The sequence below is a fragment of the Mustela nigripes genome, chromosome 3 (assembly GCF_022355385.1).
Source record: "Mustela nigripes isolate SB6536 chromosome 3, MUSNIG.SB6536, whole genome shotgun sequence".
NCBI lineage: Eukaryota > Metazoa > Chordata > Mammalia > Carnivora > Mustelidae > Mustela > Mustela nigripes.
The window spans coordinates 20,753,697-20,825,785 of NC_081559.1; the positions used below are offsets into that span (position 1 = coordinate 20,753,697).

At 37.9% G+C, this 72,089-nt stretch overlaps 1 protein-coding gene across 1 annotated transcript; it reads right to left on the bottom strand.

The window, feature by feature from the left end:
- Nucleotides 1-6,046: 6,046 nt before the first annotated feature.
- Nucleotides 6,047-28,813, bottom strand: MYL1 (myosin light chain 1). The gene is made up of 7 exons (XM_059392665.1): nt 28,694-28,813; nt 16,212-16,239; nt 12,286-12,429; nt 10,060-10,233; nt 9,527-9,604; nt 7,021-7,063; nt 6,047-6,272 (listed from the first exon to the last, which is right to left on the bottom strand). Exons 1-6 carry the CDS (start codon nt 28,811-28,813, stop codon nt 7,035-7,037), a joined length of 573 nt encoding a protein of 190 aa, XP_059248648.1. The 3' UTR covers nt 6,047-6,272; nt 7,021-7,034.
- Nucleotides 28,814-72,089: the final 43,276 nt, after the last annotated feature.

A 72,089-nucleotide genomic window follows, 5' to 3' on the forward strand; every position in this document is an offset into this window, starting at 1 on the left:
CTCTGACAAGTAAAATCTTAAAAAAAAAAAAAAAAAAGTTTTTGTTGCTCTGTCTTCCTTTTCACATTGGTTCTACTACCATTATATGATTTCAAAGTTAAAAGAAACATTTATTTTGTTTTTAATTACTAATCACAAAAGCAATATACTCTTGCTGTGAAAAGTCAAGAATGCCTACATCGAGTAAAGATAACATGCAAACAAACGAAAATCTCGTTATTATGCCTGTCTACATAACCATCAATAGCATCTCTTTCTCAACCTTTTGAGTGTGTGTGGATAGTTTGTAGTGTAAAGTTTTATTGTGTTTTATTTGCTAAAACTTATAGAACTTGAATTTGGAATATTGAGACCAAAATCAACTGCAGAGATGCACTAATTTACTGGATTAAATATGGGTAGGTTTTATTTGCCATGAGATGTTCAGGGGTTATGTCTTAAGGAATTTGACAGATAAATTCTGAACTCATATATTGGCAAGGGAAAAATACAGCAGTAATTCGGATTACTTGTCAATGGTGAAGAAACCCTTTTGGACTTAAAAACATGAAATCTTTGGGTTAACCTATTCTGAGTTTTTCTTTGGTCTTTCCTGGTCTTTTTGTCCCCCGCCCTCCCCTTCCCTTTGTGCTCCCCATTCCCTCTTCCCTACTTGCAATTTCTCTATAGCATTATAGCCTTCTAACTTCCTATATTATTTACTTATATATTTGTTTAATTACCAATTTTCCCACCAACAGAATGTAAATCCACGAGAACTGCTGTGTGTGTATGTTTTGTTCATTCATGTGCCCAAATGGAACAGGGCCCACATGAACAATTTTAAAATGTGATCAGTTCAGTGTTGACCTGATATTTGACATTGAAATGGACTGTTTGATGCAGAAAATTCTGTAGACTCTCAGGAGGAGCAAATTCACGGCATGCGTGTCACTACTTGCCCATCCTATCTTATGGCAGACCTCACAACAACTCTTTTTTGTTGTTGTTGTTATAACTTTTTTTTTTTTACAATTTTATTTACTTTTGAGAGAGAGAGAGCACGAGCAGGGAGAAGGCAGGCAGAGGGAGAAGCAGACCCTCTGCTGAGTAGGAAGCCCATTGTAGTACTTGATCCCAGGACCCTGGGATCCTGACCTGAGCCAAAGGCAACCTACTGAGCCGCCCAGGCACCCACAACAATTTTTTTAATCCTAATCCATCACAGCATTCTTTACTGTTGAACCTGGGCATAGCTACATAATATTGGTTAAAAAAGTGTTTCATATAAACACTACCAATTGAAAGGAGTTTGTACCCATTTGCTGTCTGATTCTAGAATGTGGTTATATACTTCAGGGTTATCTTATCTATAATTATAATTCTTATGTTCATTAATTCATTAATACATTCACTTAACTTTTAGTGAATTGAGTACCTGTTGAGTTTTATTACTCACCTAAACATTCAGGATACAAATGCCAATAGGACATGGTTTTTAGCTTCAAGATTAAGGGAATGGAAGACATTAGATACAGTTTCATTCAATTATTTATTCATGCTTTTAAAAATACTAAATAGTGCCAACCACGTGTCAGGCACTGTTGTACACTGTGGGGATATGGATATGTTGTGATGCAAACAAATAATTTTGCTATGTTATACATACCATAATAGATACAGGGGGCTGTAGGCCACACATTGGTGGGTATCTGTGGGTGGATGAAGCGAGGAAAGGTCAGTGAAAGAGGTGATAAAAGAGCAAACTCTTAGAGGATGTAAAATAAGTTTTCTAAATAACAACTTTCATAACAGTTTCAAGAGGTGATCATTAGAATAATAGCCACCATTTCATTTATAGAGATTTTACAATAAATAGCTCTTACATTGTCACTCTATGTTGCCTCATTTCCCTCACAGCAGGGCCTCCTGAGAATTCTAGTTTATGTAGGATATCATCAAAGTTAGCCATCTAGGATGTGACAGAAAGGTTTGAGCTCTTAGGCACTATACCATTCAGCGTCATTGTGAGGAAGAGTAATTAAGAGGTACTACCAGGAGACAAAACTGAAAAAAGTTCTTCAGAGGTCTTGTGTATCTTGATAATCTTGGAATTATATCCTCTAGGCAAGAGAGAGTTATTAAAGATTTAACCCAATACTTCATATAAACCCAGGGGATAGTACTAAAGAAACTGAGAAGAAAAATACTCAAGTGCTTGCCTCATGCCAAGTAAGTCACATTCTTAATTTATTTTAATTCATAAAATAATCATTTTAAACGTCATTTTGGGGTAGCTGGGTGGCCCAGGCGGATGGGGCTTTGCTTTTGGCTCCGGTCATGATCCTAGGGTTCTGGGGTTAGTTAGAGTCTGCTTCTCCCTCTCCCTCTGTGTCTGCTCCTGCTCTCTCACCCACTCGCTCATAAATAAATAAAATCTTAAAAATAAAAAAGTTCTCATCATAAGAAAAACAGTTTGTAACTATGCGAGGTAAATGATATTAAGTAAACTTAATAAGTTTACTGAATAAATATGTAAGTATTTTTATATAGACATAAATATCATATGTATATTATTATTATTATTATTATGTAGCACACGTTATAATACTTGCTATTTATTTAGCAATATATACAGATACCAAATCATGTTGTACACTTGAAACTCATACAATGTTATATATCAATTACATTTCAAAAAAAAGTAAATTTGAAAAAAAAAAGACATTTTGTAGAAGACAAACTTGAGTCTTGCAGAGTTTAAGCAATTGCCACATGATCACACAGCTATTGCTGCTACAGGAATAGGCATGGTAGGTTTCAACCTAAGCCTTGACTCTAAAGCACCTGTCCTTTATGGCATGCTTGAATTCTTCCTAAGAACATCTAACTGATGAGGGTGGAAAAAAAAGCAAGAGTAAGCCCGTGTTTGCTCTTTGGACATTTCTGCTGAAGTCCAGTTCAAATGAACCTCACCAGTTGTCATCAAATGATTAGCATTAAGTACATTTTTATACAAGGTAGGGGTTGTCCTTTATATATATATTTTTTAAGTCTAAAAATACATCCCCCAATGGGGTGCCTGGGTGGCTCAGTGGGTTAAGCCGTTGCCTTCAGCTCAAGTCATGATCTCAGGTTCCTAGGATCGAGCCCCGCATCGGGCTCTCTGCTCAGCAGGGAGCCTGCTTCCCTCTCTCTCTCTCTCTCTGCCTGCCTCTCCATCTACTTGTGATTTCTCTCTGTAAAATAAATAAATAAAAATCTTTAAAAAAAAATACATCCCCCAAATATATTTCTGCTTTTCACTTTTAAATTCATGTTTTTATTTTTAAAGGTACCACCAGGCATTATTGATAATTGACTACTACTCTTGTAATAGGGTTATACTTATTGTCACCCTACACAATGAATATTATGAGAAGAGTTGATTTTCTCCTTCTGGTTGGAGGAAAGGATAATCTTTGCCTTTTTGAGGGTGGGAAGAAAAGCCCAACTTATTTGCTACCAGAATTTCTCTTTGCCACCTATGTGATTACTGACAAAGGAACTTACTGCTATTGTTTTTCCAAAAGTTCAAGATGAGGAGTATTTCTACTGTTCTTTTTGGAGTAGTTCTGGGCAACCTCAAGATGTGTCCCTGAGAAGTCTGAGATTTGTGCCTTCTCATGTCTATCTCTATGTGCTCAGGGCTTAACTCATCACACTGAAAAATTGAGATCATTGCCTGAATTACTCCATCATTTTGTTCTTGCTTAGTTTCAGTTATCCTGGTAATTTAAAGGAGCAAAACTCTCTAGTCTGGACTCCAGATACTTGCTGTTTAATCTCCTCTTCTCTTTTAGGGTATAGCGTGGTTTGACAAATAAATCTATAGATCAGTGGTTTTCACTGGATTTAGAATTTTAAGGAAAATATTCTTTCTCCCTTCTATTAAGTTCCAAGTTACATTTGCCAGTATAGAAAGAGACATGTAAATATAGTTAGAAAAAGATATACTAAGAGTTCTTTTTGGTATAATGTTTCTTGAGAAATATTACCATGAAGTCTAAAATATCAATTTTTATTCCCAATTTAATAATCATTATTTATTTTATTCATAGAGGAGAATAAATTAAGTTCCTGTGCTTTAAGTTTCAAATATACTCTGAAGCCCAAAATGTATATTACATTTTTTCAGGGAGGTAACTTGAAGGTAGTTAGAAAAACAAACTTGAAAATATTTGCTTATGCAGCGTGGGCTTTCAAAAGTTATTTTTAAAGACTGAAGAATTAAGCACCTGTTGTTTTTGCCAGCTGGTGTAGATGTTAAAATTACTGTCACTCTTCTGCCTGCTACTCTATTTTGCACCTGCTACTACTTGAGTTATGGGCATTTCACACATGGTAATTTAATAAGGTTAAGTCCCATGATAGTGTACAAGATGTTATTCCACTGGGAGTTAAAACAGTTTTATAAGGTCTTGAGGGAAAAGCATTAAAGCAGAAGCTTGAGACTAAAAAGTTAGTACCTTTTAGACATCACATTTTCTAATTGAAAAATGTTAAAGAAATAGATGATGTGAAATTTAGCTACATATTCCAAAACAAAAATGAATCTTTCATGATTAGCCTATTTATACCAGTCAACTTTTCTACATGGTGAACATTCATCATTTTTATTTTTTATTTTTTATTGTTTTAACATTCATCATTTTAAAAAAATATTTTGTATTGCCTGATATAACAACCAAATATAGATTGTTTGTTCAATATATATTGAAACCTAATGCTTTTCAACATGATCCTCATGAGGCACATTTAGCTACTGAAATCAATTAAAAGTTTAATTTCACAGTCACACTAGCCACACTTCAAGTACTCAGTAGGCACATGTGGCTAGTGCTTACCAAATAGGACAATGTACATATATATATACATTTCTGTTTTTACTGCAAGTCGTATTGGACAGTGCCATGCAAAATTTCCAAATCCTATTCTTAGGCAAGCATGACCTTAAGGATCTTAAGGCCATGATGAATTTTCCTTAAAAGAGGGATTGTGATATCTCAACATTATCTTGGCTACAAAAACATGGGTCAATTTGAAACTGTTGCCTGCTGGAATCTGAGTGATGTTCACTAAAGATGGTAGGAGCACATTGACTTAAAGCGCCCAACAACAGGAAAAGGTTTCAGCTTCCAAAAATGGATAGGCAGGCAGGTATTTTTCAGAGATTTTATAATCCTATACATTATAGAAGTCTTTTTGGAGAGTGAAAGAACTATTTATTACTTCCTCTCTTCTGCATAGTTGGTTATTGCAAATTCTGCCTCTATTCTAAAGAAAAAGTGATACATGATAGCATTATGAGATGGCAAAGTAAGTTTACCCTCTGAACTTTCCTAACCATTGGTCTTACCATTTAGGACATGTATTAGGAGATTGAACTAAAATTCAGGGATATGGATATGCAAGTTAGCACGGATCCTAGCAGAAAGGAGAATATTAGTAGACAGGATCTTGAGTTCCTGAGTAATAATTTTATCTGCAGAAGTTTGTTGTTGTTGTTGTTGTTGTTCTTTTTAATAACTGCTGAAAGGTATTTAAATTTTAACCTTGAGGACATTCGGTGAGAAGAAGCAATAGCTTATTAGGCCTTTTTCTTATGAATAGGCCAGATTGTCACTAAAAGTGATAAGGTTAACCCACCTATATGACGATTTACACAAAACTGAAAAAATCTGCTTTAATCTTAAATTACCTGGATAATTCATATTAAGATGTCTCTGATCCTGTCTGACTTTGCTCAGTTCTCTATCTCACTTTTTCAGTGATGATGACGATGATGAGTATTCAGTTTGTTATTGGTATGTAGACCGCAGTGATTTTTTCCTCTAAAAGTTTACAATTCATCCATATTCTGTACAGTAACAAAATAATTGAAAATTTAAAAATTACTTTCTCTAAGCAGGAAGATAAAAAAACACAATGCAACTTGAGCATTCCAGACTGACCAAAATTATTTATTAATTTCGTATTTTAAGGCTGTTCATTGACCCCAAGTAGAAAATGAAGAGTAGTGCTTGAATTTGAGGTTGTCAGTATTTATCCTCGTGTAGAGCAGGAGACCCTTGATTTGTGTGGTATGAATACAATTCAGAGAGGAACGTGAAATGTATAAAAGTACAGGGAGTCTTCAGTCTAGAACGGTCCACGTTGCTTTGTTTTCTGAATGATGGTAAGCAGTTCTGGACAGTAAGTCATGGGTGTTATTGCAATAAGGTTCCAGCCAGTCTTCATAAACAATGCTTGATCTGGAAAGGAAAAGGGAAATTGAGTTAAATGTTGATTGCATCTTTTCAGAGAGAAAGCTGAGGAGGAAATAAAGTGAAGTGCAAAAGAAGAAAAAGCACAAACGAACCAGCACTTCGATGGTAAGCCATTTCATACTTGTAACAACCTAGATGCAAGTGCTTAACTGGTTTTCTAGAGCAGTAATTGTTAAAAACTATATCAATTATTCAAAGAAATTAGGGTCATACTTTTATTAGTGTGATGTTCCTGCTAACTTCATTAACTAGTCTCTGGCTTGTTGAATTTCCACTGCAAAATTACAGTACAATCAAAACTAAGACAGCAGCAAAGATCTTAGAAATTTTTGCTCTATACTCATACAAAGATGTTCTATTTCCTTTTTTTTTTTTTTTAAGTTTGTTTTGTTTGAGAGCACCAGCAAGAGAGCAGGGGGAATAGCAGTCTTCTTGTTGAGCAGGCAACCGGACGTGGGGATCGGTCCCAGGACCCCAGTATCATGACCCGAGTCGAAGGATACACTTAACCGACTGAGCCACCCAGGTGCCCCCAAAATACTCTATTTCCAAATAACCAATTTCAGGAGATGAAATGAATTGAAAGGAGTTGATATTTTCTGGTTAATGTAAATAAATTTTAACTAAAAACTAGTACTAATTATGTTTCCAGCACTTAAAGTGAAGCTGTTGAATTTTTTAAAAACACAATATTGAGAAAGCCTTATATAATAAAAAACAAAAGGGTATTTACCTTGAAAGCTCCATTTAATTGGACATGATATGCTTGACAAAAGCTGTGGGCATAATACAGACAGTTTAAGTTAATGACCATCAAGTTTAATAAAAGAGATTTAGCAAGTAAGTTCAATCTTAATTTTTCTTAGCTGTAACAGGAGCATTTATTGTTTTAAGCTCAGTACAGTTCACTATTCTTCATCCTGGGTTCATAGCCTTTCCCCTGACTTTGTAAACTTCATTTTTTGAAGAAGTAGTACATTCTCATGGATAAAATTTATTTTAAGAGTATGAAAGGGCTTATAACAAAAACGAAATGTTCCTCACCAGTGTCTCCCATCTACCTAGTTTCTCTTAACAGCAAAGTGGGTGAGGCTAATATGCATGTATAAGAAAATACAAATATCCGTTTCTAAAGCTCTTTTTCACCCTAATGGTGGCATACTCTACAAACTCTTTTGCATTTGCTTTCTAACTGAATGACCATAAACAAGACCATCATTTTCGGGGGGGTGGGGTGGGGGGGCTGGGCACTGTAGGGAATTTCATTTTGTAGGTATACCAATATCTCTTTGATACATCCTACATTGGTGGACATTAAATTGTTCGAATATTACCAACACAGTAAATGAATATTTACCACATATATATGAATAATACACAGTTATTATAATAATGAATAACCACTCATCTCACTTGAGTGCAAGCACATCTAAAAACCACATTGCATGATGTAGATTTGCTAGAATTATTAATACTATACCACCATATCGGGATTTTATTTATTTATTTATTTATTTATTTTAAGATTTTATTTTATTTTATTTTGACAGATCACAAGTAGGCAGAGAGGCAGGCAGAGGGAGAGAGAGAGGGAGGAAGCAGGCTCCCTGCAGAGCAGAGAGCCCGATGCGGGGCTCTATCTCAGGATTCTGGGATCATGACCTGAGCTGAAGGCAGAGGCTTTAACCCACTGAGCCTCCCAGGCGCCTGGCATATCGGGATTTTAATGATAGATATTCCCAACAGGAATGCATGAAATAACCTGCTTTTATACCCTCTCCTCAACCCAAAGTGTTGTCAAACTTTTAATCTTTGGCAATTATCTTTTTGAAAAATGGTATCTCCATGTAGAAATCTGCATTTTTTTATAGCAGTGAAGTTTAGCATATTATATTTATAGATATTTTTATTTCTTTTTCTGCAAATTGTTTATGTACTTGTTAATTTTTCTATTGGGCTGTAGTCTTTTTATTAATCTACAATAGCTTTTTTTTAATTAAGATAATGAGCTTTTGCTGATCCTGATTGCTTTTTTTTATGGTTTGCTATTTGTCTTTTGACTTTGCTTCTGGTGGCTTTTGCCATATGGAACTTAAAAAAATTATGTGGTTGCATTTATCAAAACTTGTAATGCCTTCTGGGTTCTTATCAGTGTTTGAAACACCTTCCCACTCCAAAAGTTATAAAATAATTTGTCTATGGCTTTTATGCTTTTAGCTCTTACATTTAAATTTTTGAACCGTTTGAAATTTATTCTGATATGAGATCCAGGTCTGATTTTATTTTCTAGATGACTCTTCACTTGTCCAAACAATTTTTATTGAATGATTCTTCTTTTATGTATTTATAGCAATAACCAAATGTAAAATGTTATTTATGGGAAAAAGTAAAGTTTAATCAAGATCGGCAGTGAAGATGTGCTTAGCTGACTGTTTTCCTCTTCTTCCCCCCTCGCTCCTTTCCTTCCCTCCTCTTCTCTCTGCTTTTCTTTTCTTACTTTTTCCCAAGTCATTAGACTTCATAAGTCTACATTTACATCAAAGCTATCAGCATAGCTTTGTTGAAAAGTGGCCAGGTTAGTCTTTTTGGGAGGATAGATAAGTTTCTCAATTTATTGGAAATTTAAAAATTCATAAATTGTATCATGTAATTTTATTTTGCATCTTTATTTTGTGGGTGTGTTGTTTTTCAGACCCTCTCGGTGAGCCTGCTGGAATTCGGTAGCAGGACATAGATGGTCGGCCACGAGATGACTTTGATTTAAGCAAAACCAGACAAGGAGATAAGTGACATTTTAGCCCCAGCCCTTTCATTAACGATTTGGCCTTCACTCAGTAAGTAGACCTCTTTAGCCCTCAATTTCCTCATTTTCATAATTGTTTACTGTAAAGGATTTTGAGATCTCTCCAACTTTAATATTCTATTATACTTTATTCTGAACCAAACCCTGTCTATTTTACAGAGATTTTATAAAGACCTAACAAGAAAAAATACATGTGAAAACACATTTTAAGCTGTATCACAATGCATAGGAGAGTCAAAGCCCACTGGAATAAAAATCTTAGATTCTTAGAGGATATCTTCTTAGAGTTATTGTGTAATTGATGATTAAAAAAAAGAACATGGGTATATTCAATAAAAGAGGCAGAGACAAGGAAGTTGTTTCAAGATCAGAAGGAGTCTATCAGCAACACAATCAGCTGAGAGTTGCTATAAGCACTGAGCATGCGAAATCGTACCTTCATAGTTGATGCAGCCATTGGAGTCTTCCTGACCTGCCATCAGAGCTTCCACTTCCTCCTCTTTCATTTTTTCACCTGAGGAAATAAAACTCTTTTTTCAGAAAAAAGGTCAGAGGCTATTTTCTAAATTCCATCATAAGTGATCAGTTTTGGGTTCCTAGAGGCTATGAATATGCTCTTGGAGGATAGAAATCAAGCCCATTCTGTTCCTCTGGTACAGAGGAACATTGTCAGTGGATTGTTTTTAAGTGAATAAATTAAATACATATTATCCCTGGTCATCTAAACTCTATTCTATAAAAACTAAGATGCTTTACTTTACTTATTCATTTCTAGTATCTTAAGCTAACCATTTCCCCAAAACAAACTCATTGACACTGAGGCCAATGGAAATGGTCATTAATTTTGGACTGTTCTTTTTCATCTTGTAGCTTTGGCCCCTACCTATTTTGTTAGAGCTTGATCCCCTATGTCATGCCCTTTCCTATATATTCTGCCCTATTTAGTCCACTGAAATAAATTTTCCTTACCCAATGTGGCTAAAACATGGCGGAGTTCAGCACCCATGACTGTGCCATTGCCTTCTTTGTCAAAGACACGCAGACCCTCAACAAAGTCTTCATAAGTGCCCTGGTCCTTGTTGTTGGAAATAGCTTGCATCATGGGCAGAAATTGTTCAAACTCAATTTTCTTGGCATTCATCTCTGGAAGAAATTGCAATTTGGAGAGGTATTAGCTACCATAAAATGTCACTTCTGGATCACAAATTAAACTTGAAAGTTCATTCCAGAGGATCTAAAATATCTTCATATAGCTTAAATTTTGGTTGGTAAATTGCTGATGACAAAAAATGCATAATAGATAATAGCAAGAGCTCTGGAGTCCTCATGCTGAAGCTTTTATCCCCAACCCACCATTTACAACTATGTGACCATGGGCAGATTTCTTCATCCTTTTGTACCTCAACTTTTTCATCTGTAAAATAGAGATTCCTCATAGTTTTAGTGTGAGCACTAAATGAGATCATACCTGCAAAATTTATTATAATACCTGGGACAAACTGAGTGCTGAATAAGTGTTAGCTACTTTTTATTAGTATTGTCAATTTCATATTTTCTATAAATAGTAGGGAAAGAATGGAAAATATATACTGACACAACAAATCTATAAGCATTAAATACAGTAAAACTTAACTTTAAAATATATGCCTCCTTTGTCCTGAGCTTTTGTAGAGCCTTCAATTTCTTTAAGTTTTAAATAACATTAACAAGAAGCCTATGAGGGGAGTGTGCATGTCAAATTCCTTGTGATTTCCTGACTTCTTTGCAGTTTAGAGGTCTGGGGATGGCAAGGTTTTCTTCAGTATGGTAAGTAAATTGTGTTCACAACAAAAGTATCAAGCAGACTATCCCGATGGATTTGAATGGATAAAGTTAAGTTACCCTAAAACCAAAATTCCCTTTTATTAGTCTTTCCTCATAGAATAAAAATGGAATGATATTAAAAAGATCAAATATGACCACTGAATAAATGAACAATTACTTAATAACTCTAAAAAGATGGATGTTTTGGTAAGTTAGAAAGTGGCGTCTACAGAATAAGATCTGGCTGTTGCTCTCTCGCTTTATCTCATGCTCACAGCTAACTTTTGCGTGATTTACCTGGACATTTCCCTCTAAAGAAAAATTCCAGCAGATTGATTTAAGAGGTGGGTTTCTTTGAAATCAAATTCCTCTCCCCAAATTTTGGTAACGAGGTTAGAAGTCTTTTCAGTTATCAAGGGGAAAATGAGATTATTTGCCTTTTGCTTTCCCCTCTTTTTTCCCCTCATGGCAAAGATAAATAGCCCAAATATCTACTTGAAAAAATTTCAGTGTTGTCTCATCCTTTTTATTCAGGGTGGTATTCTCCAATAAACACTTACACTTTGCCATGAACCATTGGAATCAGAACATTTTTTTTGAAGACTAATAACTGGTTTACTGTATCAAGCAAATGACTGCTACAGTGTTACCACTTACATATCTCACTGTCTTTTCGTCCCAGGATTTACTTGGGAATACTGAATGCAGGTTTGGACTTAGATTTTTAAGTCTTCTTGTAATTCTCGGGAAATAGAAAATACTCTTAATTACCACGGCATCCTGTCGATGCTTAATTAAAAGAGCTAAGTTACTTTTAAGAGGGTCACAGACAGAGCACAGGGCCAGGTCAGCAGGTATTTTCAACCTCCTGAGAGCACTGAGATTTTATTTCCATGGCTTTTGTCATCATGCTTTTGTAATTTACTGAGTTGCTTACAAAGTGTGTTGTGTTTTAGCGATATTTAACATCTTTGTCAAAATGTGTTTTTGACTTTGAAGGTTTGAAAAAAAAATGTGCAGATTTGGATCTTATTTCAGTCATTAATCTTTCAATGAAGAACAAAGGTAGGATGATGATGATGACAATGTTAGCTTTAGGTATTATTCCATTAGCACAAAATTTTATCATGCTTACAAATTTTCAAAGGAAGGTTAACTTATTCTCTGAGGAAAAAACTGAGACTCTAGACAGCCAAGAAACACACTTACCATCATGAGCAAATTAAAGTCTCTTCTGTGGACCTTATTTCTCAATAAATTTCTCTTTCTCTTACATACATGTGCATGGGCACATACACATACACACACACACACACACTGTCTCTCTCTCTCTCTCTTTCTCTCATGTGTGTACATGAGCTTGCTTCCCAGCTGCTTGGAAAATCTCATTACCTTCATTGCTGGGGTTTCCCAGCACCTTCTTGACCTCCGCATTGGTGGGATTTGTGCCCAGAGCTCGAAGGACATCACCGACCTGGCTTAAGGTGATCTTACATTCACCTGTTCTGTCAAACAGGAGGAAGGCCTCCTTGAATTCTGCAAGAAGCAAGAAGCATTAGGATGCTTTTTTTTTCTCCTTTGGAACTATAAATTACCCTAACTTCATCAAGGATCCAGTTCACATTCTCCTCTGTTTTCCAACTTTTGTAATGATTCAAGTTATCTTTGGACTCTCCCTTTTCCTAGCTCAAACTGCCATTGACCATCCTTTTTGACATTTCTTTTTGGGACTGCTTTAAAACCATTTAAAACCATTTCCAACTTAAAAAAAAAGTTAATAAAATCTAAAGAAAACAAATGTTCTATCAGGATTGTGTTATAGGAGGTTAACCCAGATTTCACAAATTATTTAGGAAAACCTCCTCTTAAAATACAAATTTCCTAGACTCTCCCCTTGCTAGTTATCTTCAGGAGTAACTTCATTTTTCAGGAAAAAAAAATTAGAAAAGAGAAACAAACTTCTAAGTTTTAGAGGGTCATTTAACCAGTGTATGACTTTAATAGGCTCCTGGTGTAATCACTTCAGAAGGGGAAATATTTGTTTGGATCTATCATGATGATAATCTCTTTAAACTTTACTCTTTTTTCAGATAATACATATGACAATGTGTTGCTATATTAACTTTAGAATTTAATTATATATTTTTAATTAAAATTTTGTGCAGGCAATTATAAATTCACATGCAATTTTAAGAAAAAATGCAGAGATCTCTTAAATACTGTCTAGTTTCCCCCAGTAGTAACATTTTGCAAAGTTGTAGTGTACTATCACTACCAGAATGTTCACATTGATAGACTCCACGAATTTCATTCAGATTTTTCTAGGTCTCATAGTACTTATATGTGTGTACATGTAAGTACATATTTTTACTGTTGTCTATTTTTATCACAATTACTCTAATGCTAACTTTCCCTAAATTTTGTCCTTCTCTGTTGATGGAACAATTTTGGCCTTTCACAATTATATTAACCAAGAATTAAGATGTGTATACCAAAGAGACAGAAAAGGATATTACCATGGATTAAGGGTCCCAAAATGACATTTCAACTTGAATTCCTAACAATATAATTCAGTTTTCTGGGGAACCCAAAAGTACTGATGGCAACTTGTTGGAGTTAATCCCAGCAACACTAAAAAAACCATTTGTGAAGGAACTGGTAGAGCTGAAAGCAATGTATTTAGGCCATTAGTGGCCTCAGATCCAAAGATCCATCTAGATAGATTTCTCAGCACCCTGTTTTAGCATCCGTCCATCCCTTGATCTAAGGTTGCACAGACATTATATTCACAATCAACTATAGATTGTGTCGTCATTGTTTGCTAAAATTTCCCCTTCAGATTCTATGCAATTTGACTATAAAAGATCATCCCCCTAAACTAAAAAGCATGCTGTAGACATGGTGGGGTCATTACTCAAATATTATTTTTCATCTTTCTAAGGGACATGAGAAACAACTATTCTTGTTACTGGCTCCAGGCTTCCATGCAGATTGCTCAGCGGGCTCACTATTACCCTGGTCAGATGCAGATATAGAAATAGGATTTTATGGGCTGTAACAGAATCTCTCTGACATTAACCCTTCATTGATTTAAACACCTACAACAGAAAGATTATTGCTCTTCCTACCTCAGATTTTTAAGACTTATTCTCTTGAAGATTTTAGAATAATGGATTAGCAAACTACTACCTAGGGGCTGGTCACCTGCTTTTGTAAAATAAAGCTGGTTGGAAAATATCCCATTCTCTTATGTATTGTTTATGGCTGTTTTTATGGAATTGAGTTGTTTTCACAGAGACTGTATTCCCAATAAAGTCTACCATTTGACAAGTAGGCCTTTTACAAAAAAAAAACTTGACAGTCCCTGGCTAGACCAACACTGTTCTAGATCTTTTTATGACAATCAAAATGTTCTAGGTGTGGGTTTCCCAAAAACCACCTGTGGCTCCTGAGCACTAAAATATGACCAGCACAACAGAGAAAATAGATTCTTAAAATGTATTTATTTCTAATTAACAAAAATTTAAATTTAAATGACGACATGTGGCCAAGTGGCAACTCTACGGGATAGCACAGGACATAAACCTTTAGAATGGGATATTTTTTTCTTTTTTTTTCCCTTTCCTTGGGATCTGTGATACTTTCAAATAGAGCAGCCATGAGTGAAATTCTTTAAGGACTGAACAAGGAAGGAAACAGAGGAAATTTTCATTCATTTCTGAAAGCATTGTGTTTACATATACATTTTAAATGCTTCCTTTTGTTTTCCTGGCATAAGAGAAAACCAGTCTACCACACCAACATTTCCTGAACCTCTCTACCTAAAACCTAGTTCATATATGTAGTTATAGGTTTAATGGTCAATGGTGAGTCCTTCTGTCCCTGCAAGGGTTTTTAAGTCTTCTGTTGCTTTGTCCCACCATAGTTTCGTAGTCAAAATGGCACTATAATTGAGATATTTAAGAGGACTGGGTTGCAGTAGCTGATAATGTAGCAGCATTACTAGTTAAAAATGCAGTAAGAGTCAAACAAACTATACTAAAATTACCACTGGTTTCAATATAAAAAAAATAGCCCTTTGTAGTATAATTTCAAATGCTCTTGAGTTCTGAGCCATCAAATCACCTAATCTCTTGACATGAGACTATCACCTATGATGTAGATAAATGTGAGTCTCTACTACAGCAAATATCCCTTTTTTCCTTAATTGATGTCCAAACATGAATATTATAGACATTGAAACATACTAAAAATGTGGAATTTTTTTAGATAGAGAACTGAGTATTTATATACATACTTATCAAACACCTATATTTATAATTTTTATATATTATATATCACAACATATATATATATATATATACATAGTAATTTTTATGACTAATATCCTAATTTAGATGCTATCATTTAACTAAATTTTTTCTCCCCCTCCCTTCTAGAGATGTATTTTTGTCTCCATTTCTTCAAATTTGGGCCACTTTGGCTCAACAAAACATTCTCCCCTACACTTCTAGAGAATTAACACATCCTGTGGGGCACGGGATCTCTTGGATCCAAAGGCCTGAAGGAGAAAAAAGTGGAAATGTTAGGGAAACCACTCAGATTCTCTTGAATCTTAAGAGTTTGAGGTCTTCCAGGTAGTAACTGTTTTTATGAAATTTCTCATTAGTTTAAACTTATACCAGATGCCTATCCTGTTACTAATACTTTGGGTATTAGCTTATCAGCTTATCAGCTCTTCGAGAGCCTGTCTTGATCTTTAAAGATGGACCAGGAGATGTCCAATGTTCCTTGCAGCTTTATGATAAACTACTCCTCTGTCTTTGTTTCTGAATTCATTTTTATTTTTATCCACTTCATCTGCTTCTCTCAACTCACTATCATGACCATGAAATTTTGTAGGTTTGGTAATTGGGCAGTTTCACAATGAATATTATTTTCTAAATTGAACAATTCAGACCTGCCAAATCTTTCTTTAGGGATTTGATGAACAGATTAGCCATTCATAACCTACAACATTTTTCGGGGTAATATATATGGTATTGGCTACTGTATCAAAATGGTTTTATTTAGAAATCAGTGAACACAAGGACCTAATTTATGGTATCTGTCTTTTTTTGGCTTAAACCTTTGATTACTGATTATAAGCAAGGGGTTCACATTGAGAAAACTTAGAATGATCGAGAGCATTTATATTTAGAGTGGCAACACCAGTGGGGATAATTAGGAAGAGCTAATCTCATCCCAAAGGAGTCAGTTTTCTCACATGCCATCTTTATGAGTGTGCACATATTAACAACTGTATCTTTTAAACTTACCATCCTGCTGTTCCTTAGAGAACTCGATCTGTTAGAAAGAAATTAACCACAAAGAATATTTTAACCAAACAAAAATGTCCTGGTTTTTAAGTGTTTCCAGGCTCATTCCCTGAGTAATCTTCAAAGTAAGCTCCAAAAGTAAGCCGACTTTTCAGACTTCAGGCATAGCTTAGACACTAACAGGTTGAGCCACGCAGTAACATGCCTTAGAAATAAGGGGTATTTCAGAAACTAGGCAGTGTTCTGCCTACATGTGGAGTAGAGAAGCTCAATTCACTTACCAGCAATCTGGTCAGCACTGAAGGACTGCAGTGGCGAGAGAGAGGGAGAAAGAAAGGAACAACTAGTACTCTTTCGAATGCATTGACAGAAGAATGAGTGCTCTCTGTTCTGAGATTTTTAGGAAGACATGTAGGTGTCATAGAATAAGAAGGTTGCCTTAGGATACTTTCAAATCTAGGAAAAATACTATTGCAAAAGATAGTCAGGGAACATCTCTCTGTAACTTAATCAATGAATCAATGATTCAACAAATGCTAAGTCAGATAACTTCCTGGAATAATATAGTAGCCTGTGATGTATTTAAGATATGTCTAATACAGATAATGCATTCAGAAATACAGATATACTGCATTAAAAAGATTTCCTTAAGTCTTTCTTCTACTTGACTAGTAGATTTTTGCTTGATGTGTCGGAAGTAGGTTACTTAATTTTAGCTACCTTCATCAGACTGTTTTTAAAGGTACACTATTTTGCTATACTAGGAGTTTCCACTTCCCACTCCTCCCCTCACCCCCTAACTAGATATAATAAACCTTACATGATATAGCAAAAGTTAATGAAGCATAAAGTACTGCTTTGGAGAGTAAGGTGTATGATTTTCAGTTAGCATCACAGCTCGAATTAATGTCTTCTGTCCTCACCCCACCTCAAAAAAAAACAACAACAAAAAACCCAAACGCAGATTCTATAGACTTATAATACCGAATATGTTCTCTCCTCAATTCTGTTCCTTGACTGCCTTTCTACTCAGTAAGAACATATGCACGATTATATCCTCCTCTAACGGACAAACCGTTTTCTCCTAGGACCCACCATGGCAGAGCCTCTGGGCTGCGGAACAGCGGCGAAGCTGAAGAGTGAGTTGAGGGCCGCTCCAGTCCCTGAGTGGGGACGCCTTTGCTGAGGCTGCCTTTATTGCTGGCAAAGGTGTGACCTCAGAGCTAGCATCAGGTTTCAGAGACAAGCGGCCACTCCTCTTGGAGAGTTCTTTAGCTTTCTTAGGGCAAAAGGAAGGAGGGCTCTGCACCCCGAGGGCTATTTTTAGGCAACCAGAATCTGGGAGTGGACAGCCATAATGAGACCGAAGCCTGTCAGTACTTTTATGGTCTTCATCCCTGAGATGGTCTCTTGGAGCCTCTTCTTTTAAGAAGCTTCTTCCTTGTTCAGTGGCAGAGGAGCTTAGAATTTCCCTCACACTCAGGCTGACCCCTTCTTTTGGTGAATTATGGACTTTGCAAACCACAAGTCAGCAAGTTTTGGTATTTAATGGAATTTTGGGGATGGGACTGGTTTGGGGTTTCAGATGGCAATGACTACAGAAGGCACATCCTCTGGAGCTCTGTCCTTTGTGGTCAAGTGCAGAAGACTTGAAAAGGCCATGCATATTCTTTGTGTTTCTTAGGGTTCACCCATGTGAAAATGTGGTCTGTTCTTGAAGGCTCTCATTAAAGACCACTCTTTTGGAAGTTGTGTTCTGAGGCATTGAGAGTGTATCTCAGCCAGCGGTGGTTTAGGACTCCATTTTCGCCATTCTCCTTTCGCTTACTTTACGTGAGGGGTGGGTATTTTCCTCCACCCTTGGTCTCCAGAAAGACCCAAAGCAGCGGCTGTCAAACGTCAACTTATACTTGAGGATTTTAAAGATGTCTAAGGAATTGGCTGGTAAGGGGTTTTCATGGCTGCTTATTTGAAAATAGGAGGCAACTCTCTTCCTAGAATGGTACTGTGAAAAGTGGTCCTAGGAAGATCAGTCCTAGAAGGTCCACTAATGTTCAGACGACATGTTTATTAGTGTTCTTCATAACTAAAGCAGGTTATAAGTATAAAGAATGTTGGAGATAAATTTCGATTTAAGTGCTATCTCAACAATTATTTTATTTTTTATTTTTAAAGGTTTTATTTATTTATTTGAGAGAGAGAATGACAGAGAGCAAGTATGAGAGGGGAGAGGGTCAGAGGGAGAAGCAGACCCCCACTGAGCAGGGGACCTGACGTGGGACTCAATCCTGGGACTCCAGGATCATGAGCTGAGCCGAAGGCAGTTGCTCAACCAACTGAGCCATTCAGGCACCCTCAGCAATTGTTTTTATAGGAATGGTCACCACAAGCATGAAGTCTCTCCCTGCGGGGCAGAAGAATGCTTTGCAGCTTTCCCTCAAGCCATTTAGGAAGAAATCAATATTGAAATGCATATCACTTTCTTTTTTTTTTTTTCATATTACTTTTTGTCCAAAGTTTACAAGTAGTGAAAAAAATCTCATTGGGTCAAAATGAGGATTAAAAACATGACTTAAAAAATATTACTGCCTAGGAAAATGTATTTTCATAAAAAGACATTTTGAGAGTTTATGAGAAATGGAAGTTAATAGAAAAATGTAAGTGCTTTAAGTTATTACGAGGAATGGAAGGGAAGAACAAAAGTAGAAATTTGTCAACTTTGGTAATTGTATAACTTGGAGTCTAATGATTTTTTTCCTTCAAGTTTTTGTTTAAATTCAGGTTAGTTAGCATATATGCTAGAATGGGGTTTCATGTGTAGAATTTAGTGATTCATCACTTAACGTGTAATTCCTAGAGCTCATACCCTCCTTAATGCCTATCACCCATTTAGCCCCTCCCCTGCCCACCTCCCTCCATCAATCCTGGAGTCTCGCGATATTTGATGCTCAAATTCAAGGCATGAAAGCGGACCATGTTTCTTTGTGTTCTTTTTAGACTTGTAGTTACATTTATGTATTGTGTCATTAAATTTGAATTGTCCTATGATTAATATTGAGAACTAATACAGATCTTTAGTAGAATTAATAACTACAAATAATACAAAATAAATCCATCAAAGTTGCCCTACAGAATGCCTATAATTTGCCCTACATAATGCTCATTTCCTTTTCTTTGTTTCTTTCCTTTTTTTTTTTTTTTTTGAGTAGAAAAGTGTGTCCTCGAATTTGTATAAATATGGACAATTTGTATAAAATCTATGGAGTAAACTAGAAAGTCATTTTTAAAAAGTTGTATTTATGCTATAAATAAGCTTTTCCTAACCACCTGGATATGATGTAAAGGTATGCTATTATTAAAATAGAAGTGGCAAGCAGTTGTCATATTATCTCACTCTACTTTCTCTGTATATCTTTACCATAGAGAAGATCAGAGTTTAGATTTTTTTGTACCTATTGAAAATCAAAGTAAACATGTAAGCAAGTTATTGACAACAGTACAAAAGGCTATAGTGTAGTCCATCCTAGAGAATAAACTATAGTTTTAAATAAAAAACATGAATGCTGTGCTCAAAGAATAAATGGGAAATGTTACTTTATCTCTGGTACACTCACAAATGATGAAAAGTTTCTCTTGCATCCCTTTCTTGGTGTTGTAGTGATGAAGTCATCAGCTCTTTGAACAAGGCATGATATAAATACAAAATGTCATCTGATTTTGGACTCAGTTTGCTGTGCCATCACTTAGTTTTAAAAATTAGACTCAAGGCTCTTCTATCTGGAATGCTCTCTTCTCATTTCTGTTTCTTAGAAATTAACTCTCCAAAGTCCTGGTAAAAAGGACTTTCCTCTTGAAAGAACTTTTTCTCTCTATTTACTCAGCTCTTTTCTTCCAGCTGAAGGATGTTTAACCTTCCTGGTTGTAAACTTCCGGAAAGCCAGGCTATTACTGAAAGCCATTTATCTTTGTCCGTGATGCAAATTGGACATGGGCCCACCCCAATATGTTCCTGCCATCTAGAGTGTTGTCCCTGCCTTATTCTTATATTTTATTCCCCGTAGAGCTAAAAAAAAATACCTTGCCTATATTAGTTCAGTAGATTTGCAATAAATTAAAATCATTAGAATGAATGTATAGTAACTTCCTCCTTCAAACATGAGCTCTCCTCTAGGATATTATATCTGTTCCTCGAGGGAAGAGACTTCTTTATCTCCTTCAGAGAGCTTCCATTCTGCAGAAGGTGCATATAATCTCCCCCAGTACTACACATCCAGCACCTAGAACTGCCAAGCACATACTAGACACACCCATTGCTTATTTTGAATTATTGATATATGTGCCTTTATTACTTTTATATAAAATAATATATATTTCCTTCCATTTTATATAAAGTTTATGATCAGAAATTCTAATTTGCCAACACTTGATTTGCTTTTTTCATGGGGTTTTCCATTTAGCTTGATACCTATATTAGACTGTTAGTATAATAACTACATTTCACATGTTTGTGACTCATATGCTCTTTGGTATTGGATTTAGGTAAATAGTAGTTTATTGGTGGTACTGAAAAGGATTTTTTATTGCAATGTTTACAGATCTTTCCTCACTTTGAGAAGTGTTTTTCTATTAGTAATCATGATGTCCGGTTAACTGATTAAAAACAAGATAAAGCTTCTGGTATATAGAAGGAATTAATTTATAGGGAAAATATTAAAATTAATTTAATCAAATAGGCTCTGAAATTGCTGTAGGTTAAGCTTTAGCATCTAGGAGATCTGTGACATTGATTACTGAGTGAAAATGCCTGAGGAAGGGACACAGACTATAGTCTTTAAACAACTTCATCTTGCTTGCAAGACAGAATGAGGCTAATGATTGGTAAGGCTAAGTTAAAGAAGTTAATCTCACCAGGGCTAGTATTCATGTAAGAAAACATTGTGGCATGTTCTCTAATTTAATACCAGGAAGAGAGGCCTTTAAAGACCTAGGATGTATACAAATCCTAAAGAAAATTTAGATTATTAAGTTTCACTCTAATCTCAGAGTTACCAGGACTCACCATAAAAGGCCAGCAGAAATACTATTTTGGAAATAAAGAGTTCTGTGCCTCAGAATAACTCATTTAGTTTAAAGGAGATACATATTTTTCATAGCATTTCTGTTTCTTACCTTAACAAAAGATATACTTAGGCTCGTGACTATAATATGATATAAAAAGGAGAAATTAAGAACAATAAGAAATTAAGAATACAATACCACCTCAGCCTGTCTATTATACGAGAGAATAGATGGCTGTTTTGGATACATTGATCTGAACAGAAAGGGGAAGTGAGTAATTCTGTGCTCAAAAAGTGTGGACAAGTCAACTGAATTCGGTCCCATTGGACCAAGGCTGAATTATTAAAATAACACAATTCACACCTACAAGAATTAATGCGAAGCCCAAGTGAATTTTAATAAAAATTTTAAAATGTGACCTAAGTCTATACATCTTCATATTTTTCATTATTTTGAAGCAATTTAGATAAGTAGGAGTTAAAATGTAATTTCATAACACTATATTCAAGTGAGTCAGATGTTTTATAAACAAGAGACAATGTACCATTGAGCACTTTTTAGATACAAAGACTTCACTTGCCCCAGTGGAAGGAGGAATATAAAGTTGTATAAGATGTGGTTTTATCTTTAGTGTATATTTTTGTCCTCTGGCTTCGACTCACTATCATTAACTTATGACCAGAAAAGCAAAGATTTATCGTCCATATAATTTAAATTTTTAACTAGTATAATTAAAGCCACTACTACTTGTATATTGCAATTTTTGCCCTCCAAATTCTGATTTGGAGTGAGAAACAAACTGTAGAAGTTGATGTAGAAACAAACTGTAGCAGATCTTATTTTCATACAAAAAGTATTTCAGTATGAGGAGAAGCAGAAGTGTAGGATCAGCAGACTAAATATAATCCTTTCCATAATTTCCATGAGTCAGATGGTGCTTAATGCTGGGTAATTATGGAATGACTTCTAAAGACAACTTGCCAGAGGGTTCATTTGCAACATTAAAATGTCAAGAGTCTAAATTTGGCACTGTCACTTTGTGGTCTCCTTGTCTTGCAAAGATTTCATTATCTTTAAAATTAAAAGGGCTATTCACTATTAATTGGCGAGCGTATCTGTTCCTTTCTAAACTGCATTTTACTTTGCAAAGACATTATCCAGTTACATGTAATTCAAAATATAATTTTAGAGAGTTACAGAATGTCCTTTAGCATTTTCCCACTCCATTCCACCTGTTCTCTTCTTGTACATCATAGATGTTTGAGAGTGGAAACTTGATACTAGTGGTAGTCTCAAATAATTTTTTTTTATTTGCTCCTGAGGTCATATTCACAATGCAAATGGATTGATACTGCAATTTGTCACATTATAGTTATAGTAAAAATTAATTCATATTATTGAAAGGCCAGGGTATAAAAGACAAATTCTTTTTTTTTTTTAAATAAGCTACACACCCAGCTTAGAACCCCCAGTGCACAACCCCCCTGCACAATCCCCAGTGCAGGGCTTGAGCTCAAGACCTTGAGATCAAGACCTAAATTGAGATCAAGAGTTGGACGCTTAACTGATTGAGCCACCCAGGTGCCTCAAAAAAGACAAACTCTTAAAATTACATAAAGAAAACTTAGAGACAACTTATAAATGCTTTTGCCCATTTTTTCTAATCAGAAATTGACAATATGTATTATTTTTCTACTTCTTTTCCTCTAGCTAGTTAAGGTTAAGATTTAATTGTTATACATGTGGCATTATGTTCCTACATATTACTCTAAATGACATATGGTTGATATTTCTTCCCAGTTTCAATCATGCTATCTATCTGTAAGCAAAATAGAGATCCCATACCTTTAACCTTTGATCCCTTTAACCAAAGATCCCTTTAACCTTTAACCTTTGTTAAAATATTAGCCTGATGGCAAAATTTGGAGATCCAGTTTTGGTATGATGTATATTTTATTTAAAAAATGAAAATTATTTTAAAAATTCAGTCTGTTTCATTACATTTAAGATCATTTAAAAATACTTTGGTATTTTTACTTTATTTTGATATTTTATTTTATTTTCTCCAGCTGTATTGAGATATAATTGACATAACAGTAAATTTAAGGTGCACAACGTGATTTGATATCTGATGATTTTGATATTGTGAAATGATCACCACAATAAAGACAGTTGATATATTCATCATGTCACATTTTTTTTAAAATTAAAAAAAATTGTGTGTGTGTTATGTGGTGAGAACTTTAAAGATCTTAGCAACTTTAAAGTATATGATACGGTATTGTTAACTATACTCACTATGTTGTATATTAGGTTCCAGAACCTATTCATCTTATAACTGGAAGTTTGTACCCTCTGACCACCTTCACTCATTTCCCCCACCCCCAACTCCATCCCTGGCAACTACTAACTAATCTACTCTCATAACAACTTTTTTTTTTTTTTTTAAATATCCATGCTCCATGTTCAACCTTTTATAGGAAGCTGGAGCAAAGTGACTAGGAGTCTTTCTGGGTTCCTAATCTTCCCACCTTCTAGCTGTAAAAGAGAACACTCAACCTGTCAGCAACATGTGCAAAGGCAGGGGAGAGCTGTGGAGAACGGGAGAGTAGTGGACTGCCAAGGTCAAAGTCTAGGTGAACTTGCTCTGACATGTGCCTGTCACTCCCTCCACTGGCTACACAGGGTGGTGCAGGGTGATGTGAGATCCACTCTACCTCACACCCTTCTGAATAAAAAAAGGCTTCTTTACACATTAGGGTTTTTTGTTGTTGTTTTTGTTTTTTTTAACTAAGGGAGAGAGAGAGAATCCCAAGCAGGCTTCATGCCCAGCATGGAACATGACATGGGGCTTGATCTCACAACCCTGAAATAATGACCTGAGATGAAAGCAGGAGTTGGACACTTAATCAACTGGGTTGTCCAGGCACCCCCACTTCACAAACCTTTTTAAAAGATTTATTTATTTATTTATTGGAGAGAGAGAGAGAAAGAATGCAAGTGGGAGGATAGGCAGAGGGAGAGGGAGAGAGTCCTCAAGCAGACTGCCTGCAGAGGGTGGAGCCTTTTGGCGGGCTCAATCCCAGAATCCTGAGATCATAACTTGACCTGAAATCAAAAGTCAGTCACTCAACCAACTGAGCCACCCAAGCACCCTTTCTTCACGCATTCTTAATAGTAACTTTCTCTTCATAAACAGGAGGTGGTTTAGGATATGATTACTACAGTTGACTCTGGATTTGGCCTGAGTGGTTAAATCCTAGCTCCATCACCTACTAGTTATTACTAGTTATAGTTATTACTGAAATTCATTATTCATTCATTCATTTCTTGCAAAATGAGGCTAAAAACAACCTCAATATAATGTTTATTTGGCTTTTTAAAAAAAGATTTTATTTATTAATTTGACACAGAGAGATCACAAAAAGGCAGAGAAGCAGGCAGAGAGAGATAGGGGGAAGCAGGCTCCCCGCTGAGCAGAGAGCCTGATGGTCCTGGACTGGATCCCAGGACCCTGGGATCATGACCTGAGCTAAAGGCAGAGGCTTAACCCACTGAGCCACCCAGGTACCCCTCAATATAATGTTTTAAGGATTAAATAAAGTAATAAGGCAGAGTTAATTCTCAGTGAATATTTATTATTATATTACAAATAACTTTATAATTTTCAAAGCCTTTCGTGGACCATGACCTCACTTGATTTTCCCAAGAATTCTTCAAAGTGGGACTGGGTTTGTATTAGCCTTGTTAGAGCCAAGAAAAAAGAATTTGTAGATTAACACAGACAACCCTATACCTGGACCAGAACAAGTCAGGTATTGCAATATATACAGAATATTTGCCTCCACTGGATATCCATCAGTAAACATATATATTTAGTGGGAATGCTCTATTTCCACATTACCCAGTAAACTGAAAGTTTAAATCTCCCCGACTGTATGGTAAATTGTTGAGATTTGTTATTGGACGAGTTTCTGTCAATGCATTCTGTACCTTTACCACTTTTTGTAATATCGCCTGCAGTATCTAGTCAGAGATGACCTGATTGAATTACAGTGAATACAGCAAGAATTAGAACTTAAGCACCATAAGAAAAGACACGATTCCAGATCTCATCACTTAATAGCAATCCTGACATATCACCTAAGACATGCATCATGCAAAACATTTACTTACACATTGAAGATCTTTTAAAAACTAGGCACACAGCCATCTCGTTACTTATTTTCTTTCATTATTTCAACACTTGGCTGAAGTGTTGGGCAGCAGGTGTTAATTCTTGTGTTTGCACCTGCAACTATACTCATGGTGGATTTTGTCAGGCATTTTTCTTTATCCTGGGCATAATGGTTGGAAGTGTCAGCTCTCTGAAAGCGAAGAGTGCTTAGAACCACCCAGGACAGCAACTCTAATGTTCAAATATCAGCAGTCTTTGTGTTTTTGGAAAGGATACTCATAGAACATCCATGGGCATGGGACATCAGGTAAGCATTCCTTCCATGAATATCAAAGTTTTTGTGTTAGAACAATTGAATAAATGTTCTAAATGTTCTAAATTTCTAGGAAAGTGGGTAGGAAAGCACATTAAAGAAATTGATAAAACTGATTAACAATATTAAAGATTGTTCAGAGTTTATGGTTAAATATATGACTATTAAACATGGTATATATGATGGAGCACAGATATTAGCTAGGAATAGTATTGAGGAATTAAATATTACTATTCCTGAGATTGTAGTCCTATGCAAAGATAGTCACCCCTACACTTCAGCATTACTCAAAGTCTAAAGGACAGCTGAATTTCTAATCTTATATGATTTATAAAAGAAAGCTTAAAATCCAATTAAATTTTTTCTTTATCGAGTTTTCAGAAAGTTAATGAACACATATAACAGCTCTATTAATTTCTTTAAAATTCATTTTCTCTGCTTGAAAAAAGTTTATATCTTATATGAAGTAATATATCTAGAAACATCATTAAGTGATTAAAAGCATCATAATATGAAATGTTTTAATGTACATTTTAATTAGCCTTGTTACCTACTGGGATGAAATTAAATTTTATATGGTTCTCAAGTTGTACCACATTCTTTGGTTATAATACCTATAAATGTGCCCTGAATTCATATTGATGAATGCAAATCATTGAAGGCATTTAAATTCCTTTACAAAAATATGTTAACTTCAATCTTGTTCTTTTCATTTTTTCTCTATTAGGTGAACCATATGAGTGAATATGAACCATATGAGTGAACCATATTAGGTGAACCATATGAGTGAACGGTAAAGGTTAAATTCCTCCTGTTTCTTCTACATTCATTTAACTGCTCCTTTTACTTTGCATCCTTATCAGGATCCATCCCATCTCTCATTCTGTAATGAACTGGTCTCATCACTACAGAGACATTCTAAGAGTGTTTTCTTCTTTTGTGTAGTTGTGCTAGCTACATTAGCCATGCTGGAACTCATTCAGCATACAGATTAAAGGATAAACCCATTTTTCAAGTTTTAAAAGAGCATCTCTGCTGACTGTGAACAGCGAATCAGTTTAGTTTCTGTATTTAAAAAAGTGATATTTTGTCTTTTCTTGGAGACTTCTTACTGCCAAACTAAATATATATATAGTATTTAGTATTTCTTCAGGGAAGAAAGTTAATGCCTATATTCATTAGTGGGAAATTTCTTTTTCTTCTTAAGAAGGCACATTTTTCTCCCATTACAGATGCTTGTAATCCTAGATGCAAAGAGGTAATATTGTCTTATAAATCACAGTAAATACAGAGGAACAGCTTTGACGCTGATTCATGTATCTAATCTTAGGATAGAGTGGAGAGTCAAATAATACAGATGATTGGAATTATTGTCATGGCCGTAATCACGTTCACTGTATAATGTAGTCAGTGTGCATCTATAAAGATACATTAACTAGAATTGCTGGAGATGAAAAATTTGGTTTCCTCTTAATGAATTATATGCAGCCTTTTAGGTAGAAAACCATTTATTAGAAGATCTGATATACATTTCTTCTCCTAAGTGGATATTCATTAGGAATAGTTCCTAACCAATATTAGATTCTCTGATCAACTTTTTTCAAATGTGACTGTAGGTACCTACAAACTCAAGATAAAATATTTGATAATCCACTCCCACTTTGGAACATAAAATTTCATACTTAACTAGAATGTTATAAAAATTATGAATGTATTTAATGTCATGAAATATATCTAAGTGTGATCCAAGTCAATATTTAGGTCAGAAGTATTTTTAAAAATCCATGATTATACTAAAATACTCAATGAAACATTTGTTTATAGGTCAGCTTTGGTTTTACAATTAAACAGTATTAAGTTAGCAAAATTTAGATTTATTATGTACAGAACGTTTGGCTTTCGAGAGAAGATCACCTAATAGGTCCTTTTACCCATTAGTTTTCCATGTAAGGCAGAATTCATTAGATAAAGATTTTCAAACTGTCATCCACCAGTCCAGCCCCAGTGAATGAGAAGGTGCACATTTGAGAGATCACAACACTGAGGGGTAACAGGCACATCTACTGTGTCATTTTCCCAAAAGTAGATCATCTTTTGGCATTTGAGAACTTTGATCACAGCAAAGTGTGGATGCAAAAATCAATCACATTCTCCTTAGTTAAAGATCAGTATACAAGAGCTCAGAGACATAAGCTAAAAGCCATATAACCAAGTTTTATAGTATTTGCCGGGGGGGGGGGGTTAGTTTCATTTAGAAGCAGCTCACACATTCTGAATTAAATACTGTATATAAATAAACAAGATGACAGTTATAGTCACTGAAACACTTGAGTGCATAATTGTCTGCACTGAGATCTAATTTAGTGTTGTATCAAATTTTATTAAGCGAAGCTGAAGGGGGAATTAACTTGAATTGCAAAAATCTTCTCTTTTTCAGAAGAAATACAGCAGCTGTCCAATAAATGCAGCCAGGACAACTGGGTCATCAGCTGTTTTTAAACTTTTGGAAACAAGCAGGGGTGAAAAATGTCCTTTTGATGCAGTATTAAGGTAAGGGATCTAGTTTCCACAGAGATTTTATTTCAAACAAAACAAAATGAAACAAAACGCTGGTTTAAGTATTGGTAAAACACCTTTGCACTTACTATCCCTAAATTGCGCTCTGACCATTTAGGGAAAAAAAAACAAAACAAAACCAGAGAACACAAAATGAGAGCAAATCCAGGTTCTGTAGACAATATCGTATTCATAGGGACTTAACTGAAGTTATACGCTGGAGTTTATTTTCTAATCAGGATTCTTTTCTCCTCCAATCTACCAGCTCATGTAGTAACGCTGTCTCTCTTGGTGAAAAACATACCCCTTTGCAAGTTCCTAGAGTTTCGGACTGTTGAAAGATGTTTCAGTGACCAAACTGTTCACCCCTTTAGTTACCTTAATGGCAGAGAGGTCAATTTTTTCTTCTTTGGGTTTGGCTGGGGCAGGTGCCGGGGCAGGGGCTGGGGCTGGGGCGGCTGCAGCAGCAGGTTTCTTCACGTCCTTCTTTGGTGCCATTTTGTTTAAAACGATGGGTTTAAAAAAAAAAAAAAAAAAAGGAAAAGGAGCACCTCCAAAAGAACCTGTCAAAATGATTCTTGGAAGAGGAGTGGCGCTTCAGTTGATCCACAGCCCAGTGTTTTGAAGGTGGACCCAGAGTGTTAAACGGTGTAAGGGCGTGCATATATATTTCACTTAGTGCCTAATAGAAATCTAGACACATGCAGCTGGATTGGACAGTTCGCTAGTCAAGGGGGATGGCATTCGGGCTCAGACTATAAATGGAATCTAAAGGGTCAGGGCTTCATCAATTTTTTTTAAACTCCTCTTGCCTCCATTTCCCTCCCCCCCCCCCCCCCCCCCCCCCCCCCCCCCCCGCCCACCTCCATATATAAAGGAGAAAGAAGTATGACCAAGTCAGGTTCAGATCCTTTGGTGACAGTAAAGTAGATTGACTGATACTTTTTCTTGGTACAATTACAGTTCTGCTGAAGTTGTAAATCTTTTTTCTTTTTTTCATGCCTAAGAAACTTGACTGAAGGATTTGATTTCAACTTGGAATTTTGGCAGGGAGTATCACCAACTTTCACTCAGCTCCTTTGCTCATGCTCCACCCCCATCCCTTGCCATAATTTGCAAGAAGTTGTTGGTCAGCAAAGAGGTGGTGGTGGCGTTTAAAAATAAAAGGCAGACGTATAAGGAAAGCCCATCAAATAGTAAAGTGCTTTCCCTTCTAGGGAGTACAAATTCTGCTTCTCTCTCTCTCTCTCTCTTTTTAATTGTAATTAACTGTATGCTAAAGAAAAATAATTCAAAATTACTTCATATAACTTAATTTTCTTTCTATAATGAAAAAAATGAAATGAAATGGAATGGAATGACAGCAAGATTTACTTTCTTGCCAAAAAGCTTTTCTAATAGTAAAATGACTGTCAATCAAAGTTGTTACTTATTTTACTTCCTAAATGGCATAAAGCCTAATTACTGATCTCCTGAATTTTTTTTTTTATCCATACCAGGGAGACAAGATATCCTTTTTATCTAAGCGGTCAGAGAAATATAGGAGAAAAGGACTTAAATTATCAATATGGTGTGAGTTTTGGTGAGTAACTTGAAAATTTTTCTTTTTCTGTCTTTAGGTTCCTCAGTTTGCAAAGCTAGATTCTCCTATTAAAGAAGCATAAGATTAACCATTGTTCTTTTATCTTGTGGGGTATTTAATTCATGAGTAGTTATTAATTAGTAAAAACAAAAAATCCAAAAATACAAAATAAGCCAAAACAAAACCTCCCCCAAAACCCAGTAGCTAGTTTGGGATTTTAAAAGAGCATATTTATACATTAGATAATTAGATATATAAGAGCATATGGTGTATATCTATATAGACACATAGATGTATATATATATACACACACATATACACCTATATACACATACATATGTAAGTGTATATATGTAAATACATATTTATATTTTAATTGTTGAATATTGTGTTTAAAGATATAGCTTTATTATCGATTTTCCATTTTGTTTTGGTCTGATATAAAAGCATTCCCCAGTTTGGAGAAGGTCACTCTTACAACTAAGTTACATTTAGAATCTCATATTATCAATAGTTTATTTAAGTTACATCTGCCCCCAAGAACAGTCTCCTTACTAGACTGTACTGGATTATATTATCCACGTACGTCCAGAAGAAGCTTTTTTTTATTGTTGTTGTTAAGATTTTTTAAAAAATGTATTTACTTGAGAGAGAGAGAGGGAGAGGGAGAAAGCACAAGCAGGGGGAACAGCAGAGGGAGAACCAGGCTCCCCACTGAGCAGGGAGCTTGACTTGGAGTTCCATCCCAAGACCCTGGGATTATGACCTGAGCCAAAAGCAGCAGTTTAACCGACTGAGCCACCCAGGCACCCCGGAAGAACTGTTTTTGTTAGCTCTTTCCTTTGCTGCCTTACACCAAGGACTCAGTCATTACCTACATTAGCTACTGGTACTTGTTTCTCACATATAGGACAGTCAGGAAGAATCCAAACATATTTTTCTAAGTACATTGCTTGTTTCAAATGTAAATAATTAGAATTTTAAAAATAATGCTATGTTTTATAATAGAAATACTTTATTAAATAGCAGAAATATATCCACCAATTTGCTTTCCTTTGGACTATCAAAAGATAAATGGGGTTTTTCTTCAATTCCTGAGTGATGGGTAAGCTCTTACCTTAATTCAACGTCTATTTTAATACTTCGCTTCATGTAAGAAATTCCTTAAAATCTATGACAGATATACATGTAAAAGGGATTTTTGTGTTCTGAGAAAATCAAAACAAAGCAAAAACAAAAAAAAGGGAAAAAGAAAAATTGAAATAAAAATACTTTATTTCGTATGAAGAGGGAAATGGCTTGATCTTACTATGTATCTAAATCCCTTTGTGTTATCAATTATATATCTTGGATTTATGAATTCACAGAAGTAGGTATGTTGGCATTGCACTTTTTGTTTGAAGAGTAGAGCTCACAAAGGTACAGGTGCCATTCATTTGTTATACAAGGGTATATGGTATTGACATAATATTACTATTGTCATTAACCTTGATCATGTTGTGGAGGTAGTGTTTGACAGGTTTCTCCCCCAAACCCATAACCTAGTCTAATCATTAGAAGAACATCAATAAAGTCTAAATTGAGAAGCATTCTGCAAAATTCCCGACAAGTACTTTTAATTGTCAAGATTATCAAAAACAAGGAAAGATTGAGAAACCTTTAGGCTAGAGGTGCCCAAAGTAACATGATGGGTAAATGTAATGTGGTGTCCTAGATGGAAGCCTGGAATAAAAAAGGAACATTAGGTAGAAATATGAATAAAGCATGGCCTTTTCTTTATGCTATTAATAGTGTATCAATAGGGGCACCTGGGTGGCTCAGTGGGTTAAAGCTTCTCCCTTTGGCTCGGGTCATGATCTCAGGGTCCTGGGATCGAGCCCCATGTTGGGCTCTCTGCTCAACAGGAAGCCTGCTTCTCCTCTCTCAATGCCTGCCTCTCTGCCTACTTGTGATCTGTCTGTCAAATAAATAAAATAAAATCCTTTAAAAAAGTAGTGTATCAATATTGGCTTCTTGTGACAAGTGTACCATACACTTGCTAACAGTAGAAAAACTGGGTGTGGAGTGCATGGGAGCTTCCCTCAGCTTTTCCATAAATCTAGAACCATCTAAAATTTTAAAATATTAATGAAAAAAAGTCTAAAAACTGTAAAAACAAGTCACCCTGAAACTTCAAATATAAGAAATGTAAGATCTCATTCCCACTAAGTCGACATTCCTTGTGTCAGGTATGATAGAGAAGGAAAGTCAAACATGTTCACAGTCCTTTTAAAAAATGGTTAGTACTATTGGACATAATGTCTATGGTGTTTGGTGAGGTGTTATTTGTTATACACAGAAATGATAGGTGGAGAAAGAAGAATTTAAAGGCCTTCTGAGACTATGATCCTGAGCAATTTAATGTGATAATCACGATCAAAAGGAAATTGCTGTCTTGGCCCCTCCTTTTTTATAGGACTATTTGACAAAGCTTACTTATAAGGGGAAAGAAAGGGAACAGCTAAGGAATCCTGTTCTCAGTGACAGCTGATGCCCTCCATGCCCAGATCTTCCAAGTGTTCCTCATGCTTAACCGTAATACTTGCTGTGTAAGCTTTTTTAGATGTTCTCCAAAAAGCAGGAGGATGGCCTTTATTACTAAGGTGGCTTATCATAGTCTACCTTCTGATTTCTTTGTTTTTTTTTTAACCACATGGTCAAGGCTTGTCACACATTTATCTGTTTCTTGTAGGATAGTGCGAGTTTGTAGGTTCTTTTGGCTAAGGTAAAATACTTGTTTTATGTTAACTATACTGGAACTAAAATTAAATTAAATGATAAATAAAGAGAAAAAGAAATACTCGTTTTATGTTTGGAAATGCTAGGTCTGGGGAATGAGAACCACCAGTATTTCTCCTTCATTTTACTGATCCTTTCCACAGCCTAACGTGCTTAACCACTGACTGGACAACCACAGGGACTGATTGATTCTCCACATATTGACATTGATTATACTCTAGGTCCTGTTATAATAGGCATTAGAATTACTGGGTGAACAGGACACCCAGAAGTGTTCTCTTGCACTTCTGTTGGAGATTAGGGGCTATAGAAGACCATGATCAACCTCAGGAAATGATTGCACATTGTGACAAGGACAGGCATACTCACTCTACTGTGCTTCGCTTTATTGTGATTCACAGATATTGTGTGTTTTGTTTTGTTTTGTTCTTTTACAAATTGAAGGTTTATGGCAACCCTGTGTTGAGCAAGTCTACTGGCACCATTTTTTCCAACAGCATTTACTTTGTGTCTCTGTGTCATGTTTTCATAATTCTCACAATATTTTTAGCTTTTCATGTTTATTATATTTATATGTAATACATAATATGTAATATTAGTATTATATATTAAATAGAATATATTTCATGATTATATTTATTATGGTGATCTGTGTTCACTAATTACAACTTGCTGAAAGCTTTGATGATAGTTAGCAGTTTTTTAACAATAAAGTATTTTCCAATTAAGATATGTATTTTTTTTTTAGACATTAGGCCATTGAAATTTAATAGACTACAGTATAGTGTAAACATAACTTTCATATGCACCAGGAGACAGAAAAAATTCATTTGACTTACTTGTAGTGATGTCTTCTTTATTTGGGTGTCTGGAACCAAACCAGGAACATCTCGGAGCTATGCCTGTAATACAAAGAAAACCAGTCCAATGCTTTGAAAGTAATGACGTGAGGTGGGGGAACACTAACTTTATATGTAGGCATTTCAAAGAAGCTGCCATTTCAGCTTAGAAAGAGACTCTGTAAAGGAAGGTACTTGCTTTATACTTTCAGATTTCCTGAGAACTTTACTTAGAGCAGAAGCAATGATATTACAGAATTTGCAATGGTGTATTATTTAGCCATTTACAAAAGGCATTCAAAATGTAGAATGTAAAAAAAGAAAAGTAAAATGTATAGACCCTACAAATCAGCAATTCCAATTCTTCATAATTAGTAATGATTTTCCACCTTGGTTGCATAGTAAAGTTACTTGGGGAGATTTTATTAAATACCCCTGCCTGGGCTCACTCCCATATTCTGATTTAACTAGGTCTAGTGGGGATAGGGGCTGGGGAGCATGGGCAGTGGTATTTTTGAAAGCTCTCTACACGTTTTAAATGTGAAGCTAGATTTAGGAAACACTGACTATAAATATTCACACCTATGAACCTAGAGTCTGAACAAGGATGGTAGTACCGTATTGTTTCTAATAGGAAGTTCACAACATGAATGCTTGTCAATAAATTTGGTTAAACTGACGGTATGGGGGCACCTGGGTGGCTCAGTGGGTTAAAGCCTCTGCCTTCAGCTCAGGTCATGGTCCTAGGGTCCTGGGATCAAGGCATATATCAGGCTCTCTGCTCCGTGTGGACTGCTTCCTCCTTTCTCTCTCTGCCTGCCTCTCTACCTGCTTGTGATCTCAATCTGTCAGATAAATAAATAAAATATTTTAAAAAACCAAAAAAACTGACATGGTATGTGTGTATTTTTCCTATACAATTCTATGTAATAATGAGGTTGGCCAAAATATTCTGGTATGGAAAGATCTGTAAGACATGAAAATAACAAGATGCAGAATATGATGTATAGTTTGGTACCATATGTATAAATATATTCACAAAAATCTATGTAATTCTATATGCATGTATGATGCGTATCTGTGTTGGCTACCGTTCAGATAAGTGACAAAAGGAGTTATGGGAACTTCAGAAAGATCCAACCTGACTGTAGATTCAGGGACAGTAGGGAAAGATTAGGAAGACTACCTCCTATTATGCCTCAGAACAATGAAGCATGATGTCGAGATTTAGGATATGAATTTGAAAATGATGTCACTACGTTTTCTAAAATGGTCGTGGCTAAGGGTGTTGCAGTGGAAAGGTGATATGTGCAAATGGCTTGGGATCTGGAAAGAGAAGGTACAGGTCCTCACTTTCATGGCACTCTCTCTTCCTCGCCTTGCTTTCTCAGTTGTGCCCAATTTGTGCATCTCTGAGATACATACTTTATATAGACACACACACACACAAACACACTGCAAGGACTTACAGGCTCACTGACACACACACCCTACAAGACACACGGTCTCATCGGTATGCACATGGGCGTGCACACACATATCTACATCTTTCCCTGGCAACCAAGTATAGCCCTGGAGAATTAGATCATGCTAAGAGCTTCTCATTATTTATCAAAGGAGGTGAGTTTTGCATGCTTACAATTGTGATGTGAAAAATAGTAATATATGTAGATTCGCGGCTTCCCCTGACCCCACAACATTTGTCCTCTGATGAAATAGGAAATCTTCTGATCAGCTGCTGTGAGGAATGCAATTTAACAAAGAATGACTCTGCTCGCTGCTCGGGGGTTACTAGGAAGGAAGGTGAGAGCTTTGGGGAGCTCCCTGTGGGGGACACAGTGCTGTTGGAGAACCAAGATGGCAGGACAGGGTGGAGGTCTCCAGGAGTAAACCAAGAGATGGTGGACTTGGGCATTTTGAAGTGCTATAGAGTAAGAGATGACAGGAAATTATAATGAGCTGTAGTGGACTAAGTTCTTGGACTTCCTTGATGTTTTAGAGAGAAAGAGGTGAATAAAGTGTAAAATCCACTTTGGGCTAGATTTCTTTATCTTTTATTTATTTATTTTAAAAGATTTTATTTATTTATTTGACAGAGAGAGAGAATGTCTCGGAGTACAAGCAGCGGGAGTGGCGGACAGAAGGAGAGGGAGAAGCAGACTCTCTGCTGACCAGGGAGCCTGATGTCGGGCTCAATCCCAGGACTCTGGGATCATGGCCTGAGCCGAAGGCAGACGCTTAACCAATTGAGCCACCCGGCCGCTCCTGTATTTCTTTAATCGTCACAAAACTAAGCGTTATGGCTGAGTTATGTTTGCTTCCCAGGGTTTATGATCAACAGATCATTTTGGACAATGACACATAATTGTTTAAATAAAACGAGTTTTATCTGAATCCACAATGAAAAGCAAGATTTAAGAAAAGTAAGTGTGTCAAATGACAAGTGAATAACTGGCAACAAATTTTAATAGAATTTTTTAATTTCTATTTCAATATCAGGGCTGTGAGTTGACTTGGAACTTCTATTTTTCAGGTAAATCCCACCCCCTCGGGAGCCCTCAGTTTGTTTCCTCTGATTAACAATCTCTTAAGGTTCATCTCCCTCGCTGACTTCATCCTGTTTTTCCCTCCCTTCCCCTGTGATCCTCTATTTTGTTTCTTAAATTACACATGTGAGTGAGATCATATGGTAATTGTCTTTCTCTGACTGACTCGTTTTGCTTAGCATAATATCCTCTAGTTCAGCGACATCGTTGCAAATGGCAAGATTTCATTTTTTGATGGCTGAGTAGTATTCCATTGTGAATATATACCACATCTTCTTTATTCTTTCATTTGCTGATGGATATCTAGGCTTTTTCCATAGTTTGGCTATTGTGGACATTGCTGCTATAAACATTGGAGTTCAGGTGCCCCTTCGGATCACTATATTTGTATCTTTGGGATAAATAGCCAATGGTGCAATTGCTGAGTCATAGGGTAGTTCTATTCCATACTGTTTTTCAGAGTGACTGTACCAGTTTTCATTCCCACCAATAGTGTGAGAGGTGTCCCCTTTCTCCCCATCCTCACCAGCATGTGTTGTTTCCTGACCTGTTAATTTTAGCCATTCTGACTCGAGTGAAGTGGTATCTCATCATAGTTTTGATTTGTATTTTCCTGACACTGAGGGATATTGAGTATTTTTTTTCATGTGTCCTTTGTCCGTTTGGATGATTCCTTTAGAGAAATGTCTGTTCATGTCTTCTGCCTGTTTTTTTATTGGATTATTTGTTCTTTGGGTGTCGAGTTTGGTGAGTTCTTTATAGATTTTGGATACTCGCCCTTTATCTGATAAGACATTTGCAAATACCTCCTCCATTCTGTCAGTTGACTTTTGGTTTTGTTGACTGTTTCCTTCGCTGTGTAAAAACTTTTTATCTTGATGAAATCCCAATAGTTCACTTTTATTTTTGCCTTTGTTTCCCTTGCCTTTGGAGACGTAGCTAGCAAGAAGTTGCCACTGCCGAAGTCACAGAGGTTGTTGCCTGTGTTCTTCTTGAGGATTTTGATGGATTCCTGTCTCACATTTAGGTCTTTCATTCATTTCATTTAGGTATTTTCATTCATTCATTTCATTTAGGTCTTTCATTCATTGAAAATGCTATTTGCTGTGGGCTTTCCATATATCACTTTTATTTTATTCCATTTTTGTGTATGGTGTAAGAAAATAGTCCAGTTTCATTCTTCTACATGTGGCTGTCCAATTTTCCCAACACCATTTCAACAAATGAGACTCATCATCTCATCAACTGAGACTGTCTTTTTTCCATTGGATATTCTTTCCTGTTTTGTCAAAGATTAGTTGACCATAAAGTGGAGGGTCCATTTCTGGGTTCTTTATTCTGTTCCGTTGATCTATGTGTCTATTTTTGTGCCAGTACCATACTGTCTTGATGATGACAGCTTTGTAATAGAGCTTGAAGTCTGGCATTGTGATGCCACCAGCTTTGGTTTTCTTTTTCAAAATTTCTTTGGCTATCTGGAGTCTTTCCTGGTTCCATTCAAATTTTAGGATTATCTGTTCTAGCTCTGTGAAAACAGTTGAGGGTATTTTGATAGGGATGGTATTGAATGTATAAATTGCTCTAGGTAGCAGAGACATTTTAACAATATTTGTTCTTCCAATCCATGAGTGTGGAAAGTTTTTCCATTTCTTTGTGTCTTCCTCAATTTCTTTTATGAGTGTTCTATAGTTTTCTGAGCACAGATCCTTTGCCTTTTTGGTTAGTTTATTCCCAGGTATCTTACAGTTTTTGGTGCAATTTTAAAAAGGATTGACTCCTGAATTTCTTGTTCTTCTGTTTTGTTGTTGGTATATAGAAATGCAACTGATTTATGTGCATTGATTTTATATCTTGCCATGTTGCTGAATTGCTGTATGCGTTCCAGAAATTTTAGGTGGCGTCTTTTGGGTTTTCCACATAGAATGTCATGTCATCTGTGAAGAGTGAGAGTTTGACTTCTTTGCTGATTTGGATACATTTTTTTTCTTTTTTGTTGTCTGATTGCTGAGGCTAGGACTTCTAGTATTATGTTGAACAACAGTGATGATAGGAGACATCCCTGTCATGTTCCTGACTTTAGAAGAAAGTGTCTCAGTTATTCTCCATTGAGAATGATATTGCTGTGGGCTTTTCATACATGGCTCTTATGATATTGAGGTATGTTCCCTCTATCCCTAAACTGTGAAGAGTTTTAATCAAGAAAGGCTGCTGTACTTTGTCAAATGTTTTTTTCTGCATCTATTGAGAGGTTCAGGTGGTTTTGTCCTTTCTTTTATTTATGTGATATGACACATTGATTGGTTTGCAGATGTTGAAGCCCAGGAATAAGTCCCACTTGGTGGTGGTGAATACTCCTTTTAATGTACTGTTGGGACCTAGTGGCAAGTATCCTACTGAGCATTTTTGCATCCATGTTAATCAGGGACATTGGTCTGTAATTCTTTTTGTTGGGGTCTGTGTCTGATTTTCGCTTCAAGGTAAGGCTGGCTAATAGAAAGAGTTTGGAAGTTTTCCTTTCATTTCTAATTTTTGACACAGCTTCAGAAGAATAGGTGTTAATTCTTTAAATGTTTGTTTGAATTTCCCTGGGAAATCATCCCATCCTTGTTTGTTGGGAGATTTTTTGATTACTGCTTCAATTTCCTTGTTGGTTATGGGTCTGTTCAGGTTTTCTGTTTCTTCCTGGTTCAGTTTTGGTAGTTTATAGATCTTTAGGAATGCATCCATTTCTTCTGGATTGCCTAATTTGTTGTCATATAGTTGCTCATAATATGTGCTTATAATTATTTATAATTATTTGGTTGTGATCTCTTGTCTTTTTGATAAGTCAGGCCAGGGGTTTATTAATCTAATTAATTCTTTCAAAGAACCAGCTCCTAGTTTCACTGATCTGTTTTACTATTCTTTTGGTTTCTATTTCATTGATTTCTGCTCTAGTCCTTATTATTTCTCTTCTCCTGCTGGGTTTAGTCTTTATTTGCTGCTCTTTCTCCAACTCCTTTAGTTGTAAGGTTAGATTGTGTATTTGAGAACTTTTTTGTTTCTTGAGAAAGGATCACCTTTGCTGCATCCCAAAGGTTTTGAACAGTTATGTTTTCATTTTCATTAGTTTCCATGAATTTGTTTAATTCTTCTTCAATTTCTTGGCTGACCCATTCATTTTTTACTAAGATGCTTTTTATCCTCTATGTATTTGAATTCTTTCCAAATTTCCTCTTGTGATTGCATTCAAGTTTCAAAGCATTGTGGTCTAAAAATATGCAGAGAATGATCCTGCTTTTTTAGTACTGATGGAGACCTGATTTGTGACCCAGGATGTGATCTATTCTGGAGAATGTTCCATGTGCACTCAAAAAGAATGTGTATACTGCTGCTTTGGAATGGAATGCTCTGAATATATTTGTGAAGTCCAGTGTGTCATTCAAAACCCTTGTGTTCTTTTTGATCTGCTTAGATGATCTGTCCATTGCAGTGAGGGGGCTGTTAAAGTCTCCTACTATTCTTGTGTTATTATCTATGTGTTTCTTTAATTTTGTTGTTTATTAGCTTATGTAATTGGCTGCTTCCATGTTAGGGACATAAATATTTACAATTGTTAGATCGTCTGGTAGGAGAGACTCTTTAATTATGATATATTGTCTTTCCTCATCTTTTATTACAGTCTTTGGCTTAAAGTATAATTCGTCCAATATGAGGATTCCTACCCCAGCTCTTTTTTTGATGTCCGTTAATATGATAAATGGATTTCCACCCTCTCACTTTCAATTCGGCGGTGTCTTTGGGTCTAAAATAAGTCTCTTACCAACAGCATATTGATGGGTCTTGCTTTTTATCCAATCTGATACCATGTGTCTTTTAAGGGGTATTTAGCCCTGTTTTTCACCTCCAATTTTGCTCAAGTAACTGAATTTATTATGTGTGTTCCTTACAGATATAATTTCTTAAAAAACATAGACACTTGTTTTGTATTTCTGTAAATATTGGAACTAAATCTTATTGAATTAGAATGGAATTTGTTGCCATAACTCCCTTATACATTCCTGAAAAAAAGGGGTAGTTGATTAATTAGGTGTAATAAACAATAATTGTGAAAATTTGAAGTTTTCATATGAAATTTTTTTCATTTGTAATAATCACTTTTCAGTATGTTACATTTAAAAAGTTTATGTCAGGGACGCCTGGGTGGCTCGGTTGGTTAAGCAGCTGCCTTCGGCTCAGGTCATGATCCCAGCATCCTGGGATCGAGTCCCACATCGGGCTCCTTGCTCGACAGGGAGCCTGCTTCTCCCTCTGCCTCTGCCTGCCAGTCTGTCTGCCTGTGCTCGCTCTCTCTCCCTCTCTCTGACAAATAAATAAAATCTTTAAAAAAAAAAAAAGTTTGTGTCAATTTCACTGATATATCTCTCTAGATAAAATAAGAATTAACTTAAATATGTGAAGAATGTGTGTGTGTATGTGTGTGCATAGATGGCAAGATATTAATAGTTATTTTTAGTTTAAAATTATAGATGAATTTCCTTTGCTTATTTATATTTCCTATTTTTCTTCTGTGATTGCAGTTTACTTACATAATAAATAAACAATAAAGATCTTTTTTACAATAAAATTATTTTAAAGCCAATGGTAAAGGTCAAATAGAAGTACAACAAGCAGAGTTCACGTAAAAGTCTACTTGTTGAATTTACACTTAAGGTTTAGGACTTAGACTTAACTTCTGTCACACTTACACAGCTCAGTTCATATCTGTGTGATAACTATATGAAAACTTGCCAATGAGAGGCACTTGAAATAAGTGGGTTTCATATAATTCCATGCCAGAACAGCTACTTCTCTAGATTTTCATCCTTAGTTGACATATCCACTATGCCCAATAATTTGCCTACCAGAGCTAGGCTATAACCTACAATTTATTTTCTTTTGGAGCTTTGTCTACAAATTACAATCCACATTTGGTAGATATACTTTATATAAAAACCATATCTTCTTAATTGACTTTTTCCACTTACCAAATAGAATAAAAAGTAGAATTCATGGGTCTGAATCTCTCAAGTCCTAAAAAATAAGATTTATTAAGCCACACAGTATTCCAATAATAATTTGCCACATCAGGTATCAGAATGTTTTCGTGATTTATTCAAATAATGATTATGTAGTTCATAAAGTCCAATCTCAAAGCTAAAGCAAGTTATGACTTGTTGAATTATTCCTCTACTAAACTATTGACTAGGGAAATTTGGTGAACTTTTGACTATGTGACCATTGACAATTAATTTAGCTTCACAGAGGCTTAAACACAAAATGAGAGAATAAATGGAGTAAGATCTAACTTCTCATTTTACTACAAATTTCTATGCTTTTTGCTTTTTGAATAGCATCATTATTAATGGCCATCTCTTGGGGGTTAATGTGTATTATCTCCACCAATCCTTCCAACAACTCTGAGGTAGGTGTTTAATTTCCATTTTTCAGGGGTGCCTGGGTGGCTCAGTTAGCAAAGTGTTTGCCTTTGGCTCAGGCCATGATCCCAGGGTCCTAGAATTCAGCCCTGGTCTGGATCCCTGCTTGGTGGGGGCACGGGGGAAGGTGCCTGTCCCTCCCTCCCCCTCTGCCTCTCCTCCCCACCCTTGCTTTCTCTATCACTCACTTTCTACCTCAAATAAATAAATAAAATCTTTTTAAAAAAGTAATTTCCATTTTACAGATAAAAAAACTCAGGAAGGTAGGCGTAATATGCTAGTTACACACACTAAAAGTGTCCAAAAAACCCTCCAGAAATAGAACCTGGTTTTGATGTAAGCTAAAGCCTAAGCTCTTGACTACTGCTTCCTATTGGCCGGGTTGGGGGGCGGGGGGGTTAGTTACATGTGAAAAACTAAGTGTATTATGTCTCAGCTCTTCAGGTATGGCAGAATTAAATTTTAGCTTGTAAAAAAGGATTCAGCTGAAGATTATGTTTCAGAAAAAGAGAGGCTTTAAGATAGAAAAGGAGGTTGCAGTGCCAATGGCAGAGAGACCATGGGAATCCCAGGAATCACAAAGTGGAGTAATGCATACAATAGTGATAGGATCATACTCTTGGGCTTATTATCCAGAGAACAACTTAGGTATATGACCATTTGCCAATGGAATTATTACCTATGAGATATGCACGATGTACTCCTAATGGCAACGAACAAGACTGGATCCCCAGTCTCCCCACACATCTCCTTTCCCTCTGCAGATCATGCTGTGGTCTCAGTGATGTCCCCTATGTGGGGCCTGTCATTGCTGTATCACACACTTTTCACACACCTTTCCATGGCATCTCCCAAGATCATTTAGATTTCAGTCCAAGAGTAATCTCTTCAGAAAGACCTTTCCCCAATCACGCAATCTTAAGTAGCTCCTGTCCCAGTCATTCTTGAGGTCAGCATTTAGATTTATTTTTTTCATGGTCTTAATAAGTTGTGTATTTTTACTTTTTTCCCCCCAATACGTTTAGGAAGTGAGCTCCATGAGAGGAGAGGAGAGGGACTTATCTGTCTTGTTCTAAACTGAATCACAAGGTTTACACACAGTAAACTTAAAACAATGATCTAGTTATTGAATGGATGAATAAATAAATGAAAGAATGTTATGTGTTTTGGTGTTGGCAAATTGGCCAGTTATGTTGGCCAATAATTAAATGACCTAAGACAGTTTGGAACTCCAAAATTTGAGTTTGGAGTATGGCCATGAGTAGGAGTATGGCCATGAGTAGGGAATGGACTGCTAGAACCTGTTCTGAAAAGATGAAAGCTTTGGTGTTATTTACTGAAAGGAAGGAAAAGCAATGGCTTAAAAGCAATTTTTATTATGTAAAGTGTCATAGCGAGAGAAGAGTCATCAGCTATTCTTATTATGAGACTAATAGGGATGAGTGAAAATATTTCATTAGAAATAAATAACTTGGGGCACCTGGGTGGCTCAGTGGGTTAAGCCGCTGCCTTCAGCTCAGGTCTGATCTCAGGGTCCTGGGATCGAGCCCCGCATCGGGCTCTCTGCTCAGCGGGGAGCTTGCTTCCTCCTCTCTCTCTGCCTGCCTCTCTGCCTGCTTGTCATCTCTCTCTGTCAAATAAATAAATAAAATCTTTAAAAAAAAAAAAAGAAAGAAATAACTTACCAACTGGAAATTATGAGATACTCCAAAAGTGTTCTGAAATGTCATAAACTGTTTCCTCTTAGGATAGATAGGTGTTTAAGTGAAAGCTAGCTAAGGGACTTGAAGTGGATAATAAAGATAATTTTTAAAATATTTATACTTCTTTCATCACTAAGTTTTTAAGCAGTGTTATTTCTTTCACACTCAATAAATCCCATCCTTGTATAAGTAGGAGACAGGTATTACTTTCCTCCCTCTGCTCTTAGAGTTGCCTTGTTAGAGGTCATGCCACTTCCAGGGCAATCCAGGACCCATGCTTTGGAACCCTGTCTTCTGAGAGAGAAGATGAGCCATGTGGAAGTGAAGTCAGCGTGATTCTTTACATGGTTAGCATGCTGCTTCCCTTGGAGGGGCAGGGGGTATAGGGTTTCTCAAGGAAGGACATTTATAGTGATTAAAATTGCTCAGAGCTTGCTTCATTGTGTAATTCTGATACTGTAGTATGTGATTCTGGCAAGAGGAGAGTATGAAGGGGACAGAAAATCCCAAACGGTGGCATGGAAGGGCATAGGGCATTGATGTTACCTCAAGGAAAGGGGTTGTGGCACCAAGAGAACACTCATGGATTGGTCAGACTCTTGTTCAGGAATGCCTCTTGGTCATCTCCTGAGAAGGGCCAAGGGCAATGATTGTCCCCGTAGCCCACTGTCATTCTGTGACAGAGAGTAGAGCTCCAGGAAGAAACTGGCAGAGGATGCCCTGGGAGTTGATATTTTTCTGGGAAAGAAAGTACAAAGTATCTTTTAGGACAAAAGCATTAAAAACAATTTCTAAATGTGTGCATACCTTAAAAGCTAGTAATTCCACTCCTAGGCATATATCCTACAAAAATGTCTGTGTATACCTATAAAGATGTACCTAAACATCCTGAGTAACATTATTCATAGCAAAAAGCTCAAAACAACTCCCATGTCCACCAACAGTGGAAAGGAAAAGTGAAGTGTGGTATATTCATATGATAATATATTACACAGCAATAAGAATGGACAAAATACAAGTATATATAATGAGACGGATCAGTGTCATTTGGTACTGAGTTAAAGAACTCGGATCAAAAGACAATATGTGGGGCACCTGGGTGGCTCAGTGGGTTAAAGCCTCTGCCTTCGGCTCGGGTCTGCATCCCAGGGTCCTGGGATCGAGCCCCGCATTGGGCTCTCTGCTCAGCAGGGAGCCTGCTTTCCCCTCTCTCTGCCTGCCTCTCGGCCTACTTGTGATCTCTGGCTGTCAAATAAATAAATAAAACTTAAAAAAAAAAAAACCAGACAATATGTATTCTATGATTCCATTCATATAAAGTTCAAAATCCAGCGAATCTGACTGATGGCATTACCCCTGAGAAGAGCGTGGGCTAGAGATGGAGAGTGAAGAAGCCAGTGTTTACACAAATATATTCATTTTGTGATATTTCATCAAGCTGTATTCTTAGGATTTGTCACTCTTCCAAATGTATGTCATACTTTAATAAAAAATTCAATAAGGGACAGATGTAATACTATCCTCCAAACTAGAATGCATGACATTAAGTGGAATTGAAGGGTCAAGGGGTGCTGTTTTAAGCTTGTTTTAGGAGCCTCGGATAGCATGAGCGTAGCTGTCTCCCAACTTTGAGGATGGGCAGCAACTGCAGGAGCAGGAATAGCCCGTGGCTGACGATGCATTTGTCTCTTCTAGTCCTGGTCAAGGTTTTCTAATTCAGGCTCGGGAGAGTATCCATGTCTCCAGGGAAGCCACACTGTGGCACGTTAGACATTCTCTAGGGACCAGCAGCCCTAGTCCGTGCATTTGGAGGAGTTCTAGAGGCGCGGACAGAACAAAGGGCATGCTTGTCCCGCTGTAAACCGACACCAGGACTTAAAAAAAGGCAAGACACCTGTTCTCTTGTCATTATAAGTCTCAGCCTGAGATTTCTAGCCTTTGAATTGCCCGATACATTCTTTTATATCAAGTAATTGTGGGCTTTTCCGACATAGGAGAGAGCTGAGGCCATTACAGCAGGGCAGAAAGCAAATGGGGTGGCAGAGGCCCTTTTCTCTGCTTGTAATGAACTATTTGTAGTGGAGACCAACAACACGTATCGATTCTCATCAGGCGGGATTCTTTACAGAATGAAAACACTGTCTGCCCCTGAGGCAGGACCCATGGGACAGTTCCTGCCATTGTCTTTCAAATGCACAGATTAAACTCCTCATAAAATGCATCTTCTGACACTTCCACTCTGTATGCATGAAAACGCCCTCGGTGCCTTTTTGGCAGTTAGGATTCTTGCAGTTTCAGTGTACAAGAGCCTGTGTCCTGGCTGGAAAAGTGAGTTTTGTTCCTTCCCTGGAAACCGCAGAGGAAGAAGGCGATTGCTGTTTGTTGAAATAGGCTGCATATTTCACAAGTTCCATCTCAATAATCTTCTGGAGGCAAGAATGAATTTGGGACTGGAAAGGGCATTACGACTGGACTAAATAAATAGCATGAGGTCCCTCAACACCTCGCCAGCCAGCAGTGTGACAATGTGATTTTAAGATATTACATTGCAGTTTCTTTCTTTGGCAAACAAGTTTGAAAGGTCGCACACAGAGACAGAATTTTAAGTCTGGACACTGAGGACACTGGGTCTTTAAACTCCAAAGCAGTCACATAATCCCCTGAGAAGTGCCAGAAACTTGCCAAGTAAACTTTATTGTCTGGAATAATTGTTAAATCCAATATGCTTGCGGTGTTTCCTACAATGTACTTTTTTGAGATGTATTCATATTTTTGTATGTTTTCCCAGCTTCAAGACTAGACTCTGCCATTGTGTGTCTGTAAAGAAAACCCATAATACCGCACATCAATATTACAAGTCTAGAAATTCAAGGTATCTTTTTCCAAAGATTTTATTTATTTTATTTTTGCAGAGAGAGGCAGATGGAGAAGCAGACCCCCGCTGAGCAGGGAGCCTGAAAGACCTTTGGTTGGAACTGGGAGGAATGAGGAACCAGCAGGCTCAGAGTGCTCGAGTTTGATGTTTGGTTTGAACTTGTTTCTTTTTTTTTATTTATTTATTTGATAGGGAAAGACAGCACAGCCGGGAGAGCAGGAGAGGGAGAAGCAGACTCCCTGCTGAGCAAGGAACCCGACTTGAGGCTTGATCCCAGGACCCTGGAATCATGACCTGAGCCAAAGGCAGACACTTAACCAACTGAGCCACAAAGGTGCCCCTGAACTCATTTCTTCTATCAAATTGTAAATATTTCTTTAAGGAAGGAGAACGACTATCTGAATTAGGCCTTGTATGTGAGTGAAATCATTTTTATGGTCTCCTCACAACGATGTGTTTTTCCCAGAATTTTGAAAACACGTGGATGAACTCCTGTCTCATCTCCTGCTACTCGCCTCCTCACACATTGGATTCTCTTAATTCTGGCCTTCCTCAGTCCATTCATTCCATCTTTGCACTTCAGGACCTTTGGATACACTCTTTTCTCTCCCTGGATCGCCCTTCCCAACTTTCTTTCAATGATGGTTTTCTTTCTGTCCTTCAAATCTTAGCTTAGAAGTCATCTCCTTGAAGAGGCCTGACCTATCATACTCCCCTCAACATATTGCAATACTTCATTTACTGGGCTCAGGGCATTTAGAAGAATTTGAATTACTTATTTCCTTGATTATTGTCCCTCTTGGTTATGACAATGTAAATTCCATGAGGTAGCATTCATAGCTCTCTTGTTTAGTGTTGAAGTTATCTAACTTAGCACAGTATCTGACATAGAGTATGCTCAGTAAATATTTGTTGAATAAGTGCTGCTATTTTTTCTTTTTGCTATGCTAGGTTATTTCCTAAGGGATGGTGCCTTAGATGTCTCCCACTCCCATCCTGGCAGGGGAATGATTTTAATTCTTTCAGTAAAAAAATAAATAAATAAACAGAAGTATTTACTAAGTTTTGGAGAAAGGAAGAAAGAGAGTTGGTCTCATTTCCTCTTTACAGCGCTGTATTTGTTATCTCTTGCTGCATAACGAATTGTCTCAAAACTTAACAACCTAAAATGACAATGAATATTTACTATTTCGTACAGTTTCTATGGGTCAGGAACTCAGGACCCGCTTAAATGCATGATCCTGGCTCAGAGACTCTCATGGGGTCTGTCACGTCAGCCGGGCTGCAGTCCCCTACAGACTCGGCTGGAGCTGGAGCTGGAGCTGGAGACTCCATTTCCAAGGCCTTCCGCTCACCTGGCCAGCTTGTCGAGGCTGGATCTCTCTTTTTTTTTTTAAGATTTTATTTATTTATTTGGCAGAGAGAGAGATCACAAGTAGGCAGAGATGCAGGCAGAGAGAGGGGGAAGCAGGCTCACTGCCGAGAGAGAGCCCAATGCGGGGCTCGATCCCAGGACCCTGAGACCATGACCTGAGCCGAAGGCAGAGGCTTAACCCACTGAGCCACCCAGGCGCCACTCGAGGCTGGATCTTGATAGGAGGGCTCAGTTGCTTGCCAGGTGGGTCTCTCTGCATGGCCGTTGGAAGGTCTTCACAAAATGGCTGGTGACTTCCTTCAGAGCAAGTGATCCAAGAGAACAGACTTAAGCTAGTCCTGAGAGTCACACATGTTTCTTCTCAATGCACTATTTGTTGTTCATGTCAGCCTATTCGCTGCGGGAGGGGACTTGGTAAAGGTATGACTAGCAGGAGGCGAGAATCATCGGAGGTCCTTTAGAGGCTGGCTTTCACAAGCAGCTTCATGGTTGTGTTGTTTGGTTTCTGGAGTTTTTCATCCTGTTTCTTTTCCTCCATCAGCTAATAAGCACATCAGCCTTCTAATAAAGAGATTTCCCAGGACACGGAGACACCACAGTAGATACCTGCATGCCAGAAAACAATATGTCTGTGCTTCTCAATATCAATTTCTGCATCCACAGAGATCTCCTCAGGTCTCTCCCTGTGCCTGCATAAACAACAATTTGTAAAAGGTTCTCCACAAATAATTTTTTTGGAGTGAGGATGAAAAAGCAAACAGAGGGATCAATTTTCTCCCTCGTGAACCTGAGGGCTGGTTTTGTGCTATGACTTAGGTATACAATGCCGGACTCCAGAAATACACATCAATTTTAATCAAAAGGAATTAAACATGCCATTAACTTTTAACTTTCATCGTCTGAGTAGATGCCTATCAGACTCGAAACCCACTCAGTACAAACCAGACTTTCACTCATGGGTGGTTTTATCCCTTTCTTTTTCTCTGAGTTTAAAAAAAAGAAAAAAAAAAAGGAAAAGCATTTGCATTTGGTGGAGTTTATTCCAATCATTAAATTTAATGCCCAATACACAGAATGGGTATTTCTAATCCTGTACCTACTTGCCTTAGTCATAATTCATCACCAAAAGCTGTTCTATAAATGTTATCCCTATGGCCATGGCTACTTTAAATTAATATCCTACTTATTTGTAAAATCCTTTTGGGTTTTTTAAAATATCCACACTCCAGCCATTCCTTAAAAGGTTCAGAGAGTGTAAGATCCAAATTTAGCAGTATAGCATCAGTGACGTTTTTTATCATGAGAATACCATTCATTATGATTCTCATTTAAGTGATCTGATAGTTAGGATTTTCTAAAGAGAATTTCCCATTTAATATCTCATTTATGAGATAACCACTTTGTAGATCAATTTACCAATATCTAGCGGAGTTGGAGTTGTATATATCCTACGGCCCAGTAATTCCAGTCCTGGGTACATATATTAGGAATACTCAACCACATAGCATGAAAATGTGCACTGAGCATTGGTACAGTGAAAAATTTAGAAAGTGGAAAAGGTAAAAACACAAATGGAGGACAACACAAACCATTAAAAATATGAAGTACTGATATAATGCATCCAATGGAATATTCTCTAGAAGCAAAAATGAATAAAATGGTACATATATCAACATAGATGAGTCTCACAAACATTACAGAGAAAGAAAAAAAGCAAGTTGTAGAAGCTATACATAGTATAGGATTCCATTTGTATGGCTTAAATGTGCAAAACAGTATTACATATTTTTTATGGCCTAAACAGAATAAAAGTATGATACTAATGAAAGTGACAAACCCCCAAATTTAAGATAGAAATTTTCTTTGTGAGAAGGGGAGAGGACAAATTGGGTCTGGAGTAGGTAGATAAAGGGATATAATTATAGTTGTAATGTGTTATTTCTTGTGTGAGATGATGAATGTATGAGTTTTATTATTTATACTGTATAGAATATCTCATAATTAAAAATCCAATGAAGTGCTAAAATCTTCTGAGAATGATAAGCTTGATTACTTGATGGTAAAAACCAGGATAGAGTTCCAACAATGCTCAACTTGTGTGCAAACAACATTTTATGTGATATTTTTTGCTGGAGTTTCTATATTTTTTTGTAGAGACCTCTGCTGCTTCCAACATTGACTTCACCTTTTATCCAGGTGGTTATTTTGTATAAAATCAAATGTAATCCTTCACTTTCATATCTAAAAGTGATTTGGTTACATTAGGTCATTTGTGTTTGGCCTGATGTAGATTGTTCGGCTGTAATGTTTGAGGTAGGTATATAACTTTGGCTTTTGAAAATAAAGACACTAAGAAATAAATCTAGGTTCGTAAAAGGGAGAATTAGACTTTTAAGGATTTCTGAACTGCTTCCGCCACATATTCTAAATAATCTTTAAGTATAGCATTCAATTATTTGCTCTCCTGCTCTTTCGGTTACCTTTTTAGTATTGCAAGAGAGTTCAGGAAAAGGAATAGAGGAAGACTTGAAGGAAGGGTGACTGAAAGTGACTAGCTTCTTTCTGTACATATGTAGTTGCTACACCCTTATCCCTAGCTAAGTGCTTAGGAGGTTTGCACCTTAAATTTCTATAAATGCTTTGGAAGCCTCTTGTAGAGTTTCTGAGGACCTACCCTCATTTGGAGGTCTTGAAGCTTGGCATTTCCTAGCATGGAGTGGCTGTACCACTGTAAGTTCCAATAATTATTTCTAAATATCAGTGATCTTTAGAAAATGACAGTCCAATAGACACAGAGTGAAATTTCCAGCATCCTAGCCATCAGAAATATAGCAAACAAACACACACCTAGGGCATAAGGGAAACTAAATTCCAGGTGCAAAGACGTAGTTGTCCCAAGTTTCATTAAATCTTTGGTTCTCAAGTTTGGCTGCACATTGGAATCCCTGGAGGAGTTGTGAAAAACAAACACACACCTCAAACCAAAAAAACCACTGATGCTTAGTTTCCTTCCCAGAGATTCTCATTTATGTAATGTGGATGCAGCGTGAGCGTCAGGATTTTAAAGAAACGTCCGGGTGATTCCAATGTCCAGAGACATTGATAAACCACTGCCTTCAATGGTTTATTAATTTTTTTCTGTAGGACAAAACCTGAACGTGTGGTTCAAAATAGTTACTGAGTCCTAATGCATGTACAGCCCTCACCGCTGTTGAATCAGTTTGTGCAGATTAAAGGTAGCTAGTAAAAGACTCATTCTATCCAAAGCCCGGCCTGATGCGGACAGTAAGCAGAGCCGCAGCCAGGATGAAGGGAAGAGAAGTCATGTCCCTTCTCCGAGGTCACCTGAGTGGAAGCAGAATGCCACTTCTCAGCGATCCTGGATGTGAAGCATCCGAGACATGGTGTCATGGGTCCTGAGCAGTGCTTGGGACATTGTGAACACCTAATACCTAGTCATGAAGAAAAACGGAAAAACGGATGAATAAAGGAATAAAAGAAGGCAAGAGTGCCGGAACACTCGGCGCATGCGTGGGAGAACTGCCACCACCCAGCAAGCCTCTAACACTGCCGAAAGTTTCGTGTCTCTCTTCTATTTATTCCCCTGGCGTTTTCTGTAGGAAGGAGCTCCGTCTCTGCAATGTTGATTCTCCCCGATCCTAATCAGGAGTGGAGGCGGCTGCTCATCTCCGCTCTGGTTCGCGCTCGCTCGCTGAGCTCCCCCCCAGGAAGCGAGGAAAGGAAAGCTCTGTCTTCGCAGCTGTCCCAAGATCAAGAGGTTCCCAAAATAAAATTAAACATGAACATTCAAGGACATTTCAAGGGAAGATATGTTTCCTTTTTTTTTTTTTTTTTTTTTTTACTTCCTCAGCAGTACCTTAAGTATTGAAAAGAGCCCTTGAATGATCGTTCTGGGGCAGTTTTTAATTTCCCCACCAGCTCGGGAAGCATGTTCCGTTTCCCAGCCCCATGCTTGCGCCCCTGCCCTCGGTCCTGAACCGCGGTCAGCGCCTTCACGGAGGAGGCGGGAGAGAGACGCGGCCGGCTCCCTGCCATCAGTGCTGTTAACCGGGCGTCGTCTCGGGATAATTACACCACTTAAGGTTGAATTAAGTTCTCCCTCAACCTTCCCAGGGGAGGCAGGGAAATACTGAAGTGCCTGCTTCCCTCATCCCTTTGCTAAATCAACACCGCACTTCCCCGGCTTCCACTTGACTGCTGATGTGCAGCACGCAAGACTTTTCCCCAGCTAACAGGGAAGAAGATCGGACCAAAAAATGAAGCGCTTAAGTATGTCAGACTAACGAGGACAGGGGGGAAAAAAGTGGGAAATAATTTTGTCTGTTTTTTGCCTTTTATGAGACCTGGAGTCATGATCCAAGGTTGCTGTTTCTTTTGGGTCCCTAATACAGAAGGGAAGAAAGGCAGGGGATGCGTTTGGTTTTTCGTTTTAAAACCAGAATTACTGCCACTTATTTATTTTAGGAAAAGTCTTAATTTGTATTCTAAGCAAAATAAAAATTTTTGACATGAAAACAAAAATGGGCAAAACAGTCAATGACAGGCGTCCTTGGGGCAATTTTTTAAATTATTATTTTCTCCTTAATAAATTAACAACGCTCATTGTAAAACATTTAAATACTGCAGAATTCCATAGTTTAGAAAAAGTAAATTTTCCATGATTTTAATCCCAGCAATAGTAGTTTAGCATATATTTTTTGAGTTTTTTTTCTATATATGACCTAACATATATAATAATTCTGACATTTTAAAAATTAAATCATATTTTATATTATATTGCTCTGCAACTTTATTTTTGTTCACAATACATACTCCATATCTTCTTCTACCCTGGAGTGTGTCGTATTGCTCATTCTGGGTCACTTAATACAAAAAAATGTGTGTCAAATTTTCATGTGTCAGTTGGCTTCCAAACCACAGGCAATTGCCTGAGAAAGGATTTTGTTACATGACTGTTCATTTGCATTCATAGAAATAGTAGCCTAGTTCCATTTGGAAAGGCAACACAAGCATTTACTGAACACATACCATATGCTGTGTATAGGGGTGATGTAAAAATGAATAAAGTATGTTTCAGCCCACGATCTAGGGCAGGTGACCGGAAAGGGGAGTAATTATAGTCTAAGGCCATGAACTTTAGATTCCACAACAGTGATCTAAGTGAACTCGCTCAGTCAAATAGAAGACGGAGAGACTAATTCTGACCTGGGAGAATGAGTGACACATTGAGAAAGACGTGCCTTGTGCATTAGACCTCAAAGACAGGGTTGGATTTTAACGAGTGAAGAGGGAGAAATCATTTGCACACAGATCAGTTACAGAACATAGTATGCTGTGTTGTGATTGTTGGCTTGTGTGCTTTGTCAATGTCTTCCACAAAAAAACTGAGCTCTTTTGCAACAAGAAATCATTTCTAATTCATCTTTACAGCCCCAAAGCCAAGTAAAGGGACTGTTCTAATAAGCATTTAATAATTGTTCAATTGGTCTTTTAAAGTTACGTACTGAGTAACTACTGTGAGCCAGGTAGGTACTCACACGCGCCATATCCAGTTACTCTTGTAAGATAAATATTATCCTTCCTTAAGAACTGAGGAAATGGATCTCTGCGTTTGGCTCCGAGTCACCGAGCTAGAGACCTGCGGTTCAAATCCAGCCCTGTTAGACGACCAAGTCCTGTTTTTTTTCTTTCTCTCTTTGTTTCTTCTTTGCTATCCCTGGTTACTTCGTGAAAGAAATTGCCATGCTTAGAGAGTGAATTTCTGAGTTAGGAGAGTACCTTTATGTTAGGATACATTGATAGTAGAAAATCATTTGTTTATCTGAAATACAACCTCAACCGAGAGTTCTGCATTTTTATTTGCTGAATCTTGCAACCCTACTCACGCGGAGTGTGGGCTTCTACAGTTAGTCCACTGATGATCTTCTTGTCCTTCCTCTGGCTTTCTAGATGCAGCCTCTACCAGGTTACTTGCGCCAATAAGTGCCATGATTCAATGTGCAGGGTTATTTTGCACATTTAAAGGAAGGTGATTTATTTAAACCATATGGAGGGGTGCCTGGGTGGCTCAGTGGGTTAATCCTCTACCTTTGGCTTGGGTCATGATCTCGGGGTCCTGGGGTTGAGTCCCCCGTCGGGCTCTCTGCTCAGCGGGGTGCCTGATTCCCCCACTCTCTCTGCCTGCCTCTCTGCCTGCTTGTGATCTCTCTCTCCCTCTGTCAAGTGAATAAATAAAACCTTTAAAAAAAAATATCCGCATGGGATATAAATTCTCTCCAAGGAAATTTTTGTTAATATAAGACCCATCTTGAACTTTGAGTCAACCTCGTGCTTCAAAGAGTGACTGTGGAGCACACCTAAAAGGAATCCCAGTTGCTTGCTTGCTGTACTCAAAATGAAAGTTTTTATTCTTTTTTTGCCTATAAAACTATATAGTATTTCATGCATGTAAAAATATAGAGGCTTATAATATACTATATACTTCTTCACATTATACATTCAGCATTGTGTTCGAGATTTATTCATATTAGTACATGCTACTCTGTTCATATCTCATGGCTATATAATTTGTGCAAATATACCATAATTTATTTACCTATTCTCCTGTTGGTACTGAAATTATTTTTCCTGTATATATGTCCTTACATACCTGTAAGAGTTTCTTTAAGGTATCTAGATCAGATTTCCTACTCCATAGGGTACAGGCATCTTGAACTTTGCTAGATATTGTTGGTTTGTTGGATTGGTCTTCAAAGATGGACCTCAGTTGTACATTCTTGTCATCAATGAGAGTCCTTGCTGTTGTAATTTCTCACCCCAAACTGAAAAAGTTAGGCTTTGGAAATGTATGTCAATCTAAATGGGTTATAAATAAATATCTTCTGATTTTAATTAGCATTTTAATTATTAATGAACTTGAGCGTTGCTAGTAATATACTTATTGGCCATTCAGAATTACCATTTGTGAATTGTCTGTACGTAGCCTTTGTCCATTTTTTGACTGGGTTTTTTATCTTTTTCTGATTTTTTGTCAGAGCTCCTTATGTATTCTGAATATAAATAGTTTTTTTTTTTAAAGATTTTATTTAATTATTTGACAGACAGAGATCACAAGTAGGCAGAGAAGCAGGCAGAGAGAGAGAGGAGGAAGCAGGTTCCCTGCTGGGCAGAGAGCCCGATACAGGGCTCTATCCCATGACCTGAGCCGAAGGCAGAGGCTTTAACCCACTGAGCCACCCAGGCGCCCCATAAATAATTTTTATATGGCTTGTAAATATCTTCTCTAAATCTCTAAATTCATATCTTTTCCTTTACGGGTTGTCATACCTGAGTTTTTAAAGTTGTCAAATTTACCAATCTTTTCTTTTATGGTTTGTATTTTTGTTTAAGAAATTATTTTTAAGGGACGCCTGGGTGGCTCAGTTGGTTAAGCAGCTGCCTTCGGCTCAGGTCATGATCCCAGCATCCTGGGATCGAGTCCCACATCGGGCTCCTTGCTGAGCAGGGAGGCTGCTTCTCCCTCTGCCTCTGCCTGCCATTCTGTCTGCCTGTGCTCGCTCTCTCCCCCCCTCTCTCTCTGATAAATAAATAAGATCTTAAAAAAAAAAAAAAGAAAGAAATTATTTTTAAGAAATTTTCCCAAATCCAAGTTAAGATATTTTCTTGTCTTTTCTTCTATATTTCTGTAATTTTTAGTATGATATGAAATAGGGATAATTTTTTACAGATTAATAATAAAATGTCTCAAGACTAGATACTGAACAGTGAATTTTTCCCCTACTGATTTGTAATAATACTGCTAAGGAATGATATGTGTCCATGTACCTGAGAATCTGCTTCTTGAATTTCTGCTGTGCTCCTTTGGTCTATTTCTTTGTGCCTCTAATAAAATCTCAAGGGCCAATCACTACAATTGTATAAAAACCATGCTATATAGAAGGATAATTTTTTCTGGTGATGTCATTTTGGAGAAACATCAGATTCAAGTGTCTTGATGGTTATCATTAAATTAAGAAGCATTCAGTACTAAATGTATGATCCATAGAACAGACCAAGCCCTTCCTCATTCCCTCTAGTTTTCTCATTTATATATTGTAAGGAGGAAATTAGACTCTCAGCTATAAGATCTCTTTCTCTAAATCAAGCTTTGCAAAGGGTACATAGCATGCTTGAAGGTCACTGCTGATGAACAACTTGGAATCAAGCTATTAATATTCACAGAACATGCCTATGCTAAGTGACAGGATTGTAAAATATTCTAAAAGCCAACCTTGTAGTACTTTCTGGTAGAGTTAAGTGTTTCCAATAAAACCCCATTAAAGATGGGAGATTAGTATCACTAGTAACAACTTTGTATATTTCATCTCTCTATAATTTTATCAAAAATGAAACTAATGTACATAACCCTTTCTGTCTTTGAGAATTGATCACATTTACTTCATTTAAGTTTTTCCTTTTTTACTAGTTACTTCGAAGTTTTACACCTATTGCTGGGGAAATTTAAGGATAGTTACAAATATATTTCACTATGAACTTCAACAAGTAAGCAGTTTCTACTGGCTTCTCCTTAAGAAAGCTGAACATTTAAGTACACATTTACCTTCTCCCTCTCATTTCCTTGAATTTGTTCATATAATTTGGAATTTTAGATTTAGACTATTATGTCTTTCATTATGTATCTTCTTCGAAAACCATTTCTTAACACTGGCAATAATTATTTGCATAATTTTCAACTTTGTCTTAAATTTTACATTTCTTCTTCCTCAAGTTCTTTATTCTGATTTGGATGGCTCACATCCTTGAATGAAAATTTAAAAACAAGGTTTCTAGCAATTTCACCTCACCATACAGCCTGTGCACATGGGTTGTTCGAAGTTCCTGGATCCCCTTTCAATGATGATACTCCTCTATCATTGTGGAGATTCAGGCAAGATTGGGTTTCTTTTTTTTTTTTTAATTTTATTTATTTATTTGGCAGAGAGATCACAAGTAGGCAGAGAGGCAGGCACAGAGAGAGAGGGGGGAAGCAGGCTCCCTGCTGAGCAGAGAGCCCGATGTAGGGCTCATTCCCAGGACCCTGAGATCATGACCTGAGCGGAAGGCAAATGCTTAACCCACTGAGCCACCCAGGCGCCCCAAGATTGGGTTTCTTCTCACAGTTATTGTTCTATCCCTTTCTCATCTCCATTTCATCTTCTGAATGAGAGGATTTTCCTGGGAATGGAAGGACAAGAGAGAATCCATTTTGTCTTCTAGTTGGCTTTCCCTATGCCTTGCTTCTGGAGTTGCTTCCCTCTCACTTTTTTTTTTTAGCTGCAGAATTTGCTCAGAATGTGAATGTTTGGGCATGACTCAGTTTCCCTAAGAGGTAGTAAGAGTCATTCATATACTCAGGAAATGCCTTAAGCCATCATCAAACTGAATTCTGGGAGTTAGACTTGGATAGACCCAGCAGTAGTGCTTAATCAATATTTGTTGAATAAATAATGCGTGAGTTCCAATTAAAGTAGGGGCAGAAAACTGTACTATCCTGGGTTTTCCTACACAGAGAAAATGCTGGCTCATAAGAAATGCCTTAATTCATCTTTGCCACTTCCCTTGTTGATAGGTTTCTGAGGAAAAATTATTCATGTTTCCTTAATTAATTTTACAATGATTCTGTATCCAAAAATTGGATGATTTTTTTATTGAAATGAATTTTATTTAGTAAAATGTTGCTAATCAATGTAGATTAAAGGTAATAAGTATCAATATGCACCTGTCATCATCAAATATTTCTAAAATACCCAGGAAGTGCTTTTAATTACTTAATTTAATGACAAATGTTTGCAAAATTTTCTCTGAAAGCATTAGTATTTGGTGTGTAGCATGGACTCTCTGGACAGGCACATTGTCTTTCCAACTGGAGATTTTGAGGCAGTGCAAATCTCTCTTTCAAACAGAGTGCCATTGCACTTAATTGAAGGCTATTGGAGAATACAATGGGGCTTAAAGTGGTATTTGTATAATTAGTTCTAAATGCATCTTGTTGATTATGTGAGAGATTCAAAGGGAAAAGGAACAAGGCTTCAGCTATGGTATTAAAACGAACACCAGCAGAATATTTCTGAACTCTTTTTCCGAGCCTGTTCTGTTCTCAGAGATCATGTGAACAGTACTCTGTTTTCCTAAGCAGTGCAGAATAAAATGAATGAAGGGAACAGTCCAAGAAAATGATTCTGGGGCCTGTCAGCACAATGACATCTGGGATCAGGAAGACTTTTCTACTAGAAATCTAGATGACTCAACAATATAGTGCTTTATCTCTTAAGTACACTTGAGCCTGGAGGCTATTAATGCATGATTAGAGGGGTATCTTCTGGAAGCTGATATTACCCATCTAATCATTTTTTTAACAAATACAGTGGTGCTGTAATCGAGGCGTTTGTATCATTTTGTACTCGAGTTTCATCAACAGTTATACCAACTTATATTTCTCCTTTCTGCTTTGTCATAACTCTTGCTCAAATTTTAAATGACAAGAATTATTAATCATTGACAGGAATGAGTGTCACAAGAGTCTAAAGTGTGTGTGGTGCAACACCAGATTATAGGTGCAGACTTGGATTTGACAACCTCTGTGTGGCCTTCCTTGCCAGAATTCTGAAGAATTCTCCAGACATATTTAAAACTGCCTGCACTCTAGACATCTGACTCTGAACCCCTCCTGGCCTTTGGCCTTATTTTCCATTCTTAAGTCAACGTGAATTTTGGTGGCTTGTTTTCCTCTTTTACCTTAAGGTCTAGATTTAATGCGGTTGAAAAGAGCCTGCTCCTGTTTGTCTTTTGCCAAGGTCCTTATGAGGCTCACAAGCTTATTTTTAATTTCTAGAGAAAGAGGTAAGGAAAGGTACAAAAAAAAAAAAAATAGAAAGGCATCCTTAATTCCTTCCAAAAGCACCGGCCTCCCTCTGTTTCCCTTCATTTGGTTCCATTCAGATTTTGTCTGACATCCAAAAAGGAGTGGGAAATATATCTATGTCCCATTTACTATACCAAGCGGCTACAAGGGAGAGACAGGAGAATTGTAGAGAGAACACCATGTAAGGGAGAATTCTGGGAGGAACAGAGTTCTAGAAAGTGTTTGCCCTAGTCCCTTCCACTCTCTCTTTATGATTTAGCACACACGGTTCATGTGTGTTGCTTAAGACTCCATTTTGCCCAAGGCTTGTAACGCTGGGCTTCTGCTCCTTGCAAAAAATGCAGGACAAGAGAGTGGGAGGTCAGTGTTGACCCACCGAGGGTCACTTTTATTGCTGTTTCAATGGTCCATGCTGAGTATTTGAATATGTAATGCAGAACACCTATCAAGTATATTGTCTGTAATTTAACTTAACAAGGAGGTTCTCCTTTATTTATTTATTTATTTATTTATTTATTTTTTAAAGTAGGCTCAAGTCCAGTGTGGATCCCAGTGTGGGGCTTGAATTCATGGCCCTGTGATTAAGACCTGAGCTAAGATGAAGAAGTAGATGCTTAACCCACTGAGCCACCCAAACGCTGCTGTGATTTAATTCTAAATACTTGGATACTTGAAAACACAAGTATGATGTGTATGTATATGTTTTACTGTATATGTTGTACTGTAGTATATACTCAGGGAGCAGGAGCACATCACTGTTCTTCAGTGTTTGAAAGACCCTCTTCTGGAGTCTGTACTCCAGAGATGACAAGCATTCAAACGAAGCTCTCTGAACCTACATTAGAGAGTTCATTACCTAGCATGAGGGAAGTTAGAAATGCTTCAGTGTTGAACTGAGTGGTGCTAAAGATGTATGGTCTGTCTAGAAATATAGAACAGGTACCTCTACAAAAGGACTTATAAATACGGAGAAATCAAAAATATCCTTTGAAAGGTGTTCTATTTCCAGGACTCATTTGTTTCTGGTCCCCACAACTTAACCAGGAATTCAGCCGGCTTCGCTGACCAGAAAGCTGATGATCCTGCCATTAGAGCACCATCATCTCTGCTCCGGGTCACCATTTGGTGTAAGGTGCTCGTTCCGATGCCTGAGGGACCATGAGCTGGACTTCACAGAGCCTCCCAGAATAGGCTGTACACCTGGATAGATGCTTTTGTGACTGCTGGTCACATTTGTTTGTATAAATAACAGAATTCTATCTTCAGATTTCCTTTTCTAGATAATATGCAGACGTGGCAGCCAGGTTACAAGGAGATATGACTCTTATTGTTAGAGGCTACTAATACCTGCCAAAAGGGTTGAATGACTATGAAGATCAAATTGGCTTGGGTCACTTTGCAATGCCAAAAAGAATGTTGATAAAAATAAGGCTCAACAAACACTGCCTCTTTTCGATGGGATGGCTGTAACTAATTTTCCAAACTGAAAAGCTTTTGATAGTGAAAAGGGCATGATTAATAATTAAGCTGGATACAGGGGTTAGGGGGGTGCCCGGCTGGCTCTGTCATGAAGCGCCTGGCTTCGAAACAGGTTGTGATCCCAGGGTCCTGGGATCGAGCCCCACATTGGGCTCCCTGCTTCGTGGGAAACCTGCTTCTCCCTCTCCCACTCTTGTATTCCTACTTCTCTCTCTTTCTCTCCGTCAAATAAATGAGTAAAGTATTTTTTAAAAATTAAGCCAGATACAATAGGCATTTATCAGGACACTCCCAACATGTGTGTTCATCTAACTTCTTGAGACCCTATATACCTGCCACTGTGCTAAGTCCTAAGGATGAAAGCTGAATACATTTGCCTTTATAGTGGACAGCGGCTGGTAAGAGTCCTCGGGGAAAACAACCAGCAGAGTGTAATTCCTATATCCATCACATTCACCTTCAAAATGCCCATTTTCTCTACTAGATAGTTTTATATCTAAATAGAAGAGCTGAGAAGCGCAATTTTCCTGGGGCCTGCCCCATTTTCATCCCAATGAAGTCTTTATTAATCTTTGAAATCTGTGTTCCAATTCATTTAAAAATATTAACTTTTCATGACCTGAACCGAAGGCAGAGGCTTTAACCTACTGAGCCACCCAGGTGCCCCAGTGGTTGTCACATTTTATATGTGGTCTCAAACGCTTTGAATTCAAAGGCTCAGGACGCTGCTCTAGCAGCAGGGGTTGGCGATTTCTTGCTAGGACTCCAAGGACAGTGAGAACGTTAGTGGGGGTAAGGAGCAAACTGCAGGGTAGTAGGATAATATCGCCTAAAAGAACAAGCCCGTCCCAGCCCAGCTCTTCTTCTTCCTCCTTTCTTCCAGAAGTGATAAATAGCCGGTTACATCTGTAACACCCTGCTGTCCAAAATAAATAAATAAATAAGTATAATTTACTGAGTACTTACTTAGGCGCCTAGGAGTCAGGTGTCTTGCTAGATTTTTTTTTTTTTTTTGTACTTTACGTATGTTAACCTTCACAACCACTCTATAGTACGTGCAGAGCAGGATCATGGGACACCATTTTACCCTTGGGGAATCAAAAGTCCCAGAAATGCTAAATAATTTGCCCCAAATCACACAATTTATAAGCATAAGAACCAGGGTTCAAATCTTCTGCCAGAAACAGAAACGCTATTCCAATGCAAACCTCTCATCTACACAATAAAAGATGGACATATCATTGGTGAAAAACCTTGGTTGGCCTGTTTTTTCTCCAGTCAACAGCACTCATTTGCAATTTACAGCTAGTCAGGCAGACAGGAAGTGGGGAGGGGAAAGCCAACAGTAATTGGAACTGCCTCATTTTACTCGTTATTCATCTGCCTAGATGTTATTTATGTTTTTGTGGGTAATATATGAGCTTGCAGAGAGGAGCCGTTTCCTGGCGCTACACTATAGGAGAAGAGTCTTACTGATGCCAGAACAATGCCATTTGCAGGTTATTGTGGCTATAGAATTTCTTTTGCTGTTAGGAATTCCAAGAGATATCTACACAGAGAAGTAAAAGGAGAGAGATGAACCAATTAGCTGGAGATATAAATAAATATTTATGTGAACCCTAGGAAACTGTGGTTTTGTAGGTCAAAAAACAGTAGAATATCAGCAAGGTTATGATTCAACTACTACCGCAGTGGAAGAAAATTTGTGATTTGAGTACTAGCTCTCTTCAAAGACGCGATGAAATCTTACTCTCTAACTCTACACTGTAGGCTGTCTCTAGAAACAGAGTCTATGTGCTCACTTTTCAATCTGATCTTGAAAAAGACCCTTTTAACTCTACACAGTCACCTAGTGGACTTTTTGAAAGACTTCATTAATTTATTTTTGAAGAGAGAGGATTTTAAGCCTGCCAAGATGAGGAGACGGCCTCTGCAATGTTATGGGACAGTTGGACAACTGGTTTGCTGGACGGGTATGGTATGTGGCGTTTCCACTTGAGGAAGCTTCTCTCAGTGATATGGCAGCTTGGGCTTCACCAGTGAGACTGTGCCAGGCCTTAAAATGGGAGCAAAGGGACTTGGGGACTAAAATAAAACTAAACCAAATGGTGGAAACATGCTCAACTCCGTAATTTATCTGATTAGAGCCAACAGGCGCCGCAGTGTAGAACATTTGCTCCCACCCCAAATGCCATTAAGAAGCAGGGAACTATTTCTAGGCTTGGCTCCAGACTGATGAGGGATGAACTAACAGTGGATTTAGTTTCAGCTTGGAGTCGCTGTGAAATGGTGGCAGAGTGCAGTCACTGCAAAAGTCTGTAGGCATCAAGTGTTCCCAAGAGCACATACTGCTTGGGAGAGATTTCCCCGCTTCTAAGAAATAGTCCTCTGACCCCAGCCCAGCCCAACCCCAACTCTTGCCTTATATTTTTTTTTGCTTTATTCTTTTCATGCAGGCACATGGTCGCTTAGACATTAGAGTTTTGAGTAGAGCTTGTTAATGTGTACAAGGCTCGCTTAGCGTACCTAGCTTATTACAGTAGTTAATTGCCTACTAAAATTGCAATGTAACTGTAGAAGTTATAGAAACAGGGCAAAATGATCTTTTGTTGTAGTTACCAGTAAGAAAAAAAAATTAGAAGACTTTGATTTAGGGCGGTATAGAAATCCCACCAACCCCCCCTGACCTACCCCCAAATCAGCAGGCTTGTGCCTGCCCCCTTCCCACTTCCCTCCATCGATCTGCTGCCAGCTGTGTGTCCTTGAATTCCTTAACTGCTTTGGGACTGACTGTTCACTCACTTACAAAAGGAAATGTTTGAAGATCTCTTTGGATTTTGCAAGTGCAAATATGTAAATGTTATGACTATAAATGTAAATGTAGCTTTTAAAAAGATTAAAGGTGCTGTAGAGGGAATTATTATATAAGAATCTTTCCAATATTATCCCTTTCCAACTCTGTTGGCTGATCAGTACTATTAATTCTATTTTACAGAAGTGGGGATGATTTTTCTGATAAGTTAATCGAAATGCTTATTGAGCACCTGTGCTATTTACAGAAGTGTATCCAGGTTCTTTGGTACCAAATCTTACATTACTTGGGGCACCGTTTTTACAAAAACGGGATTACAAATACAACCTTAGATGCAAAAGTGAGTATTTATTTGGAATGAGAAAAGCAATCATAACAAGGTACTGAGGCTTACAGATTTAGTACTTTTCCTTCAAGCTCCCTTTAGGCAATTTATCGGAATTGCTTACATAGAAATGCGTCTAATTTCCTTACCTAACTAGAACATTCCACAGCTCCCAGCAACTTCTAGTGTTCAATGGAGCATATGAAAGTAAATATCCCCAAAGTTTAAGCTTCATGAAACTTCAGGGGATATCTGTTTCTCAGTTCCCCAAGTTCTTGAGGGAATCAAGACATATAAGGTAATGTTCCCAGGCTCAAGAAAACTACAGTGGATTGTAGCCATTAGAAATCCCCCCAAAAAGAGCTGCCTGGTAGTGGTCATTTACATGGAACAGTTCCACAGGCCAGCAAAAGGATTCAAATGATGACTGTTAACCTACTTTATTTTAAAATTTAATTTTGAAAAAAAAATTAATTTTGAAGTAAATTTAGACTTCCAGAAAGATTACAAAAATAGTATAGAGAGTAGTATAAATAAATAAAAATAAATAAATAAATAGTATAAATAAATTAAAAAATAGTATATAGAGCGCCCTATATTCTTCACCTACCTACCTAATACCTTACAAGGCATAGTTATTGACACCAGAAAATTCTTATAATACTATTAACTAAAATACAGACTGCTTTTAGATTCTACCAGGTTTTCACCACTGGGTTTATTCTGTTTTAGGATCCATTTCCAGCTCCCACACGGCCCTGGTTGTCCCGTCTGTCTCCGCCTCGTTTGTGACAGTCATTCTGGCTCTGTCCTGACCTTTACACTTCTGAAGAGCTCTGCTCAGGCATTTGAAGAATATTTTTCAATATGATAGTTGTCTGATGTTTCCTCATGATTAGATTGAGGCTATGTACTTTTTCCAAGTATACTATAGAAGTGGTGTGTTCCTGGGCCATGATCCAGTCCTATTACTTATTTTATTGCTAAATTGTTTTCATAGTGGCCCTTAGGAGCTTCTTAGATTGGCTCCTGCATCATTTCCACCTTCCTTCCACCTTTCAGCAAGTATTTCTTTATGTTGTGGCACCACAAGGTGTTTCAAGTTCATCTTATATTTCCCTTTCCCCAGCCCTGGAATCGATTGCTTCCACAAGAAATCCAGCATCAGGTCTTTTAAATTCCGGTGTTTTTTTCTCTGTTCCTAATATTCTGGCTCTCACACAGGCTCTTTCCTAAAGCAACTCAAATACATACATCATGAAGAGTAGGACTGTATGTTCCCTTTTTAATAGCCGTGGTCAAAGAACCCGGCAGGTGAGTTCTGGCCACGCTATCAAAGGCCAGGTGCACTCAAGGACCTCCAAGCAAGACTTTCCAGGAAGTTGCTAAAGAAATAGGTCGCCGTTGACATTTTCCTCTCCTCCTCACCCGCTTCTATCTGGCCCCCACCTGTCACTCCCACAAGGCTATTTCCTCTGTTCATCTTCACTGCTGGGGTTCTGATCTTTCAGGGCTTCCCTGGGACAGGACTTGAATGGCCTGCCTGCCCCTAGCCTTTTCTTTCTTCCAATTTATCTTCCATGTGAATCAATAAGGAATCTTTCATTTGCAAATCTTGCTGTATAATTTACTATGAGGATAGAAGAGGATTGCTTTTTTCCCCTACATTTAAAAAAAATTAACATATAATGTATTATTTGCCTCAGGGGTACAGGTCTGTGAATCATCACTCTTACACAATTAACAGCACTCACCATAGTACATACCGTTCCCAAGGTCCATGACCTAGCTACCTTACATTCCCCTTCCCACACCCACCAGCAACTCTCAGTTTCCTAAGTTGAAGAGTCTCTGATGGTTTGTCTTGGGGACAGTCCCATCTTGTTTCATTTTCCCCTACATTTTTGTGTGTGTGTTTTTTTAACTTATTGTTAGTGATATGGCTCTCTAATGTAGACCGCAGTGCTTCTCAAACTTCAGTGTGAATCAGAATTGGCTGGAGGGCTTGCTAAAATATGGAAGAGTAGGTTCTGCCCTCAGATTTCAGAGGCAGTAGGTCTGGGATGGGGTTGGAGAAGGTACATTTCCAACAGGTTCCCAAGCGATGCTGATGAGGCTGGTTCAGATAACACCAACCCACGAGGTCAAGTCCAGACTGCTTAACAAGAAACCCAAGACCCTGTGACATTTATGTCTTTGCAGTTATGACCTCAACCCCCAGTTCGCTATACCCTTTCCTCAAATGTGCCTGCCCTTTACTCAAGTCTGTAAGACCCCGAGATAGACTAATCCCCGTGACCGGTCTTGCCATTTCTCCTTGTCACCATTTTTGTACAACCATCCTGACTCCCCTTCTCTGGCTCTCATGTTCCTCTAGCCTCAGAAGCAATGTCTCGCTTCTGTGGTCCAATACCACTCGGTGGCACTAACCATGAGAACTACAACTCGGTATGGGATTTAGTTGTTTACTCATTTGATTCACCCAGTAGTTTATGAATTTTCTAAAGGCAGGGCAGTGCCAACATTTTAGTCAATTTTGGCTCAGCACCCAGCCCTTGAGCATCAGATGGGCACTGAATAAACAGTGTTGACCTTTTCAAGGAAAGCATTGAGCTCTTTAAAGAAAGTAATACAGAGCTTAGGAGAACACTTCAAGACTTCTTACTGTTACACTGCAGGGGAAAGGTATTTTAAATAAGAGAGTACACCTGTTATAGAATTAGCCAAATGAGCTGGGGCTCCGATCAGTTCTTTAAAACAGGTAATTACAATCAGTGTCCTCTCTTAAGTCTGGGATGGGCCTATGTGGTCTGGAAACATGGCATAAAGTGGAGATTCGGTGATTCTGCTATGATAGAGATGGGTAGTTCAGCACTCATATCTGCAGGCTGTTACTTAGCTACCTAAGCATTGCCACCCCCTTTGCATTCTGTTTTTACCGTCAGTGCTGGCCAGGTATTACTGATCCCTGCCCCCTCCCTTTGTCCTAATGGCACTCTACACATCTGCTTAACCACAGAATCAGAGTTCTTAACGAGCCCTTGGTGGTTGTTAAATAGATTTGGTGGTCTACAAACATGGGTGGAAAGCAATCACGTATTAATTTTTTTAAAAGATTTTATTTATTTATTTGACATACAGAGATTACAAGTAGACAGAAAGGCAGGCAGAGAGAGAGAGAGAGAGAGAGAGAGAGAGAGGAGGAAGCAGGCTCCCTGCTGAGCAGAGAGCCCGATGCGGGGCTTGATTCCAGGACCCTGAGATCATGACCTGAGCCAAAGGCAGAGGCTTTAACCCACTGAGCCACCCAAGTGCCCTTCAAGTATTAATTTTTACCAGGTTTAACTGAAACATTTCCCTCAGTTATTAAGGTAGGCAATGAACACTGCTGTATTTGCGCTACCTGAGACTTTATCATTACTGGGAATCACCCATATTTTTATTTCACATGTTAGCAGTTTTTCTATTCATCATTACTTCAGACTAATAATGGATATAGCACGAGATTTTATAAGATGTGTTGATAATGAATCACATACACTCTTATCACATTTAGAACTACTTTGGTGTCTGTATTTCAATACAGTGGATTTCCTTTGTCATCTTACATATTGAAATGTCATTTGCATACTGAAAACAAAAATCCCAAGTATTTTATTTTATATATTTGAAACATTATTCTTAGAAGGGATCCATAGCCTGCAACAGTTGTTAAAAGAGTCAAAGGGACCAGAAAGATTAAGCACCCTTGTTGTAGAGAGTTAAGTTAGGATTGAATTTTGTTGACATTTACTTTGTAGCAAAAATTTGGCAGGAAAAATTTTTAAAAAGCAGTACAGAAAATTCAAGTTCACTCTGGGTGCTCAAGTTTCCTGTTGAAGAGTTGATAAAACAATAGACCAGATAAAGAGTCGTAGCAGAACATTTTCTTCTATTACTGTGTACAAACTGCGAGTGAAACATTCTTTGAGTTCTTGGACTACATGCTCACAGGGCAGTAATAGTTAAATTAATTTCTAATATGTCTTATCTCATTATAGATCTATGCAATAGTGTGTTTCAATTTTAAATTGAGCTTCAGGGAAGATTAAATACTTAGGTATTCCAGTTTGTATAAAATTTCTAGATCCATACAAATTAAACTTCCTCTGTCTAAATGACCCTAATCATTCTAATTTAACTAGATGGAGCCTATTTCCTTTTGACAGAGCTTGTCATGTTGAATCTTATCCGTGGAAATGAACAGCATGCCAAATGGGTAATAAGTATTCCAGATGTTGCCTTGCTACTTTCCAGCAAAGTTATTAATAAAAGTCACTCGCTTCTTGTCTTTTTTTATCCTGTAATGTTGCTGAGAATATAAACTTCCTTTCTCCCCATTAAGATATGGTAATTTTAAAAGTACAGTAAATGGGCTGCTGCAGAGGAAAGTGATTTTATAAAATACCTATCCCTCGTGAATGGTACCCCAGGGACTCAGCGTGGTGTGAGGCCCCCTAGGACTGTGGGTGGGAGCAGGAAAGGGGAATAATGAAGAAGCTTGAGGCAGAGCCCTGAGGTTGGGAGTGTGTGTGTGTGTGTGTGTGTGTGCGCGCGCGCGCGCCCCCGCGCATCGGCGTGCAAAGGAGCCATTTCATTCACTTCTGGCTGGGAATACGCCCATAAAAGGGGAACATGTACTCTCACGTGCAAGGGCCGCCCTGGCTGCAGGCTGTAGGCTGCTGCAGGCCGCTCAACCCACTGCTCTGCTCATCTCCCTCCCTACCCTGGGGTGCGTGGAGGCCTGGTATCTGTGACCTCTGAGGTCCTTGGGTCGGATTTCACAATCTGTGCTCAAGGCACTGAAAGGAAGGTGTGGCTGCGGTGTCGAGAACACTGGAGCCCGGAGGGGAGGGTCCTAGGCAAAAGGTCACAGGGCCTGATTCCAGGACGAAGTTACTGGAGATGGATGTGCCTTTTAAGGCTTACCAGAAAGAGCAGACTTTTCTTACACGTAAACACGTTAGACATTCGGAGCTAGGAAAAGCCTAATGATACTGATGATAATTATAATATTTCCAGTGTGATGCCTTCATCAGTCTCTTTCTTTTCTCTTTTAATTATTTTTTGAAAGAGAGAGAGAGGTTGAGAGGAAGGGAGGGAAAGAAAGACCAGGAATGGCCGGGAGGGGCAGAGGGAGAAGCAGGCTCCCCACTGACTGGATCCCAGGGAGACTTGAGCCCAGGACCCTGGGATCATGACCTGAGCGGAAGGCAGATGCTCAGCCAACTGAGCCACCCAGGCGCCCTGCATCAGTCTCTTTCAAAACACTTCGGGTTTGGTGAATTTGAACTGAATTTTCCTTCGATCACACACACACACACACACACATACACACACAGCACCTTGGACTCTGTTTTACCTTGCCTGCTGTGCTTTTAAATGTACAGACTTGGAAAGGTCTTTTATTTCTAAAAGCGTAAAAGTATTGTTAAGTATTACTCTCCGGAAAAAAGTCCAAGTATTTGGTGCAGTGAAATCGAGTTCTGGTCTTCAGAAAACAGGCTCGCCCAGCATCATAATCCACGCTTGAATTATCTTATTCAAACTTGCCCTCCTCTCATCTCCCATGATTTTGGCTCTAGTTAGCAATAACCTGATACCCAGCTAAAAATACTTGGAACTTAGAAGTGGAAGAAATTTACCATTGAGGCCATGTTCGTTTTGGAGTCACAGTTGTTTTGAAGTCAATACTTGCAACATTACCAATATGGCTGAGTTGTTGTAAGAAGTTTTTGACGTAGAGGCCATTTCTTAAATGTCAACAAAGAAGTGCTATTCTGGCTGCAACTGTTTTTCTCATTAATTTTTCAAGTTAACAATTGGAATTATTAAACTGAGCTCTACTGACATCTGCTGGACAAAACCTGTTTTTCATTGTCATCAACTTGTTACCATTGTTCCCGACTCAGTAATGCTCATGTTTTACTAACTAGATGGTTACTGTTAATTAAACCAACCAAGCAAAGCTGTACTCAACAAATAGGAAAATAGAACTAAGCTAAACATAAAATTAATCAGCATTAATAAATGTAATTAATCTGCATTTAATGAACCAGAACTTATTAATCAGCATTAATAAATCTAAGCAAATGTTTCTTTCTTTTTTATTTTTTAAAATATTTTTATTTATTTATTTGACAAAGAAAGAGCTCACAAGTAGGCCGAGAGGCAGGCAAAGAGAGAGGAAGAGAAGCAGGCTCCCTGATGAGCAGAGAACCCGATGCGGTGCTCAATCCCAGGACCCTGGGATCATGACCTGAGCCAAAGGCAGAGGCTTAACCCACTGAGCCAACCAGGAACCCCTAAGTAAAGGTTTCTAAGCTCACATCTTTAGCTGGTCAAACCATATTTCAGTTTTGCATTGAACACACATTTTCTGAGCGCTCTGTGTACGCTACACACTGTATATACACAGTGGATCCAGAATTTGGATAGGGCCCCTTTTTGCAAGAAGAAGTTGAGGGTCTGGTAGGGGAAGACATATATCTAAACACATTATTTCAGTAAATATTTTAACCACAGTGCCTCCTCTCCTAGCTGCAAGATGATTGCCCTGTACTTATTGTTCCCAGAAAATCTTTATGGCAGTAATAAACTAGAATGGCATCATTTTGTCCACTAGGAAATACATAATGCCTCGGGCCTAGGAATATTTCATGGGCTTACAAATGTGTGTGTGTGTGTGTGTGTGTGTGTGTGTGTGCGCTAAAATACAAGAACACAGCAAATCCAAGACTCTAAATTGTAAATTAAACGCCTGTGGAACTTGTAATGTTAACCTGTTTTAAAATTTAATGGTTCTCAAACTTGACTGTGACCAGAATTACTGGGGGCTATTAAAGGAGATGGCTGGGTCCCATCACAAGCGGTCCTGACTTAGTAGGTCTTGGTTGTGATGAAGTTCTAGAACCTAGGTGAGGTTCGGTGGGCTGAGGTCCGGAGCCGATGACCAAGAAAGAATTCTTGAGACATCTTTGGTGCAAAATGGTGGTTTATTAAAGCACGGGGACAGGACCCGGGGACAAGACCCGTGGGCAGGTTATGTAACCTGCGGTTGGGGGAAGGTGAGGTTTCAGTGGAGTTTTCATATGCTAAAGAGGGCCTACAAGGTGCCAGGATGACTCAGGCCTACTGGCGGCCTTGTCCTTGTGGCTGGATCAATGTTGTCTTTAGACCAGCCATTGACATTAAGATAGTTGGGAGACTTTTTGGTGGGGTGTCACAATCCTGCTATCAATCGTCTTTGTTAGTGAGATTTAGGACATTTGTAAGCCAAGGGAGACTCCGGTCTAGCAGGATTGTGAGCTCTGCAAGTTAACTATTTGCTTCTTGTTCATGGCAGTCAGGGCTGCCTGAGGGATGCTACACATAGGACTGAGGGGGAGCGGATGGAGAGGGGGGGTACAAGGCGCCAGCTTTTGCTTTGTCTTCAGCCAGCCTCGTGCTCCCTCATCAGTTGGGCCCTAGAATGTGCATTTCCAACAAGTTTTGGGTAACACTGCTTTGTTGCTGATCTGGAGACTGCATTTTGAGAACCAACAATCTGAGAATGTTAATTCACCTTTTTTGGTTTAAGTAGCCAGGTTACATCATTAACGGAATTAAGATATTCAACTGAAGGGGCAACTTGAAGGAGGGAGAGGGTGAAAAGCTGATAAATTGGCCCTCAAAGCCAGACCTACAGAGACTCTTAGTACCTTTCAATAGAATGGAACTCAGCTTTACCTGGGCAGGTGAGAACTTGTAAAAGATAAAATAAACATTCTCTGTGATAAGTGGTAGGAAATACACTGGTAATGTGAGTCACCTAAACTTGGATCAGTTTCTCGCACAGAACAGCCGGGAAACACCCAGAAAGCAGGAGTATATGACCAGAGCTACTCGTATCAAACTTTCAGCTTAGGAGTTGAGAACTAATGTGTATTTCTCATTTCTAATGATGTTTCTAAGCTTCCTACATCAGCCCTGCTCTTTGCTCTTAACTGTCCCTCAGTAAATGGCCCCTGAGGCACTATAGACCTGTATCATTTTATGAAATTCTCATTTAGGAAACATGGCAAATGACAGAGATGATGGCCAATAAAGGCAAACAATGCCTCTAGTGTACATTAACTACTCAGAACAGGCTCAGGGAAGAAAACAAAAAAGGAAAAAGGAATGTGAAGATCTGCTTCTGCTTTTCCAACATTTTCAAAATGTTGGCAATTACGGCTTCTTTTAAGTTCTGAACAAAGGGCAGAGTGGACTCATTTTTCCTCATACAAGCCTTGATGGTTCCAGATAACTCAAATTAATTGTTTAGTATAGATGTCTTCCATATGATTCCGTTAGAAGCCTACGACTCTCTTTAGATTGGAAAGACACCAAATTTTTGGCAATTTTCCCAATAAAATTATAAACACATATTTGTTCTAAGTCGGCTTCTTTCATCTGCTGTGATAACCGGCACAGAAAACAAATCACCCCTGTAAGGACCTATTTAGCCAGGGAGCTTCCATCCATCCCTTAAACACAAACCTTGTTGTTTAACCCTTAAACTGTCCTGCTTCCCTTCCCCCAGGGGACTTACTTAAAAACAAGTCCCAGAAAATAGCCCCAGGTAACAAAGCCCAGATACAAGGGTAGGTCAGGCCAGGTGGAGGCATCTGATCAGTGGGGGGTTGCATACTGTCTCCCTAGCTACTAACGAGTGTGGGCCCCACCCTTTGGGAGCCTTTGGGGCACCAATTCTGACCAAGGTGATAGGCTAGTTCAAATGTCTACTATATTTGTCTTCATGGAAAAAAAAATGTCTACTATAGGGTAAATTGTAATTCAATTGGTCACTTATGTGTGACCTAACATGACTGGAGATTCCTCTGTGTGTTACAATCTCATTGGCCACCTGGGCATGGCCAGGCCCAAACACATGGCCTTTGCCCTTAAAAGCTAGTCTGTGAAGCAGAGAGAGGGCGCCCTATCTGTAAGAGGCGCGGCCCCGAACATTCAGTTTGATTCTTGATGCTTGGAGCGAAATAAAGCTTTGCTTGACCTTCGCTTTG

Coding starts and splice junctions, on each gene's coding strand:
- MYL1 (XM_059392665.1), bottom strand. CDS start 28,813: ATGGCACCAAAGAAGGACGTGAAGAAACCTGCTGCTGCAGCCGCCCCA. Junction 10,234..12,285: donor GGGAAACCCCAGCAATGAAG/GTAATGAGATTT, acceptor AATTTCTTCCAG/AGATGAATGCCAAGAAAATT. Junction 7,064..9,526: donor TGGCTGCATCAACTATGAAG/GTACGATTTCGC, acceptor TTATGCCCACAG/CTTTTGTCAAGCATATCATG.